This window comes from Frieseomelitta varia, unplaced genomic scaffold (genome assembly GCF_011392965.1).
Source record: "Frieseomelitta varia isolate USP_RPSP 00005682 unplaced genomic scaffold, Fvar_1.2 scaffold_165, whole genome shotgun sequence".
NCBI classification, from domain to species: Eukaryota; Metazoa; Arthropoda; class Insecta; order Hymenoptera; family Apidae; genus Frieseomelitta; species Frieseomelitta varia.
Window position 1 is genome coordinate 136,898 of NW_025109361.1, and position 72,089 is coordinate 208,986.

Here is a 72,089-nt window from a genome sequence, read left to right on the forward strand (position 1 = left end):
TTGTACCGTCCGTAATCGCGCCTCTCGTCCATGAATTTTTCGTTAAATTCGCTTTTTTCATCGAACACATGGCGAATGTTCCTTTATTAAAATAATCATAATGCACCAGCCGGCAAACAACTCCATTTGCATTGTCCCTCTCCCCCTCCCCTCTTTCGACGAAATAACGATGCCTCTTTTTCATCTGATCGCTCATTTATTCTGTAATTTTTGCCCGGCTAGTAATCAAGCCGGATATAAAGCTCACGTTCGCGTGCTTACGAATTATTAACTCGCACGCCTAATCATCAATATCACAAATGAGAGATTTCTGTAATTAACGCCAACCTATCTCGACTCTTTTACAATGTACGCCGATGTTCAGAAATTCGTCGCATTTCGTAATCGAGATTTATTTTTGCTACGTCGTATAATATTATGTAACACTGATAATATGAAATATTTTTTGACTCGACTAAACCTGTATGTAATAACAAGACTGTCGGAACTTGCAATTTTTGTATCGTAAATGAATCAAACTGTACAGGTCCCTCTAAATCGACAAAGTGATATTTTAATGGTAGATACATATCGTAGTGTCTATAGGTATGTATAATAAATAATAAAAATATACTTTTACCGTGTATACTTTGATAAACGATTGAAACTTTCAGTCACGTGCTTTCATAAGAAAGTAGTAAATGCCACTTCGAATTACAAGTTCCAACATGACTAAAACATCTGAATCCAATCATTTTAAATCGTCACATTAAAAACACTTTTAACGCGATCTTGTCAACAATTATTTTATCAGTTCATCATCAAATGACCCGCGATCTCGTTGAAAAATTCATGAACGATCGTGACAAATACATCTCGTAATTGATTAAAAGAATCTACGCTACTTTGTTAATTTGCATATTTCGAGCATCCGGATATTCACGAACTATATACATACACAAATGCGTCATTAATTTGCACACTTTAACTATAGATATTTGCAGACAGAATATTTACAATATTCTTCTCCAATGATAGATTAAAATTACCGTGATTATTCCAATTATTGGGGTCCTCTAGTTGGACAAGAGGAAGAAGGCACGAGAGAATCAACCCTTAATACCGAGCGTGCCGCCCCTGGCAGAAAAACCACACCACCCGGGCTATTTACGAAAGTTACCTAATTTGACCGGCACGATTGTCCTTAGGGAATACGCTGGCCCTCGTCCATTAACACTACCCCCGGCAGGCGTCCCCGAAATTTAGATCGTATCCCCCCGCGTCGACAGTCAAAACGTGAAAACGCCATTATTGACCGCAACATCTCGTCACCCTTCCCCGTTATATCGTCCTCGCAATTTTAATTAAGTCCTGGCACCGAATTAAAAATTATCTCCTACGTTAGTCACCCATGTAGCGATGTGGTGGTCGACGATGATTTTACCACAGGACAACGCATTTAATCGGTGATGCTAGATTAGAACTAACGAGGGTCTAATATTGCGTCTTGAGAGATAGTGATTTCTGACCATTTTCACCTTTGGAAATACACCAATAGCCGTATGTCATTTGATGCTGATTTTAAATTGTTTAAAGATCTTTAAGAGGTTATTAAAATTGCCAAAAGTTTAGAAGATTAACACCGAACGAAAAACATTCGACGAGTTAAAAATAGCTTCGTTTTTAAACAAATACTTTTGTGTTTGTTCTATGTAATGTGTATATTTTGGATCTCTAATGAGTAAACGAAATATTTTAAATATTATCTTTACGCTATGTTGACGTAATTGTTCTTTGGTTAATATAAATAATATGTTATCAAATTCTGTTTTCTGACGTTTGTTAGATTCTTTTCGTTGGATACAATTTTATGAAAAAATTGAAGTATGATAAATTATATTGAAACTTAGCGTGGCAGATTAAGTAATATATTAAATAATGGTTACAAGTAATACTAAAGATTATTTAACATTTTCTTGTACAGTGACGAATAAAAACACCGCTTCTCACGTGTTCTATATATTTTTCTCCAATACGATGTACCTTATCAGTAGATACAAGCAACTTTCAATCTCGATCACTGTCCAAGTTACGTTGAAATTTATCGAGATAAACGTCGCAATTTTCATAGTCTCTAATTTTCATACTAAGCGTAATAATTGATTGATAATGTCGATAGTGGCGCAACAGGCATTCATAATAATCATTTAATATTCAATGGCGATACAATCCCCGCAATATCGAGCCCGCCAATTGCTCCCAGGAATTCAATTTCCCTTTTTCCGACCGACAGCCTCGAAATTCCCAAAGTTGTGGAATCCCCTTACTGGAGGATAATTCCTAGGTAAACGAAATCGATCAAGTGTCCGTCCGTTTAATTTTCCTCGAGCGGACCGTGATCGTTTGGCCGTGATGACGAGAGGATTCTGGTTTCGTCGTCGGTTCTTTCACGAGAGATCGAGCACGGGCCGGCGAGCCCCGAGCTAGTTCCCTTTTCCGGCGGATCTGGACGTCCGCTTCGATCGGTCTTCGCACGAAGATTAGCTCGGCGAAAGTAGCGCGGAACCCGGGGAGGGACACACCGGCTCGAGCCCTGTCCCGAACAAGACAAAAGCAGCAGCGTCTCTTCTGCTTCCCCTCGCGAAAATGAGCCGCCGGTTCCTTTTTAATTCGCGTTTACTGTGAACGGCGTCAAGTAATTAGTCGCTTACTTTCTCCCTCCCTCCCTCCCTCCCTCTCTCTCTCTCTCTCTCTCTCTCCGCGAGATTTAATGTAAGGTATTAAAGCCGGCAGGCGAACCAAGGCTTTTCTTCTCGTTGCCTTGTTCCACGACCTTCGGGGGCTCCTCGTTTACCTCCGTCGCCATTATGTCCCTCCCCTATCCATCCACAAGGATTTTAAGTTGTGTGACCAGCCGTTAATCGCTTGTTATCTAACCGCTCCTCTCCGAATTTCCTCCTCCCCCCTCCCTCTCTCTCTTCATTTTCCTCCCTCTCACCTGGGCTCGTGCTTTTCTTCTTTCTTTTTTACCTGTCAGCTGTGTGTATCCCTCGTTAAATAGGTATTATGTCACGGTTGTTCGGCTCTGATCGATCTTCTCCTGAGCGCCGCCTTGCCTCGTTTCTTGCGCCCCGTTCACCGCCATTGTGATGAACGCGCGCGGGGGTGCCACGTGTTATGAGTGTTCGATCACGCGATTAAGGCTCTCTCCCTGAGTGAAACAACCGTCGGGCCAACCAGCCGGAAGGGACGATCGGCGCAACAACGAATTCGTAATCGACGATCTCGCCTCGCCTGTATCTATTTACGATATTCATCTCTTTACGTATTCCATAAATGGAACAATAATTCTCCGATAAATTGAGAAACGAGCTTCATCAATTGCGCTGAATTCCCAGCGCAATTACCGCCCCTGTTAAAAACCAGCTTCCTCCGCGGTATATCCATCGGTCGCCGATCTCTTCGTTCGACCGATCGATACCGCCGATCGATCTTCCAGGTGCACGTTGTCCAGCGCGAACGCGAGAGCGCCGGAAAAAGAGAGAGAGAGAGAGAGAGAGAGAGAGAAAGCGAACGATACGGTCGGCGCACGGTCTAATTACTCGGCAAAGCAGATTCGCGTTCCGTGGATAAAGGGAGGGCCGGGGCCCCGGGAACGATAATACAAATCGGCCGTGGCAAAAACGGCCGGGTAGAGGCCGCTGCCGATCATTGTTGCGCGGCCACGGTAAGAGTATAAATTTCACAGCAGGTCGGCCGGGGCGACCGATCTCGGCGGCAGGCCTCCGAAACTGCGTGGCGAGGGACAGCCATTGAACGGCCATTGCGAAAAAGAATACCGATCCGTCTAACTGGTTGAAGGACGAACGCACTGGCAGAACGCGTGGAACAGACGAGGAGAGGGATAGAGGGACACGTTTGCAAGAGGATGGTCGCAATATTCCGGACCGAAACTCACGCAGTTCGCGGATGACTGAGTATACTCCGCCGGCAGTATAATGGGACCCCCCGTGGTAGCTTACCTGCATCATCGACTAATCACGCCGGATAATAGGGAACAATGGCGCCCCCGTGAAAAGTGAAGCATACCCACCACTTACCTCCCCTGTTCAACCACCCATCTCTGTCTTGCCAAGAACGTCTTCCGCCTGTAGCGGAACGGCTGGCTGTCTCGTTCCGTGTCTCTCGGCAAACGCTGGGCCCTCTCAGATCGTTCCCGCGAGTCTCTTTCTCTTTTCGCCTCGTTTGCGGAACACCTATCTCTTCCTCTCCGTCTCCGCGCGCCCAGAGGACATAATCCTCTTACGCACCGGGCACACAAAGTAAAATACGAACAACACAAGGCGGCCCGCCTCGCTCCGTCGTGTTCCGGTTTTGCCGTTGTGCCCGAAGTGTCTCTTTTTTTTTTCTTCTTTCTTTCTTTTTCTTTTTTTTTTCTTTTTTTTGGGGGGGGGGGGGGGGGAGAAAGGGTGAATGATCGATTTCGGAAATTAACGTGTTGAAATTGTCAATCTTCGGGGGCTGTTAACTTTTGACTTTTTTCGCATCACGTTGATTATTATCACTGTTATCGTATCGATTATATCGTCCTTCTATGAAGTACGTTATTGGTATCTAGATGTGTAGACGATAAAAGGATGGATCAATTTTTGACAGATACCAATTACAGCATTCGACAAAATTAGTCTACCACATTCGCTGCTGCTGACACATAATTGTGTAACATCCAGTTGGTACACTGTGTAGGTTGGAATTTTATTTTTATACGTTTCAACAAAAACATATAGAACAAAACAAAGCATGAAGCAAAGAAAATTTAAGACAATTGAAAATATCAAGGGAAGATTGCACGTATTATTAATGGCTCCAATGAACGCCGAACCGATATCAAGACGTTAGGCTTCTTGTCAGTATGAAGAAATCTATTGTCTTAATGTAGATATTTACGACTAAAGATGACGATTCACTAACTTTCTCATGCTCGATCGCGATTATTTACTCTGCGCTTACTTACTTGACCCGCAAGCCTCTTGGAACAGTTGACATCAATTTTTCCCTAAAGATAATATTTAAATATCAATTTAGTTCACCTAGATCAGGGCAATCGAACGGCTGGTACTTCAGATTGATTGACTACAATTCGCTAGTAAATACGCGTGTCAGCGTGGACAGTACCGAGTGCATCAGCAGAGTTAACAACAGCGTCATCTAATTTCAACCAAAAACTACAGCTATCAATCCATCTCAACGCTGTTGCGCCAGGCATTAATTTCGCAGCACAGTAATCGCAACGAGTCACCTCCCAATCTCAAGCGGAACGCTAATTCAACAGTTAAACGATACGAAGAAAGAAAACGAAACTTTACGATCGTGCGAATCACTTCGAAACTTGAAATATTTCTTTGCATCGACTTTTGCAAAAAAAAAGAAAAGAAAACTTACTTTTTAAGAACCACGGAACCGAATAAACCATTTAATCGACAATTTCGTTACGGCAAGCGTCGTTCTCGCGAAAGGTTAATGCGTTCAGAACGAGCGTCTCGATATACAGCTTCGTTATAGCACGGTGAAATTAGAGTCGCGTTTCTGGCTGTGCCCGTTCGTTTCTCCGGGGGGTTGGTCAACGGTTTCTCGTTACCTCGAGGCAGACGGTGGGCCTCGGCGGGGCTGGCAGAGACACGTGAACAGTGACACAGAAACGGTGGTGTCGGTACGTGCTTTGTCGTGCTTCGGCCCCCGGAGTCGTTCGCGAGACGAGAACGTACGCGTTTGACCCTTTTTACCGGGGGACCGTTTTCCTTCCGCGGCGCTCGCCCACGCCGCTGGCCGTGTAATCATTCCCTCGTAGTTTCGTGGAGGCAGGCCGCGGCTTTCACGGACGCGAACGCTCGAATCGCTTTTGTGGCCTTCCGGCTGGATCCGCGGGAGGACGACCCGGCCCATTATGCCACGCAACGCGCGCGCGTTTTGTTAACTGTAAGGGATGAAAGGGTCGTTAAAGGAGCCCTCCGGACTCGTTAGTCGCTCGTGCCTTCGGTGATTCTTCCGCGGCGAAGGGTGGAGGGGCGGGAGGGAGAGGAGGAGGGGTGCGAGATTGAGACTCTAAGCGCGGCACTTCCTCCCTCCGTCCGCCGGCCTTGAATTACGTTTACCGGTTTGTTTGTCGATGAATATTGCTCGAGAGAGATTCACTTCTCTGTGTCTGTGCATCTGTATTTATAGACGTCTCTCTCGGAGAAAAGGAAAGGCTCGAAGGGAAAGATTCGCGTCGACAAAGGCAGCGGACGAGCGGAGAAAGAACGATAAGACGGGGGACGATATCGAGGAATCGCGATAAGATCGCGCGGTCCACTCTTAATTTCCGTCGCCTGGCGCGTATTTAAACCGAGGCGAGTACATCGTGAAAGAACGAGAGAGAGAAAGAGAGAGAGAGAGAGAGAGAGAGAGAGAGAGAGAGAGAGAAGCGCACGGACAGAGACGAGGGAGGACGATGAAGGCTCCTGACTCGGAACGAGAAACTCACCTCCCGCGCGGCCGGCTACGTACTCTCGGGGTATTTGCACGCGCGAATACGCGGCTCTGATACACCGACGCGCATAATGCATGTGGTTACAGAGAGCGAGAAAGGTGGGCCGGAACGGAGTGAAGAAAAAGAGGGAGCTAACGGATGGAGGTAACTAGAGGGTGGCGGTGGAAGGGAGAGAAGCAGTAGATTAGGTGGGTACATCGCGCGACTGCGGCGAGGACGTTGGTATAGAATAGCAGATATAGGTGTACCGGGAACTAGCATCGTGTGGCAGACCGGTTAGGAGGAGAGAGAGCAAGCGAGTATAGTAGTCGACGAGGCAGGCTAAAATGGGCGGCCGAGGAGGGGGTTGGAGGAGGGTTGAGGGGGGGGGGGGCGGTGAGGGGAACGAGGGCTGCCGAGAACGCACGCCGAGGGGTGAGAAGGGTGACGAGCAAGGGAAGGACAGAGGGAAGCACGGTAGTAGAGTGAACGGGGTGTCGAGGGGGGGTAGGCTATAAAGGCTAATTGGTTAAAAGCTCACCGCTGGCTGCAGGCTTAAATCAAGATCTTGGAGTGTTATAATGGATAAGTAACACGGCGAGGCACGGCCACCAGCTAGCGGAGTTGTGTGTTATCCCCACCCCTTCGGCTCGCTGTGGCAGGGTAGGTAGGTTCGGCGAGGCAGCGCTACCACCCCCATTCCGCGATCCGCAGGATCGTCGAGGGCGAGTATCTTTCGAGTTAAGGACGACGCGGCTCACGCGATTGGCCCGCACCTACGGCTACCCCCGTGCCGGATACTCGTTGCCACGAGTCATCGATCGCGCCTCCACCCTATGAGAAATCGCGACATCCATCCCCCACGGTAAGCCATTTGCTCCGCCCCGCCCGCTGCCCCTCCAACAACGACACCCCTTCTGGCAACTTGCAGCTTAGCCGTCCTTCTGCTCCCCTCCAACGCGTTCGCCACCCTTCTATCTCGTGTTCGTGTTTCATCCCTCTCGTTCCAACCATCCCTACGGCCCGTTCGTCTGTCCTTCGCGGTAGTCGCCTATCCATCCGACGCGCAACACTACCACCCCGTGACTCTCGAAGCGTGACTCCACATTCTGTCCTTCTTCACTCGCCACCGTCTCCATCTTCTTCTTCTTCTCTCTCCATCTATCTATCCATCTATCCGTCTCTCTTTCCCTTGCTATCATCGGTGTGTGTGTCGCTGTTTCTCGCTCGCACCACTCCGTCTCTGCTTCGCTTTCCCTACGTCGGCTGCGTGCGCGAATGTTCGAGTAAGGCTCTCCCGTTCGTGTGACCTGTGGTTTCTCCGGCGTTTTCCTACCCTTAGTGCGAGCACAGTGCCCATCCGCAGTCCATCATTCGCCACACGATACTCATTCGCGACTCTCGTTTGCTCGTGCTCGTGCTCGCGCTCGCGGCCGACCGATTCCCGCGAGTGGATGCCGGTCGCCTCGTGTCCCTGCCACATTGTGAACCAAGCGTTCGCCCTCTCGTCGCGATTCACCGTGCGTCGTCGACGCTCGTGAAACAACAAACTACTTGACCATCGCGGCGTTCGTCAGTCTGGTTTTTGGCTGTGACGTCGATCCGTGGATCCGAGTGGATTTCGAAACATTGCGAGAAACAGAGAGGAACGAACCATCGATCTTCCGCGAGGGAGCGGGGAGGACAAACCGAACGAAACACCGGCGAACGAGTGATTAACGATCAGTGGAAGAGAAAGTGACTCGAGGAAGTGACTCCGTGTTGCTGTTCGCGGTTTTACACGTACGGCAACGTCTCGCGAATGGACTAGCGACGAAGAGGGGAAGAGGAGAGATCGGTTTGGGGTGAGCATGAGAGGAGAAACGGCTACGTGTCAGACTGGTAGGCGGTGGTAGAAGGAGGTGCTACCACAAGCGCACAATTACACACACGAACGCGCATATCTGTATATACACGCAGTACCGTGACACACACACACACGTATACGTACACTGTGACGTGCGAATAAATTTGAAAAGTGGTAGTAGTAGTGGTGGTGGTGGTGGTGGTGGTGGTGGTGGTGGTGGTGGTGGTAGTGGTGGTGCTGTTGGTAGATAGAGGTGGTTGAAAGGGGGACGAGAGGGGTGAAAGAGGGTGGCTCTGGAAAGGGTGGACCCTCCAAGTGTCTTGTCTCCTATCATCTTGTCGTCCAGGGTATCGCTTACGAATGTCGCGCGATCGAGCGATCCGTCTCCGATCCAACACGACCAGCGACGTCCTGCCGTCGGAGGCGTCGCGACCAACCCGCTAGCCTACACCGTGCCGCACAGTTTACCATTGCCAGCGTGTATTGCTCTCCGCTTGATATGAGACGCGAGCCGCGATTCGAACCGCTCCGCGTGTCGGATAGACCGTGCTCTGCCGTCGGACCGTCGACGGGCGACCAACAGCGTCCCATGCTCTTCTGACGGGACGAACGCGTCGCGCAACCAGCCGTGTTCAGTGGAACGGGTGACTGTCTGCCACCTGAATCGTGCGCCATTCCACGGAAAATCGAACTCGAGAAAACTGTCGCGTTCCATTCATCGGGAATCCGTGAACGTCGCTGCTGGAACGGGCACTTTGGACGCGAACCAAGCATGTCCGGTGAAACGGAGATCGAGGTGTCCGTGGTGTCCGAAGAGGATTTGGAACTGGAAGGTTCGAGGAGCAGCTCGACGCCGGCCGAGCTGCTTCTGCAGGAGAAGAACGGCAAGTCCGGCTGCGGACTGAACAATCACCATTCGTTTAGCTTCGACGTGGGCAAGCCGGCGCTCAGGCCCGCCTGTAACCCTCAGTACACGTCCTTCAGCATCTCCAGCATCCTTGGAAGGCCCGAGTCGCCTCCTATAGACTCCACGTCGACCGTGTCCGTCGAGAGGCGATCGTCGGACGTCGACCGAGGCTCGCCATTGCCAGCGGCGAACGCTCAGAACTCGCAGAGGATCGGCTCCTCCTGCGACAGCCCTGCCAGAGGATTGTCCTCGCCCACGTCCTTGAGATACTCGAGCAACCAAAGAGGCACGTCGACGGTCGGCCACGCGGTTGAAAACAGGAGCAACTCGACGAGTATGGGGATTGGATGTGCTACCAGTGCTACCAGCCCGGCATCCACGTTCTCTCCGCCCAGCGACGCCGCTGCGAACCCTTTGCTCGGTCACCAAGCGTCGGCCGACTTGGCCATGCTGTCGAGGTACGTTTTCCTCTCTATCGATCTGCCTCTTTTTCCCGCCTATGTGCGTTATTTTTTATGAAACTTCTCGTGCCATGGAAATTATCCGCGTGATTATCTCGCTAATATTTTTCTCATTTTCGGTGGTTCACTGGTTCCCGCGGTTCAGGTAGAAGCTTCGCCTTTCGTCGTGTTGTCTGTGTGACTGAGTTTTACAATCGTGAAACGATAGGTTCGTTTGTGTATTTAATGATGTATCAACGAAAGGAATTTAACAGAAGCTTCCGGTGAACGCACGTTCGTTTGATCGTAAATCTTTTTTCTCCTTTTCCTTTGCAATCGTTCGTAATTTTTCGTCGCGAGACAACCGAGAACGTTTTTGTTCGAATGATTTTTTCAAACAGCAAATAGCTTCCTAAGCCCGGTCATCGTCATCGGAATGCAAACAGTTCTGAAACGTGCGACGATCGATTATTTACCCGCCGGTTTTACCCGCTGCTTCTCTCTCGTCTAAACAAGAATAATTTAACGCGTTGACCGAAACGATTGGCGAACGCGCGGCAATAGTATCGCGCCGATAATTCACCGCATATAGTTTATAACTGGTACAACTAGATTTTCGTGTTAATGCGTCAACACTACTAAATGCTGCTATCAATGTTTACTAATAAGGAATTAGCGCGCGCCATCAATTTTATATCTGGGTCGCAATGTCGACCGGTTGCGCAATAACTAACTATTTCATCGTCGATCGCGCGCCGCCACATACGATTAACGTCGATCGGCAACAATCGACACGCGACTATCTCAACTTCTCTCTTTCTCTCTCTTTCGTAGTACCGATCACTATGAAAATCTCTCTTTCACCAGTATTTTGTCGATGATGTGTCGATATTGTCCTTTTTTTCTCTCCCTTGCTTTCCCCAAACTTTGTCGAAGGAAACGTCAACAATCGATCAAACGCCAGACGAACTCGCGAGAAACATCTCGATCAGCTGGATTCTTTTCTCTCTTCGAGGCTATTATTCTTATTTGCGGTATCGTGAATTAAAACACGATCGTTCGAGTAATTTCGAGCAAAAAAGTGTCGGAACAATCCCTGATATTTTCTTTATTTTTCTATACTTTATCCAATTAAGAATTAATGAAAAATGGAATATCGAAGATTCCGAAAGAAATTCGAAAAATTGGAATAACTTTTTTTTTTCTCTCGCCACCAATCGAAACGTAATTATTCAAATTTCTCTCAAGAAGAAATTGTTGGTGGAACAATCCTTGACATTGTCCATCTCTTACTTCCCCAATCTTCATCCAGGAAAAAGGTCAGCAACTGATCATACGTGAAATATCAAAGAAATTCTCAAAGGTTTTGATTCTAAAGTTGAGTCTTTTTCCGAGACTTATTCAGCAAAAGACCATTGTATCTATTGATGATGCTACAAACCGAAATATAATTTTCCCCAAGAAGGTGTCGGAACTATCCCTGATAGTGTTCACTGATCTCCCTTATGTTTCTAATCTTCATTGAAAAAAAAAAAAAAAATACATATATATCAAAACACGCAGAGAAGCGAGGAAAAACTTGGATCTCGATCAATTAAAGTTCGATTCTTCAAAAAATAACGTGAAATGTTCAACTGGCGAACAAATGTTCAAATATCCGAGCGAACGTTATTTCACCGTCGCGTAAACACATCAAACGATGATGATCCATGATTCAGAATTAGAAGACGACACTGAACGATCCACTGAATGAAATCAAACGAAATTTTTGCGGTTGCGCGAATGCTCTTTTCCAGCGAGTACGCACGAATGGCGTGTGATACGAGTAGGCTTTGGACAGAGGGATCGGGGGTGGTTTGGGGAGTGATAAAGTAGCGGAGAGAGAGAGAGAGAGAGAGAGAGAAACGCGTGGCTGCAGCTTCGGATTATATTATGTGGGAATGGACCGAGGGGGTCCGTAATGGGCCTATTAGGCTGTCTCATTTAATAACAACCGTAGCAACAACCACCCTCTTACATTACTTACGTTACTTAGTGCCGTCCGGCTCTATATCGGATATATCTCGGCGAGGAACTCGAGCCAGGCCAAGCTGCGCCACAAGGGGCTGCCAGAGACGAGGGAGAGTTCGAGATGATTTTATCAGATTTACACCCCCTTCCGATTGACGGCTCCCCGCTATATAACCAGCTGCTTGCTTGCTTGCTCGCTCGCTTGCTTACTCGCTCTTCTACCGGTTCGATGCCTCCAATTGCTTGTTTTCCACCCGTTTACCATTTGATTAAGTTCCACTCGAAGCAACGGTGCATCGAGACCCGCCACTTTTTCATCGGGGGAAAAAGATTATTTCGGGGCACGAGCCTGTCACCACAAGGGGGAAGGCTGTATTCCAATGACGCTCTAATTTTCAGATTGCGTAAAATTATTCGCCAACTCTAGCTGACCCACTGCTGCGTTGATTAATTGTTGGAATTAGATTTTTTTTTTTTTTTTAGAGCTCAGAGAATTTAGTAGCTTCGCAGACACGCGAAGATTTTACTTCTCAGGAAATAGCTGCCAGTCTGCAGAATTTTGACGAACGATCTCTAAATTTTGTAAAATGAAATATTTTTCGATGCGTTCGATGGAGTGCAAAAATAGTTCCACGATTGAATAAAAGAACGACTGAATTTTAAAAGTGTCGAGTTTTTTTTTTTTTTTTGATTGAAATTTTTGTACATAGAACCAAAAAATACGTTAGGTACTATTCACCAATCGGAAGAAAGTATTCAAAGTTTCGGATTTGTAAGATGTAAAAATCTATAAAACGTAAATCAATAAAACATGATCAATTTGATTCTCGTTCATTTCACGTTTTTCTAACTGTGACAAACTTGGCATAAACATCCTCGAAGTATTTCGTCGCACTTTGTTTAAAAAAAAATCTAGCATTTCGAGAAGTAAAAATTCTATATTATTATCGTTGTGCAATCTTTAATTTTAACGCAACAACAGCTATAAAAACACACACACACACACACAGAGGGAATTATTTTAACGTGTTTTGGAAAAAAGAGAAGGCATTTTAACGCTTTTAACAAAAGAGAATATTGTATTCATACAGGAAAAAATTCTACGCTTCACACAAGGGTTCTATAACTTGAAACAAACATTCACCGTCGGCAGCTCGACGGATCGTATCGCATGTAGATTTCGAAACAAAACTCTGCTCGATAGCACGCAAAAAGATGATTCACCATTCAACTGGAGAATTAAAGTATTAAAGTATAAGAATTACGTATATTCACATGTTAAAAAAATTCTGTAAGAAAATATAAAACTGAATCATTATAATGTTCGCGTGTTTTTTCTTCAATCGGTGTAACCTCAATTGACAAAAAGGGTAGATTTCATAAAGGAAAAAGAAAGAAAAGAAAGGAAAAAGAAATAATCAAGTAAATGTTATTATTTTTAATGGCTTTACGATCTTCGAAATTCCTCTTTGACACGAGATATCGGTTATTTTGAAACTCCTTGGAAATTATAGATCTAGAAGCTACCTAAGATCAAAAGCCCGGTAGACAAATATTAAGCACGATTCACGTAGACCCTGTAACGCGGAGGATCGAATATCAGCATAGGCGCGGAAAGTAGGAAAGAATCAATTAGGCAACGGGTGAATAATACATCAGCGGATGAGACAGAGCGGCGCATAGTCGAAGTTAAGGAGCCTAAGGCTCCCGGGAGGAACGGCCACCTATCCTGTCCCGTTTCGGCCACCCCCGAGCAAGCGTCTTCCGCGAGGAGGAAGCGAGAGCAACGCACACAAGCGCGCACACTTCTCGGTTTGATTTATTATTAAATCGCTGCCTACGGCATCCGAGTCTTGGCCTCACCAAGGTCGGCTAAGTAGACGAAAAGCTTGCACCGTGAAATCTTCCCCGACCGTCTCGACGCTTAACGTGCAATCCCCTCCCCCCTTCTCTCACTCTCTCTCTCTCTCTCTCACTCACTCACTCTCTCTTTCCCTCTGAACTGATACGGTAATAGCATTTTCAGGGAGGAAGAGATTTCAGCAGAAAGGATTCCCGTGTAGAATATTACTTGAATTAGACGCTTCGCGAATTTATCTCGCGTCCAACCTTCATTCTCGCGCCACTCTTCTGCATGCACACGCGCGTTAACCGAGTTGTTTTGTTCGTTTCGAGGGGTGAAACGAACAATCTTACGTGCCCAAAGATGATTTTCTAGTTATATATATATATATATATATATTTTTATGGAAACGGTGACAAGAAGATTTGTAATCAGAATGAGGCTTAGCTTCGTTGATTTCGTGTCGTTGTAAAATGGCGAAGATTCGTAGCAAGGCTGAGGGTCGGTCTGTTAATTACGCGTTTGAGAATGATTTTGTATTAACATTTCTTTGCTGTGAAATGAATTGGTGAAGATAATTCGTAACAAGACTGAGGGTTGGTTTGTTAATTAACACCTCTTCAATGGAAACTGGATCATTATTTTCGAGCGACGAATGTTTTTTTTTTTTCTTTCTCATTATTCGTAATAATAAAACGAAGGAAAGATCTTGTAACCTAGTGAGATTCGTTAAATATTATAATGAGTGCTGCATTTTTAATTATTTTATATAGCTTTTCCCATGTATAAATACGTAGATAGACATTCATTAAATTTACTTGAATGTAAAATCGTCATCACATTTAATATTGAACCGAATATTAATATAACTCGACCTTTGTGATTCAAGAGTTGAAAATGATTTTACAAAATTTTTTAAATCATCTCTCTCTCTCTCTTATGTTACGTTATTTATCTCTTATGTTAAAATAAATATTTTCAGAGAGAGAGAAAGAGAGACATGACAAGATCCTTATCGCTTAAGGTGCAATTAGACAGTTTCTTATTGCGCTACGAGGAAGCAAGAATCCCTCACAAAAGAGTAGCAGGATGCTCGAAAATAATTCAAGTTTATCGAGTTGTCAGGTAGCGAGGAGCTATCAGGTTTAAAGAGAAACGGGTGGAGAGGAAGGGGTGGCAGATACGAGGAAACAAAGCCGTATTAAAATTGATAATATCCCAGCGGTGAGAGGCAGAAGCTCGCGTGTGCCAGCGTCTGTAAATTAATCAGAAGGCCGCGACGCGTAACAGAAACGCGTCTCCCGTTTATCTTCAACATTTTCCGCGCGGTCCAATCTAATTACCGCGTGTTTATCCCGGAAAGCGGAGCGCAACAAATGTAACGGTATTCCGTTTAAAAGGAGCAAAAACGAGAGAAGAAAAAAATCATAAAAAAAGGAGAGACAGAGAGAGAGAGAGAGAGAGAGAAGAAACAGAAAACAATAGAGAGAGAGAGAGAGAGAGACGAAGAGAGATGAGAAGAGAAAAAGGAAGAAAAATCTCGCACGAACACGGCATTGAAAACTGGCTACAGATACAGGAAGCGTCGTAAAGATATATATCTATATCTATATCTATCTATCTATATATATATATATATATATTTTTTTTTTTTTCTTTCCCTCTTGCCTTGCTCGTCTTCTCTTTCAGCAGTGGTGCAAAAGTCGCGCGGGCCCCTTTGCAAGGGGGCAACAATATTCAGTAACGTAACCGCAGGCACATGACGTCTATGCGCAAAAGATCTGGCCGGGATAATCCGCGACAGAGTCGGCCTCGTTAATTACAGCGCCGATGAATGATTCGTTAATTAGCGTGGGATCGCGCTCCAAGTTTCAAAGGAAGGTACGATAAAGCCCATTGTGTATGATCGCCCGTTCGAGGGCGAAATGGATGTTCAACGTCGGAAACAAATGTGGAATGAACGGTAGCTGGGAATAGACCACGAATAATAATCGCGTCGAAACACAGTTTCTTTCCTTCTCTCTTTCCATCTCTCTTTCTTTATCTCTCTCTCTCTCTCTCTCTCTCTCTCTTTTTTTTTTATCTCTTCTACTTTCTCCCGTTCTGCGCTCTTTTTTTCTCTCGTTCTCTCTTTTTCTCCCTCCCCGATTCCTCTCTGTACGTACATACGTGTGTCATTCCGATTCGTTCCTCCTCTCTTCTCCTTCGGGCTCTCGTCCCTTTTATTCTCCCGTTGACGCTGATGACGCCTTCATTCTCTCGCCCGAAATCGAAAACCCCTCACCGAAACCACGTACCCGAAAAACTACGTACTTTGGAATATTTCGCCAGTCGGGCCTCTCGTCGACACGATCGCGAAAACATTTTTGGTTTTCGAGAATTATTCTTTGTTGAATGTCAGCGAGGGTCACGAAATTACATTTGCGATACGTACGTATAAAGTCAGAGAGATTCTTCGGCTCAAAGTAAGAGACGAAATTCGAGATCAAGAAAGTCTCGTTTGGTACTTCGTTCTTGTGGAAATCTCACCACATTTGGAAACCTATCAAATATGGTACACATATTAAATGTAATTAATTTTCAGTCAGGTGTAAACAGACAATTGATGAGAAGTTATTCTACGAAATTAAATCTTTCTTTATTTTGAAAAAGACAGACCTGCTGCCTGTTTATTTATTTCTATGTAACTTCTATGCTGAGAATTAGACAAACTCGTGGAGCTTTCAATGCAATTTCATTATCCTTGATTCGACTTATTTTAAACTGTGAAATCTACCAAACATCAATTGTGCCACAAATTTATAATAGATCCGCGGTGTATGTAATAATTAATCTTGCGTATATTAATATTGTATATGTCATGTCTCATATATATAATACTTTATTTACGTTATACCTCGCATGTATAATACTTTATAATATAACGTTTATAAATTAACGTTGTATTTAAATAATATATAAACGCGTACGAGTGTGTATATGTAGCGTAACATTGTTATAAATACGAGAAATGTTAATCACGTAAAATGAATTTTCGAGTGTCGAAAAACGAGCCGGAATCGCAGAGAGCGATAGCTGTCCGTTCCACTCCGTGTTTTCGTGAAAATTGATTTCGAAAGCACGGGTATGGAACCACTCTGCTATAAAATGCTATTTAAACGATCAGTCTACTGTTATTTATTCCGTTTGTACGCTACAAGCAACACCGGTTGTTTAGAATCAAACAGTTTTTACCTACCGATCTGTCGTTTCTTCGCTCTGTCATCGTTACACGAAATTTCGCGATACAAAAACTCGCAATTATGAAATCCTCGCGGAATGACGAGAAATTTGCAAAAATAAAGCTCACAAAAGTATTCGAGCACTTGTAGTGAAACATTTTTGAAATCTCATCGATCGTCACGATTATGTTGATAGAATTTAAAATTTATTAAATACTTTTACTTAAATACTGACAACATTTACTGGCATTTCTTATTACCTACTACGTAATAATTCTTTTGTTAAAATTTTGATAACAGAACAATGAAATAACTTTGCAATAAATATCTTGCAATATACATTTCCAAACCGATTTCAAACTTTATAATGCTAACACAACTGTCGTGTTTCATTAAAACGCTGATAAAATTTTATTACAACTCTGAATATTATATATGTTGTCGTGTACTTAATACGGTATTTAATAATATTTAGTTGCATAATACATTAATTATAACGATAATTCTTTTACTGTTGTAGCTTGATATTTTATTACAACATCGTACAACACGAAGGATAAAAATTTTCTATAGAGAGCGTTGTAAAAATAATACTTTGGCGAGTCGGTGTACGAGGCGTCCCGTTCAAGAGTTAAACCATAGCACACCGGAAGCGGGCAACTTTTTAATGGGAGAAGAAATCTTGGCGGTGTCTGGCGTAATTAATTCCCCCCTGGCGAAGGGTTTAATTCGCGAATGTATCCTGGTCTGGGTTTCTAAAGCCTGCAAGCGTCGCGCTAAAGCAATTAAGTTGTTTCCTTGAAATCCAGTGAAATGAAGTTGTCTCCTGTGTAAGCACAAACATAAATCCTCCACTTGGCCTGTAACAGGCAGCGAGCGGAACGAAGCCAAGTAGCGGATTTAGCCGAGTACTTTGAAAGCCAATAACTCATTGTTGGGTCATCGTAATGACACTTTATAAGTCGGTACGTAACCATGAACGCCGTTAGACTTAGAATCGATAAAAACAGAACTCGCTGTCCCCGTCAATACCGAAGTTCACGCAATTTTGAAAACTGTCGACGTTGTGAAAACGATAGAGAGAGATTGCATTTGAGACAAAAGAGGTTTTTCAAATTAAAAAGAGCGACTCGGGTAATATTGTTTTGACGAAAATAGAATTCGTTTAGGGAAGATACAGTTTTCTAAAAAGATGTGAAAATTATCAAAGCAACGAAGATGAGTCGTACCTGTGTGAAAAAATTCAAATGAAAGGTAAAAGATAAAATGTAGGATATAATTTTCCAAAAGTATCAAAAATTTAAAAAGAAACGTCGTCAAGTTCAAAATTAAGTTCTCTTTAAATTTCTTTTTAAGAGATGAAAGTTCCCGCAGTTTCGTCCGGACGGAAACAAAATTCGCTCGTCAGTATTGTCGAGGCAAAATTCTGAAAATGTTGAAAAATCGTAATTCCGAGGAAAATGCAAATTGCAGAGGACTCGAGGAGGGAAGAGAAAAAAATACATGCAACTTTATTTCGAACGTCCCAGTGTTTGAGTCCAATTCGCCACCCTTCTCGACAGCCCACCGCTCTCGTTTAACCACCAGCGGCAGCGACGAATTAGCACAAAGCCTGGAGACGGAAAAAAAAAAGAGAAGAGAGGCGTCAACGATCGGTTTCCAAGCAGAGAGCCCTTAATTACCAGCGAGGCTGTGAAACCCTTGCGCCGCGGAAATCGGCGAAGTCTCGAGGCGTTGGAAAGCTGTGCGGGAACGATTGGCCGCCATCGTGCTTAATCGACTTCTCTTTCTTCGGTCTACGCACCGAAAACTACCTCCCCTGGTGTAACGGTACACGACAAAAACGTATCGTGTTACGAGCGATCGTTAACCACGGCATAAAGAGTTTATATTCGAGAATGCCACTTATTCGGCGCACGCTCGCGCGCGCGCGCGCGCGCTCACGAGCAAGAGCGAGTACACATGTGTACGAACGGTCGACTGAAAAAAGGCGGAATAATAATCAATACAGAAAAAGGGATAATGCATATCCATTGAACTCTACGAGCGTGCAGAGAAGGGTGAAGTTTAACGGACAAATTGGCGGAGGATCTGCACGCCGAATGAATCAAAGCTTGACCATCGTGAATCGATACGGAGAATATCGCCTGTGACTATATTCATCGTCGCGTTTCACCAAAGCCTGTCTGTATCCGATTATAGCCGGGCGGGCTCGTAATCAACGAGTTTCCTCCTGTGGACACTCGATAATAGCCAATAAGAACGCCAATGGGAGAGATCAAGATCTGAAGAGGAGGAGAGAGTAGAGAGGTGAAAAGAAGAAAGAAAGGGAGAAAGAAAGGGACGTGCCGCGTTGGAGTTGCGCTTGTGATAGAGTAGAATCGAAGGAAGTCGAGAGGGACCCTCGTGGAATTGATCGAGCGAAGGAAGAAGCCGGTGCAAGAGGAGTCGCGCCCACGTAGAAAGGAGAGAAGAAAGCCTCCGCTCACGGCCATTCATTCCGTTGGCTACCTAAGAAGACGTAAGCCGCGCAAGAATTAGGCAGAAAAAGGTGGAGCACGCTCCTCGAACGGACCGGAGAGTGTTTGGTGTTTATACCTGGCCTCCTTGGAAAACCGGCCTCCCTCCAACAGAGATGCTTACAAACAGGCGGTTGTCAGATTTCTTTTATCTTTCCCGGGGCATCTGTATGGCCGATGCCCCCGGCGCGGCAGCTACTACTTCTTTTGCGTTTTTCTCCTCTTTCTTATCCTGAAGACCAGCCGCGCCGGCCAACCACCCTACCCGCTATCGATGCGAGAAAACTGGAATTGCGTGCCTTCTTCTCGCAGCGGTGACTTTTCTTCCAGCTTCCTTGAGAGAAACTTTGCGCGGTAATTATTCACGAGGAATGTTCGTCGGAGGATGATCAAGATCTTTTCTTGCAGAATCTTGCCTCTTGTTTCCTAAAAGTAATTCTCTTTCTCTCTGTTGCAGTTTTTATAGAATCTTTCGACTACATAGATACTGCTATTTATAGCCATTTTAATGTCCTGCACAGTAACAGGAGGAAAGAGGCAGCGTTTTATTTTACAGTAAGAGAAACTATCTCATCAAGTTAGAAAGTTACAGCTGTGTGAATAGAAGTTTTCATTCAAAAAGAAACGCGCAGGAGATAAAGTGCACAAAAAAAAATTGACTAGAAGAGGAACCGCAATAGTTCGATCGATCATCTTCAGTTTCTTTCGAAAAAAAAGTCAATTTCGACGACATTCGAAACGGACACGCGGAGAACGGAGAGTATCCCCGGAACGGTTCTCGACAACTCCGAACGATTAAGGAATCCCACCGCAAGCAACGTGTCGGCTCGACAAGCCTCCACCGTCCGAAGAATCGGCTGGCGATCGTCGACGAGCGTGAACCAAACCGTAGGAGAAGTGCATCGAGTCCCGGCGATCAGAGATCGTAGCTCGTGTCCGAACTGGCGAGGGAACGAACGAGGCAGGAACAACGGGGGGAGCTGGTATGGCTTCCGAATCGGTGGGCTTCTTGCCTTACCGGCTCCCGACGATGTGTTCGAACCTACATTTCTGATGACCAACTAAATCGCCGGCCGCAAATCGCCGCTAGAGCGTTAAGTTCTCTTCTCTCTGTCTCTTTCTCTCTCTCTCTCTCTCTCTCTCTCTCTCTCTCTCTCTCTCTCATCTCTATTTGTGTATTTGTATGTTTGTGTGCATGTGTATCTCTCTCTCTCTCTCTCTCTCTCTCTCTCTGTCATAAACACTGCCTCTGTCTCTCTTTCGATGCGAGTGCAACGTCAAGCGTTCACAGCTGCACTTAACGCTGATCAGGAATAACGATCGCGAGGCTGTTACACGAGACCCGGCAAAATGGCCGGTATAATTGAGAGCTCTCTGGCTCGGTAGCAGGGAGCAGCCGCCCAGGGGTAGCTGGATGTTGGCGGCTCTGTTTGCCGCAACGTCTAGTTAGGCACTTCCACTCAGACACTATCGAAGAGTATTGCTGTTGTTGTTACGGAACGGATATACACACGCCGGTGTTGGGAAGTTTGAAGTAACCGAGGCTCTCGATTAATGGTCTTCTTTTCACCTTGGTAAATTTCGTTTCTCTGCGATTTGTTAAGCTTGACGATGATTGATTTGACGTTACATACTGACGGTGCGTTGACAGACGTTTACAGGCAGGCAAGTAAGACAGTGGTTCAGAACGGACATTTGTAGACGGATATTTTTCTATATTTTGGATACACGCGCGGCTTGTTAAGATGGCAATACTACATTTCTACGGACTCCTGCGATATTCAATTACTCAGCACAGCTAACAAGATTTTTGCACTTGTTTGAAGTGTTGTTATTCAACCATCTAAATTCTGTCTTTACTTGTTTCCACGATTGTGATATTCAACGATACTACAGGTAGAAATGGATGATTCAGATGATCGGATCGCATTCGCTTCAACAATTTTAATCCTTCCGCGCTTGTAACAAAAACACCATATTATCGCTTAAAAACTAATTTAGAAAGGAAAAAGTAAAACTAACGAGTACAGTGCTTCGCTGCAAAACATTCCAGAGAATACTCGATAATTTTATTCAAATACGACTGCAAGTGACCGGAAATTTCTTCGTTGAAAATAACCGAGCATGTCGAGCGGAATGTAGGTTACGAAGAATTCAAGGTTCCGACGTTCCAAGTGAAAGTTCGGACGAGGTAATCTATAGAATAGAATTCTAATTGTAGTTCAGACCTTGCATGCGTCAGCGGCTCGAATTGCGGGCTCACGAACTCGGATCTCAAGGAGCAATTCAGTTGCGTGTACGGTGAAAAGCGAAAGCTGTAGAGCGGCCGCTGGCTCTAGCCGTGAATATCCTCGCCGGGACCAGCACTTAGGAGGGAACGTAACCTCGAGAGTTCCATTTACAAATATCCGGATTTGGGGATTTGCCTCTCGGTTAAGACAGGTATCACCATGCCGGGCTCCATTTATCTTAATCTACAATTAAGAGCTACGTTTAAAAAGACAGGAGAGCTCACAAATTTACCAAGAAACTTATACTGATACATTCTCTCTCTCTCTCTCTCTCTCTCTCTCTCTCTCTCTCTCTCTCTCTCTCTCTCTGCAGGAACTTTCGTTGAAAACCCAATTATCACTATTCCAAACATTCCAATTTTATTTCACGTTACTCCGGAGAAGTCACGTTCGCTCGACCACTCGATCACTATCCTTATCTTTAATTAACCGCGATCTGCCTCGTCGATCATCGATTCGACCCGCGAGAAGTCCATTATACCCGATCCTCCCATTCACGCCGTCAGCATCCGATTCGGTGTATCGCAGGTACCGAACGAAAAGAATCTTCGACGCAGGTATACCGATTCATCGGAATCTGGTAAGCGGATTTTCGCTGTTAATAACGAAGGCTGAACGAGCACCGAAGCGAGGCTGGTGTCATTGTTGCGACTGGCTCGCGTCACCCTTAATAGGCATAACTCTCGAAGGATTCCTTTTCGAGGGCTGAACGAAGGATCGGAGGAAACCGAGTGGATGTTAATGGCTTCCGGAGGATCGGCTTTTTTTCGTCGCTGGTTCTTCTCGACGAAGCGGGCCGCGGACCGAGTAAATACGTTTGGAAACGTTTGCCGGTTTTTCGGACGCGAAAACACAGAGAGAGAGAGAGAGAGAAAGAGAGCCAGGGTGAATCGTGGCCGACGCCTCGGACACGGCCACGTTCCAACTATGTAAAGCCTCGCAACGCTTACATTCAGCCACGCTTCAAACCCGCTGGAAAACGCGGCCGCTGTGTTTTAATCCCGCTGTTTTTCTTCCCCTCTTTTTTTTTCTTCCTTTTTTTTTAAGCGCTGTTTTATTTAGAGCGCGGCTTTAAACGGCTCGCAAACCGGCGCAAACATTTCGCTAACGGTTTCACTTTTACGCCGCCGCGCGCCCCGAAATGATCTCGGCTCTCTCTCTCTCTCTCTCTCGGGTGAAACGCCACCGATCCTACGCGGATGCTTCCGGGTTAATCGAACCTCGCGCAGACCGCCCTTTAATCCCAAATCCCTCAACTTTTTTCTCCCCGTTCTGCTGGATAAATGTCTTCAGAAATGTTTTGCGGATAAAGGATACGAGATTCGAGGGTTTTTTTCGTGCGGGCTTTGGCAGGATGAATTAATGGCTGGAACTTTGGAAATCGCTTCGCAGAGTGGTGCTAGAAAATGGACCTTTAAATGGTCTCTTTATTGTTGCATTTGATATCTCGTTCGAGTGGCGTCACATCGGTACGGTGATGTTAATCGTGATATTTTGATGTTTGTCGATTATGAATGACAACATGATGGAAACTTTTCTTTGCGTGTATCAAATCTTCTTTTGAGAAGGATCAGATCAATCTCAGAAATCAGAATCTTTGTAGAAGCCACGAGAAACGTCGTGTGAAATTTAAAGAACCAATAAATAAATAAGAAAAAAATGGAGTAAAGATTAGAAAATAATATATATAACATACTTAAACGAATTCAGGAATGAAACTAGGAGCAAGAATTATTTCTAATTCTAAAACGATGTAACGATTATTTTTAATTCTAAAACCATCATATCACGAAAATTGAACGTTCATATACGTACGTATATATCACCTTGCTATTTCCTTGCAACGCAAACTCGTAGAATTAAATTATCTGTACCTCCATTTGAGGAGTGATCCTCAACATAGACCTGTATGTCAGATAACGAAATTGAGACATTTACAAAAAAATGAGATTAATCAGTTACACTACCAAGAAACACATAAACTATCAACACGTCCTCCAAGAAATTAAAATACCGTGAAGTAACAAATAAAACACATACAAATGTTTGTGACAAATTCTCAAAGCACTCTCCATTTAAATTCCAGCCACACCGATCTCAAAACAACGTCATCGAATCTTGCATTTTCAGATTGGGCCTGATGTCGTCGTTGATAGCGGGCCGATATCCGGTCGGGATCGGCGTCGGCGGTGTGTTCTTTCCGTCGACGTTGCAGCACCTTCACCAGCAACAGCAACATCAGCATCACTCGCGGCTGGCGGCCGCGTCGTCGGCGTTGAGCAACGCGGTTCAAGTCACCGGCCAATCGGACATCGTCGATGCCGACGGCATCCGCGGTGTGCTACCCGGTGGCGCCGGTTGGCCGTTTCCATGGAGGCCGACGCACGGCCTGCAGACGCTTGAACATCCGTCGCCGAGCGACGTCGTCGGTACCCTGAGCCGTGTTAGTCCCGCTTCCGCCACCTTTCCCCAAAGGGGTGAGTTGTCAACAGTTACATTATCAGAAATGGTCAAACATCTGGGACTATTAGGGATTGGGGAAAGATTAGTCTTTATTTTAAAGTAACTGCTGGTCGTTGTATCTTTCCACAAAGGAGTGAGTTGCCAATGTCGGAGTTGTACTACTAGCCAAAAATTTGGAGTTATTGCAGATACACATGTTCTTAAGAATTCGAAAAGATTAATTTGAAGTAACTGTTACCTGAAATTTTTTTACAAAAGGGTTGAGTTGCCAAGACCAAACACTAATTATAGTACTAATAAAAGAATTGAAATTGTTGCATAAGAATTTAGAACCACCAATTCTTAGTTTGCTTGAGAATTATCACTTTAATTTAATATTTATTAAAACTGAAGAGATTTCTACTAGGTAAAGTGTAGGAATCCAACAATTTTTTAAATACAATGGAGTTTCAAGTTCTCAATTCTTTAATAAGTTCTTGCTCTCAATATAAAGCTGCCATATTATTTTAGTTTTTTTTAAGAAAGAAGAGTTTCCTGTAAGGTGTATTCTATTAGTCTTCAAAGATTATTCTACTCTACTTTCCTGTTATACTCCTCATCAAAGAAGATGTCAAGAATCGCTGCATTTCTCGATTATTGTTTTAAATCTTAAATACTAATTTAAAAATCAAAATTTAACTCTTATTATGGAATATACAAAATTCTTTATATTCCAAGTTTTTAATAAGTCTCCAATGATACTTCAAGTCTCTCTCTCTCTCTCTCTCTCTCTCTCTCTCTCTCTCTCTCTTTCTCTCTTTTTACCGCTGATACTTGTGAACCGGATTGTATCTTAATAATTGATCAACCATCCTCTTCGATTATAACGGCGGATTACCTGAATATTTTATGAATTTTGAATAAATGAACGATATTTTAGGATATCTTGCAGAGGAACGAGTATTTTGGAATCTCTTGGAGCATTAAGAAGTAAGTTAGGTAATTTTTAATTTAGAAGCTAGAGGATGGTTCTTGAAGTTTATCAAACAACTTAAGATATCTTCCTTAGTATCTTCGGATCATGAATGATAGACATAATTTATAAGAACTTAAATTAACTTCGACGAACTATTTCAATTTATGTTTTTACCCTCCGTTCCTGAATTTAAATCAGCGTAACAAAATCACAGGCACGGTCTTTCATATCGTCGAAGCATTCATAAATAAATGGCACAGTAAATGGTTCGATTAGGAGCAATTTGACCTGAAAGCTACTCGCATTGGATAACCATTCTGCATATATTCTACGTGTATGATTATGCGTGGAATCGTGTCGAGTTGTTGGATCATAAATTTAGGCTACTCATGCGTAATAGAGGCTTGTAAACATTCTCGCGGGGAGCAACTCGTTGAGTGAAAATCGTGCGCTTGTTCCAACAGTTCGGTTCGATTTTCCATCTATAAATAGACCGCGTTCAATGAACGTGGACATCGACGATACATCTATCGTTGCACATCAATCCCAAAATCACGGAGAGAGAACATGATCGATTGATTGACATAATTTCTTCCAAACGCTCTATTTGTAATTCGACAAAACCCAATTATCATCATCGTTAGAGGAGACAATCCCTTTTTTTTCGCTTGTGATCGAAATATCCAAAATGGAAAACTTGTTGCTGTTCTTGACAACGAAACGCGTCTTTAGTCGAGTTCTTTCCGTTTGTGATTAAATTTAAGAACGCAAAAATATACATAAAATATCCATAATACGGTATTTGCTGTTACTCTTAATTTTCAGCTGAATTTACAGAAAAACAATCTCTTCCCGTCGTTTGAGGATTTTCACGCGTTTATGCAAAATACATAAAATATCCAAATCATTATTTTCAATAAACGAAACACTTTCTTCAGTTTACAATAACCTTCTCCCCAAATAAAAACTAAAAATTACACGTTATTAATCATAACGAGTAAAACAGACCTTCAGGCGAGTACGTTACAAAATATGTACGTTATAAATATACGCATAAAAAATTCGCAATCCACTTATGACAGGAAAAATGAAATGGAATTTGTCGCACGTACCATTAATAATCGTTCGAAAACAGAAGACGAAAAAGTGACGAACCGTTTGATCGGTAGAAAAAATAAATAGGGTATCTCTTTTTATGAGAGAAAAATTGATTGGAGGTGAAATACACCTGGGAATTCGCGGGTATGGTGAAAGGAACTGAGAGCGAGAGAAATAAAGAGAAAAGGGCAAGGCGAGGGCTCGTACGCTTTCTACGTAAGTGTATAAACGCGAGCGTGGACGGCGCGACGAGTACGGCTTCCACGGCTTCCACCACGACAAACCAACGTCGATCGCCTTACTCCCGCCGATCGTTTTACTCCTGCCACTTCGCCAAAATACTTGGCAGCCTGCTAGATGACCTGCCGTTCGCGCGTACTTCGAGTAAAACATCTCGTTATTATGATTCGCCTCTTCGCATCCCTTAATCGTTATCCCAGAGAACGTGTGTCTATCCGAATCTGTAACGCGTTGCAGATATCTTTCATTCCGTTTTGAACGCCTTGGAAGAACAAGCTCTAATTTGACATTGATAAGATGCGAATTTTCTTCGCGTGATAAGTAGAATCATTCAAAAAATATCCCCAAGATATGCAAAGTATATCTTGAGGAAGGAAGAAAGAAAATCTCGGAGAGAAAAGAAGAACGGTAGTATATATAAAATTTATTGAACGTAAATTCCCTAGAAAAAGCGCGAAACATCGTGATGTTTTTCACGCGAAGATCGTGCAGAAGCATGCGGAAGGTATGCAAAACGTTGAGCGCGAGCTGATAAAACGGAGGCACGGAAACGCCAGGTGTTTAAAATGGATTTACGAGATCGCGGTGAGTCGAGTTTTCCGCGAACGGTGGCAAAGAACCGATGCAGAAATGACAAATATTTCATTAGAGCGATGAAACACGGCTCCGGCCGATATCTGAGGCAATTATATTAAAATGGATAAATAGAATATTAATTAGCGGACTATCAATCGACTAAATATTAAATGCAACGGGCCGACCGAGATGAATAGCCCCGATTGATTTATCGAATTCACCGGCGAAAGACAATTTATAGATACATACTCACATCCCGGTTCGGCTCGATTGATCGACAATACCGAAAGAGATATCCCTCGCCGATTCTATTTCAACGATCGGCGACGAAAACGCTTTGAAGGACCAGTTAATTAATGCGTTTAACATATGCCAAACCCGTTATCCCAACATTCAACGACCGCCCGAATAAATAGGCCGATTTGCGAAATCATGCCAGCGTGGATTCGTCACTCGCCATCGCGCTAGCAATACGTATCGCGTTCCATAATTATATCCAAATTGGTGCCGAGTGAAACGAAGATTGAACTGCAAACATCGTTTCCTTCTCCAACGCGTTGATCCCATCGTTATTGCCAGACAATTGTCTCGCAATCGTGAAATTAAATCAAAATCGAATTCAGGAACATGAGAACACTTGCCATCTCGTTCGACTCGATTTATTCCCTGGATTTCCATTGTTTGAAACTGAAGGGACTTGAACTTGAATTTTTGCAAGGCAATTTTTGTTCTTTATGGTAATCGGTAGATTGCGAATGTCTGTGAAAATACATGAAAATATATCTGTTTCACTCTTGAATTAATACAACATACAGTTTCTTTACTTTGGATATTTTATATATTTTTCTTTTCTTTTTTATTTTATTTTTTTTTTTTTTTTTTTTGTGTGCTTCATATGGAAAAACCCCAATTTGCAAATATAAGTACTCTCGGAAAGGAACATTCATGGTTAAAATTATTCAAATCATAAAATTCTTATTCAATTTTGGTTCAATTCTTATTCAATATAGAGCGCACCGTGGATTGGATACGCTTGCTGTAGCTTGTCCGCCATTAACTTCTCGCTTTGAACGGGTCGAGCTTTACGACTCGTTTCTTCGCTACCATCTTTATCCTTCTCTCGAATCTCTCTCCGTCCGACAGGAGATTCAAATTTATCGCCACGGATATTTACGAGGCGTCGTTTTCGACATCCGTGTTAACTGTTTCTGAGTTCTAATGGACAGTATGATACCAAAGAAGAAGAAAAGTGTGAAATATTCTTTGGAAAGATTGAGCTCATCTTTCCGAGGCTAATCGTTTCGACAAACTTACGGATATTTCGAAATTGCTTGTGATACTGTTGGATAATTATGTTTCACGACGACTGGCGCCAGCTTCTTCATCACGTGGACCTATTATTCGACGTATAGGAAATTATGCGAGTCGTACAAACACAAAAACATCTTCAGCGGTAGATTCTTCTTTTCGCGATATTTATATCTGACGGAATGGATCGCTGGACAAAGATCTCTGTGATTCGTCGTACATATTCAGGTAAATTGCCACCGGCCGGTGACGCAATATGCAAAACATCGTCTTCGACTAAGTATGCAGTGCCATCGGATCGTCCGCTTAATTATACTCATCCTCGTGCATCATTACGTATCATTTCATAAATCAATCGTTCTATCGACGAATCTTCTTGAAGTTCGCGCGAACCTTGATCGACACAGGTTCATGCCTGGTTCACATGCCTTCCGTCCGTGAACACGTCACGAACGACTTACGTGTGTCGGTCTCGCGATCGGCGAACGATTTGCAAAAAAAAACTAATTTATCTAATTGTCTCGTGACTCTGCAGAATCTATCCGAGTGAAACGAATTCGCACGATAGAGCGCGCGGGTTCGTTAAATCACAACAATGAAAACGTTTGCGCAATAATCGTTTTCGCAGCGAGACGATTGAAAAACAACTTAACAACTGCGTTATCGCATCTTCGTCGAGAATCATCGGACTCTTTAATGATTGTGTTTATTGGCTTCTACAGGTCGTTAACGGCGCGTCTAGCTATTCGCGTATGAAATACACCGGTGTTTCATATTGCTGATAAAACTCGTGAGTACCATCTTGGATGATGGACTATGCGCGATCAATCGATCACGACGATCAATGACAACGACGATCATTTGGTTCACATGCCGACGTAATGGCTCGCGAACGTGCGCGTAAGTTCAGAGAAACGTCGCGTAACGCGTGCAACGCCACGGCACTTACACACGCGAGTGTTTCACGGGCGTGCGGTCGCGGATCGCATGAATGGCGTGAGACAATGCTTTTCCGCCATGACCTACTGACACACAAATAAAGAAATAACTCGATATTCATAGATTCGCACGTTCATTCTCATCTGAGGAACAGATGATGCTTCCGGCGCGAGAAGTTGCATAACGCGACTTTTGCCGAAAGTTCGTCGCGACTCTCCATAAAGATCGTTGAGAAACGAGAAAAGCAGAAAAGAGCCATCGATCGTGATTTCACGGCGCCGTCGTTAATATAGTTTATGAAGTAGTTTCGAAACTTCTGAGTCTGAGTCTGTCTGTGAGAAACATCGGAATTCGACGTATTCGAACTTGCTGGAATATAAAATGTACCGCTATACTTTCACTCGTTTCCACCGAGGATTATTTCTTTTTTTTTTCTTTTTTTTTATTTCTCCTACGGGATTTCTGAAAAGATTAATTCAGGCCTCTTCGCGAGAAAGCGCGAGGAATTTTATCTGGCGAGGCAAATGAGTTGTTTGAATCTTCAACACGATCGCTACGATCGATGACTCGGCGAGTATAAGAAGCGTACCAGCTTTAGATCTCGGTAGAAAAAGCAGTTCCTGAAACTCTTCTTGCGTACGACTCGTCGATTAGAAAACCACGATCGAATGCTACCGCGTGTTACGGTCTTGTGAGTACACTGGGATAAAGTACTTTCAATGCACCGGATATCCGAGATGGTTTTGCATAGCTCTCTTTCTCCAAAAGCGTTTCAATACTAGTAAACTATCCTTTGTGAATTATATCTACGTGTAAATTATATAAATAGAATTCATATACATAATTCGTACAATTCCCTATTATAATTTGTTGACACCAGGAGGCATTTGACACTCGACTATGGTCGACACTGTTTACTCATAACTTACGGCCAAACAACAGAAACGACCGTCGACAAAACCATGGCTTTTCACTTTGGCCTCGTTCGCGCCACGTTTCGTCGTGCTATCCTACAGTTGCGGGATTTGAATTTAAAGTCATTGTCGCTTCGCGACTGGTATTGACGAAACCTTCGGTACCGCCGTCCTTCGATCATTTCAACGTGCCTGCAGCAATTACATCTCTCGGCGACATCGATCAATCAGTGAAATTCGCGAATAACAATGAATCCAGAAGCGTGCACTTGCAACGCGAAGCACTGGGATTACATTCGCGCCGAGTGTTTCGACACACGAGAAATATTGCGAATTCAACGTGCTTTCGTAGCTCGTAAAATCCGCTCTAACCCTGACACACATTCAAGCACGATAATTTCCGAATACCGTGTGTCCATCGTCGATCGACCCCTATGTCGTTATTGTCGACACGATCGCGCCGCTACGACGTTCCATTCCGCGCTATCTAATTTCTAAGTAAGCAGAATGCCAGCTATCGAAAGCGCTGTTCACGACGGGCGCGTTTCTTCATCATCATAATCGCTGACACTGCCAAAAAGGAAACGCATTTCGTTTCGTTTCTGTACGTACGCTGTGTTTTCCACCGAAACGAGTAACATTCTACGCTCCATTCGCAAAACGCTGCATCATCGGAATTATCAATCGTGGATTAACGTCGACACGAATCTTTGAACCTTTTGCACACGAGTTAAAGAGCGAGATTACGTTGGTATATGAGACGTAAAATAAGAGTGCTGGTAAAAGAGGAACACACATGCATGTGTCTACTCGTAAATCCGCGTGGATAAATCTATCGAACAGTGAGAATACAACAAGTCATTAACAATATATGTTAATACGATTATTACTTGATTATCTCTTGCCGATTATATAAGATAATAATAAGCTTAATTCCATCAGAGTGTATTTTCCTTCTTTTTTTTTTCACAGATGGCGAGGCTCCGTTTACAAGCTAATCTGGCGGGAACTGTTGGCCTATCTGTTCGTCTACTACCTCATCAATTTTACATATCGATACGGGCTGAACGAGCAGCAGCGGGTGTGAGTACATGAATACGTTCATTTGAATATCTTTCCGCGGTGAAATTTCCTTGGCGAGCCGAAGGTTGACGCCTCAACCGGTCGCGAATAACATCGCGGCGATAACGCAGGCGTATCTCCTTGAAATTAAGACGCAGCGTTAAAATCAAGGAACGAAATCTCTCTCTCTCTCTCTCTCTGTTTCCTTCGTAAAAAAGTCTACCGTAAAGTTTTTTTTACAAACGGTAACGACATCTTCGAAAGTGGAATGAAAATAATTCGACACGGAGTGTTTTTATCTGAAGAAAAACCGGAGTACGCGACACGCGTGTGTCAACAGCAAACTTTGCATCGTGAAACCAACGCAAAACCGACCTTGGTCGTGCGACGAAGCCTACCACGCAACGATTCAGACTACATTTCGCCGATTAAAATCGAAAAAAGTTTCGTCACAGCCCCATTTTATCGATATTAACACCTGCGCTGGCGCCTTCAGTTAACACGTCTCATCTTTCATTTCCTTTTTATTATCGCATAGACGATAATTTCTCATTCGTAGATTCTCTCTTGAACAACGCATTACAATGACAACAATAAATGCGGGATAAAGAGAAGCGGTTGTTAATCACAGGAATAAATGTAAATTTCGATCAATTTAAAGAGACGTTATTTACGTAGAATCGTTATCGCGTAGAAGTGATTATGCATCTAAACGTGATAGACGCAGAGTTTATGCATCTTCAAACTTCTACGATCATCACTGTAGAAGTAGAACCTAAACAAAATTTGTTTCATCTACTATATATTATAATATACTTACTCTACCACGTTATATATAGATACGTTATATATAGATGTTATATATTTTTGTATGTTATACGCATTGCGCGTATATTTCTGCTCCCAATTTTTCATAAATGCATAAAATCCGCATCGTGGTCGTAATGACTCGCTGTGAAAAATGTCAGAAAACGCACCCATAAAGGAAGACGTTTATCGTTTCTGTTACAGATATACGTGCATTGAGCGTAGTTAAATCGCGGTATCGTAAATAAAATTGGTTTTTCCTATGAGGCACGCGTTCTCTACCATGTGTCGCGGAATGCGCCGAGGACTCGTTTGGGCCCCGTATTAAAAAACGCATAAAAACGTAACCTGTTATTTACACTGGGATAAAAGGGACGAGCGAAGAAGAGACACGATGAACGGGGCTGGATGTTAAAACGGGCCCTCCTTTGAGCCGCTTCGATTCGCATGGTCTAAATTTAGAATCGTCGGGCCGGTTCGTAGATAGTTTAGGGCCCAACCGACCCAACAATGGCAGCAAGAACCCGCCAAATCGAAATGAAGATTTATACGTGTATTTCGAAAGATTCGCGGCGATAAATTCTCACGTTTTTTCAATGGAATTTTTAACAATCGAATTTTTCACTCCTGACTGCGTGTTTCAATTTGTCCAAGCATTCGACATTCGAGTCCGGAAAAAAAAAAAAAAAGAAAAAAGAAATCTAAAAATGACTTTTCATAAGCACTTCTAAACGTCTCATTTTTTAGTTTTCCGTAGCTTCGCAATACATCTTCATTCTATTATCTAGGAGCAAATAGAACTTGGGATCAAGTGATAACCAAAGCAACGAGCGAAATCTAAAAGTGCGTTAACCCCTTGCAATGCTCTAATTGCAATCTAAACTCTTCGAATCTACGACACTCATGCAGAAACAGGACACAGATTCGGACTTACAGGCATCGAACACGAGAAAAGAGAATAGTAACATCGAACTTCTTTGATTACGTCATGTGTTTGAAACAGTACGAACCGCTAACAAATTTTCGCGGACAGTCGTGAAATCTTGATGGAAATTCCCATTTAGCAAAAATTACCGGTGCATGAGACCGGTAGTGGTATCTCGTTGAGTGACGGTATCACCTCAACCTTGCTCCACTTGCAGGCGAGGCGACATAAGAATTCCACCAAGCACGCTACTGAACAAATATTTAACCGTACACGCGCATAATTTGCGAACATTCGATTCGTCTCGCGATACGCGTTTCGTTAATTGTTTGAACAGGTTGTACAGTTTCCGACGAAACTGTTCGCTCAAAAGGAAAGAATACACGCGGAAGATGAGGCGTGAACAATGGTTTGCGTTCAATAAGGATCCGTCACTTTTCTCTGTTGCAGAATCTTTGAAAAGATCAGATACTATTTTGGGAACTCTAGCGACTCAATACCAATGTCGTTTGTGCTGGGATTCTACGTGAGTCTGGTCGTGAAGCGATGGTGGGAACAATATAAGTTACTACCCTGGCCGGACAACTTGGCTCTCTTTATCAGCGCAGCCATTCCTGGTAACGTAAGTATAGAGATGACAGAAACGTTTCGATGAATTCACGTTTTCGAGTTGAGTCGCGAAACAACAGGTAATACTGACGGAAGACGGAATTCCCGATAGTTCAAGTCCGACGGGGGGGAGGGGGAGGCGATAAACATCTCACGGATAACAGCACGGTCGCTGCGTTTGTCTCATTACGCTAATGAATTGCCGTGACACGTTTCGGTGTCGTCAACCCAAGTAGGTGCCAGTTCTTGGAGTCACGCCACGCCCTGAAGTGAAAAAAATGCGAGGAGCGATCATTCTATAATTGGCAAGCGAGCGAATCTTCTTTGTTTTTCTTGCGTTGGCCTAACGGACAGCCAGGGATGATAGACGCGGTTCCTCGAGATTTGCGCGACCTTTCGCGCGAGATTCCAACTTCCGACACGCGATACGCATTGCACTTCCCTGCAGAAAAAATTGTCGCTCCTCTGATCATTTCATCTACACCGATAACGAAAGTTTATTTCTCTATGAATAAACGGTATTTACGTACTTTCGATCGTTCTAAAATGCTTAATTCTTCAGAGGTTTCTAACTGTCGCTATTAAACGCCTCTTGTTTAAAAACTGAGACAATGTCGAGACTTTGAAAGCTGGAAGCGATTAGTCCGACAAAGTCGAAGACGATCTTCGAATTTGTCGACGATCGTCCAGCTGCGTGGTCAATGACACAACGTCGAAGTGAAAGTGCGACGCACATATCGTAGTGTAAGAAAGAAGAACGAACCTACGCGTTGTCCACACCTCGTGTACAAGAGAGTTGCGCTCGTCCTCGTTACTCTCCGCAAAGATCTTACTATCCAGCTGGAAACGCATACCATACTGCAAAGAAGAGGCTAGAAGTTTCCCGTGGCTGTATTAATAGAACGAGTGAAACCAAACGATTTAATAACTTCCTTGTGCAACGATATTCTCTTTTGTACTCCCGTTCAATCTCTCCTGGAGAACATTCATACTTTGTTACATTGAAGTTTCCAACCTCGACGACGAAGCAATTACCTGTGTAAGCTCTGTGTAATCGTGGTTTGATCAACGTAACATGTATCGCAGCTCGCGATTTTCGCGTCACACATGATTACACACGGAGAGTTGGAGAGTGAGCAGTGGCAACTGCATAGAACTGCAGTTGAATTTCTGTAGGCAGTCAACGAACAAGGTCTCGAGGTGCGGAACGGGACTATAGTTTTCCACGTACGTAGAAGACAGCCGCGTATCTGTAGTCACGTAACGCAAAGTATCAGATTTGTGAATGAGCAGCGTCGGGTGGGTAGCACGAGCTTCTGGACTGTGCCTTTCATTGAAATCTAATTGGAATTCAGGCCCCGAGGCGAGAAGGATGGCTCGACTCCCACCTTCTCCCCCGTGAAGGAGGATCCTTTTCAAGCTGCCAAGTCGTGCATTTTTACACGCGCGACGTTAAGTCGCGGCATTCCGAGGAAGAAGAAACGTCTACCTTTTGAAACCAGGGGAGAGAAAAGGATCCGATTGTTCGTTACAGAAACACGAACCGCCACCAAGTCGGCGAGACCCTTGGCGAGAGCTACCTACGATCTTGTACATCTTCCATTCCCGCTTATACGCGTAGAGATACAGATTGCAGCTGATTATTGAAAGCGAAAAGAAAAAAAGAAAGAGCTCGTTTAGAATTTAGAAATCGAGTTAACCTTTGAAACGGATTGTTGAATGAGTTTCAAATGCCTAGAGTGATTGACAGTGTAGCTTCGGGCAAAAAATACCAGACACCCGTAACAAAGATGAAACTAATTAATCTATAACTGTAACTCGAAAGAAAAAAAAAAAGGGGGGAGACTCCCGTGTAACCTCATTCTTTCGCATTTCCGAATAGACGGCGAGAGAAGCCTTTGAAAACGAGAACAACGAAAAAAAGAAATGAATTTTTTAATCGCAAGACAAACCTGTCTGCAGTTAACGTGCCGGTCATTCATATTTCGTAATTAGCATAAAGCTCGAGAAAGCGTAATTCAATCGCCGACAAGTGCAAACGAACGGATGCGTTGAAATGTTCGCGGAACATGCCACGTACGAGTTTAATTAATCAGGAATAAATCGCGTTTCCTGGGACTTTCAATAGATGGGATGGCTCGGTTCGCGGCCAACAACTTTCTTCCTTCAGATATCGCGATACGAGATCGTTCTGAATCAACGCGTGGCCTCCTGTCCACGTGTTATTAGCCGGTCGAAAAATTTTAGAATCGACAAACTTTCTTCTCCCTCTTGCATGCATTATACCGAGCGAACGAGACGTGCCTCGATCCACAAAACGCTTCGTCTGAATCTCGCCGTGTTCCACATACGTAACGATACGACCGATCGATCAGCCGTTCAATTAACGATTACCGACACGATTACCAGCCACGCGATTGCCAACGGTGATTGTGGTTAGCAAGCGAGAGCAACCGATCGTTCTTCCACCGGCGCTGTTTCGTTTCATGAAAACGCATTTACAAGCAGACGGATTTTACCGTGCGTGGAAATTTCTCGATCTAGGAACCGTTGGCTGCGGTTTCCGAGTAAATTGACATTCCAGCAAGCGTGCGTGATCGTTTACCGCGATGGCCGTTGATTACAAAACGATAGCGACCGATTACAAAATGCGCGCCCGTCTTCGGTCAGAAGCGAAAGGAAAGAATAGAGACGGTAGGCGCCACCGGATGGGTTTTTCTCCGATTAATATTGGAATCGGCACGAAACCAGCGGCAATTCGCGATCACCGGCCAAGAGAACGAGGGGAAAGTGTGTACAAGACACGGGAAACGTGTCCGGCATTCGTGCGGCTTCGGAAACGAATTTTTGAAACGAACACGTACCGATGATATCGATTTCCTTCAATTCTTCCTGCTAATTTGCTTAATCTGCGCCTTAAAATATTTCATTGTAATGGACATGAAATACCGTTCGATGGCCTTGGTAGACATAGTGACGCAAAAAAACCCTGTCTATTCTATTACTTTAGCAGCTTTGGTGAATTTGTACTTAATAAGAAACAGTAACTACGCATTTTAAATTTCAAAAACAACATATTGAACAACACTTGAAGAATTACATGCTACGTTTCTGCGACCATTAACAAAGAGATTATCGTCGAAGTATGCGTTCATGAATATTTGGAGTTTCGTGCGTCGTAAACGTTACACGATCGAAGGTAGTGCTCGCGGTAATAATTTTAAAATATTTTCACATTGCAGGACGAGAGAGGCAGACTGATGAGGAGGAACATCGTAAGATATGCAGTGCTTGCGTACGTCATTACGCTTCAGAGGATTTCATTGCGCGTTAAGAGACGATTTCCGACACTTCAGCACATCGTAGACGTTGGTCAGTGAGTTAGTCGTTTATATTACTTGAACCGCTTTATTTTCTTTTATCCAACCAGAGGAAAAAAAACGCTCTCGTTTCAATGCACGCTGTTTACGAAACCAAACGTAATATGCGTATATCCATTTTCTATTGCAGTACGTAAAAAGTTAATATGTAATAGCTTGACCGATATCTACAACTTGTGTTCAAGCTTGACTTTCAAAAATATTTATTGCATTATATTGTTACCTACTATACATTTTACAGTCACGTACTGAAACATTACGTAAGAATTGTTTCTGAATCGTTGATCCTCTCTGTTATTTATCGTTAAGAGTTAATAAAAATAATTGCACGTTAAATAAATACGAGCTCGAAAATTTTACCGAGATCGATGACTGATAATTTTCGATTAACCAAACGGATTGATCAATAATAATACGGTTGAAGGACGAAGAGTTCAGTGCGAAATGTAATTCGGTTGCTTCCATGTCGATTATTGCTCCCTCAAGGACGCAAAGCCAATTAACAAACATGCCTGTTCCACACATTAAACATCTGTTATGGTAACAAGGACGATTTAACGACAAATATACGCGAATCCATTCCAAAATGAGAGAGCCGTCAAGATTTTTGGCATTCCCCGAGGAATTACAAGTAGTTCCTAATAAGTGATTTGTATGCACCGATTGTATGATAAGCGACGTTGTACTTGCACGGTGGGACTGTTATTTATGTAATCGAAATTGAGCCATGTGTCACGCACAATCTTCGAACGATTGCCTGACCATCTGTAACTGTGTATCTCTGATAGGAACGTTATCTATACACATGTTTCGGTTAACACACTTTGCATTTCGACATTTTCTTTCCTTTCTTGCTTGAAAAAAACCCTGAAGAAATGCGCAAATCGCATTTACAATCAGTCCTTGTCAATAAAAAGAGAGAAAGTAAAACGTGGAACATTGGAGGAGCGGTTCGAAAACTCTGATAGCCATGCAACATGAATCGACGAATTAAACAACTTACCGTTATTGTTGATCGCGTCCGCCATTTTCTGCTTTCCTCTTGTCAAGATGTCAATTCCAGAGACAAATGGTTACGTTGAGCACATTTCGTCTGGATCACGTTTGCTGTCCACTGAAACAACGTTTAGACATTTCCTTCTATTATCAACATTTCTGTAACTCAAAAAAATTGAAAAAACAATTTGTTGTCTGAAGTATTGTGTATGTCAAACTGAGTAGACTACCTCATGGATAGACCCAAAGAATGCAGTAGAACATCTTTCGTAGTAATACGTGACATTACTCGCAAGTATCGTAAATTGTGTTTGAAGTAGCTACTACTCGGAATATTATCGTTTTAAGATGAGCATTATTTCACAGAAATGTCAAATGCATTAAGAAACATGTCACGCGTTACAAAACACTACACTGTCTTCCTACTTGTTTACATGCGATTTGATTCCAATTACTAATCAACTAATAAACCACGAGTTATCAGTTATCACATACTCTTTGAATACACACCTGGAGAGAACAAATCGCAGAAGATGCAGGTATATTCCTTTTTGTATATTCCTATTGTACGAACGAGGAAACATCGTGACGAAATGCAAAACAATTCACACAGCGGCAGCTCACTCCGTCAGTCAATTCGCCATATTTGTTTAATACCGGTAAAAGAAGCGCGCGCAGCTGAAGCTCAGATTGTTATGGCGCTATTTTCAAAATCTATATATGACACGTCAAACTTGATTGTAACATTTAAATTTGAATCTAGATTTGAATATCTGAATTTGAATGGAAAGTATAACTTGAAATGCATAACCTAAATGTTACTGTTGCTATATACATAGAACGTTCTCAGAGATTGAAAAAAAAATCGCGTCCAACAATTTCCACAATTATGCTTACGGTATCTTCAAGTAATAAGAAAGAAGTTGTTTCTCAGGATGCAAAAGAAAGACTTGAATCGTCGTGGTTTTTATTAGTCGGCGGCGGCGAGGATGTGCATGTCGACTAGAAATAGCACGCATTTTTCAGGCACTGGTTCCGCGAATCTTCCATGAACATGAGCGTGCCATCGGCTCCTCGCGGCCAGAGAAATAAGTGACGAGTACGACAGCAAGAAACGATCCTTCCTTGGAACTATCTCCGCGGACACGTGAACATGTTAGCATCACGCACATCAGTGTCGCGAAAGAAACGTGCCGACGCTTGGTCGGTGCCATGGCAAAAGAAGCTCGCAAAGACGATCCAAATCCGTTCTGCGGCAACACTGGAAACCAGCTTGTCTCGCTAACAAAACGTTGCAGATCATCGCGTGAGATCTCCATTAATAATTCATGCAACGAGAATACAACGCATTCCCCGAGCTTTAAGAAAAAAGAAGGAATAATATTTCAAGTGGCTGCGAACATTGCTTCAAATGCAAGACGTTGAACGCGCTGACTAGTAACCCCCCAGACGTAATTGTGATTTTAGGATGATTTTACGTCCTTTCGAAAGATGACAGCGACATTTATGGTCGCGTAAATGAAACATGGTACCTAGCCATGATCTTGAAACAGGAGGAAGTTGAAGGTTGATCGAGCCGTTCGATCATTCACTGACTATGCTGTTTCTCATTAGTTTGTTATTATATTATTGTTACAGTTCTAATTCTGCCAAAGAAACAGCACGTTCTGAAATTCTTTTTTAAATTTTTATCTATAGGTAAGTGTAAATAATACACTAACTAAAAGTAAATAGTAACATGGAGTGCTAAGGAGGTCATTTTTAAACAGCTACTTACGCGTAAAATAGTAAATATTACACTTGTTTGTGCTATTTATAACATTTGGTCGTGCTCTTTACGGAAACAAATCGAAAAAAAAATCGACTACGTTCCTTGGCAATTGCAATGAGTATGCCGTACGTAACAGTACGAAAGCGTGCGCATAGCAGATTTTAGAGCGCTTAAATTGCAAACGATCCTATTTACTAGTCGGATCGCAACGTAACCGTTATAGTCGTTCACTTTTACAGTAGTTTGCGAAAAACACACACAAATCACTGCTAACACGGAATAGATGCTGAGTGATCCTTATAAGTCATTTGTTTAGATTACGATTAAAATATTGTTTTTAAAAATTGCTGACGAATGTAAGCATCCAGGTAGGCATAAGCAATTATTAAAGAGAAAAATATCGCGAAAAATATCGTTGTCGCTCGGTCAGCATCGGCCTAGCGACAGGCACGAGGAAGAGAAAGAGAAAGAAAGAAAAAGACGGTATTAAAGTTAACAGGGCGTTTCAACCAATTCCACGAGGATCGCGATCTGGAAATTACGATGCTACCCACCGGCACGAAAAAATCTCAAGAGCTGGTGTAAATCGAACGACCGGACTCGCGCCGCTAGGCAATTTTCACGTGCGTCCGGGTAATTTTCAAGAAGCGAGCTGAGATCGCTTAGAAACGCGGAGCGCCGGCGCCAGTTCCTCATCCTTTTCCTTTTCCTTCATGGCGAGATGCTCGTTTTGCTCGCGGTACGTGCCGACCGGACCAGCGTCATGTAGTTTACCATCTATTCCCGGAGTCCAGTCGAGCCGACGTTACAACAGGCTCCTTCTAACTACCTGCTTCGTCGTTGTCGTTTTTTCTTTCCTCCATGCGCCGATCTCTCTCTCCTTCCTCTTCGTGCACGTATAAAAAATAACCCTCCAATAATTACAGTTCATCTCGAACGTCGATACTGTGTCATTTGATAAGATAATCACCGACTGTCTTTGGCTTCCTTGACAGGTCTCTGTCGACCGCCTGTCTCACGAGTCTTCGTTCTCCTGACGATTTCTTGGACGAACGTTGCGACCTCCCATCGCTGCCACTGATTTTCACCGTTCACCGTGGCGCCTCTCGAGTTCTCCGACGCGTTCCTCAACACGTTCTCGAACCTTCTTCGATTTATCGTACGTCATTAGTCACCGACACACTAGTTCCCTAGATACCTGCTTATAACCTATTAATTTCATCTCTCAACGACCTAGCTTTTCCTACAATCATCGTACCAGTTTTGATTGCCGTTTTATCGAAATTACTCGGTTTATATCCACATAGCACGCTATTAACGGAGATGTACCTGCGTATGTGTCAAACGTCTTATGATACACGTACAATCCCAAGATCTACACAGGGGCTATTGGTTCCAACCGGGCGATTGGATACATATGCAGACAACGTTAAATATAGCTAAACATAACGAGTGCCTTAATCTATCTCCGGCTGCAGGTGGTAATTGGCTAGAGTAGCGGGTATATGGAGATAGACGCGGCTTTAGTTCGCGAGAGTTGCAGTGGTGACGCGCGAGCGAGCCATCATCATCATTATCTCGAAGAAGATCGGCGTCGTCATCATCGTGGCCATCCGTATCGGCCGGAGCAAGAAACTCGAAAACCCGTTTCCTCTTCTTCTTGGCCGCTTCTTCTTCGTCGCTCCACACTGTCTCCGTAACGATTCATGGCCCTCGGTTGCATCCATCGTCTTCTCGGTCGACCGTAATACGCCGCACGCGCTACCTATATTTAGCACGAATTATTGTTCCGACGAGAGTTTCTCTCCGCTGTTATGTCGACCGATTGGCGCCCGTTCGATGCGCAAGAAAATAATTACGCGGCTGGAGAGCGTGTGCGCAGATGGATCTGCGAGCCAGATTACGATCGCGGGATTTGAGAGGTGGCGATGGACGTGGAAAAATCCAAGAACACAATGCTGCGAATCCTTTCGATGGGAACGGAAGTTCGGAGATTTGCGCGGCGAATTCAACGTTCTCATTGATTTAGCACGCGTTTAGCGAGGCTAATTAAAACTGATCGTTGCTTGTCTTTGGAATCGTGGATCAAAAGAAGCGGATCAAAAGACTCGATGTCGAAACGATGGACACGCTGTTCTAAAATTAACGGAACGCACAAGCTTCTGCCTTTGTTTCCTTGACCTCTCCACGAACAGTTAGAACGTACACGTTCTCGAACGTAAGTCGGCCTGATTTCCATCGTTGCTGTTTCTGAAATGCCGGAAAATACGGCGACTGTGAAGTGTCCGTGCAGGAGGTCAGTCTCGTGAAAGGTCGGACCTCGTCTGGACGGACAAAGAAAACGGGAGGATAAAAACTCACCCTTCTCTTTGAATAAATGTTTCTTGATCATTCGATTCTCTACATTTTCATATAAATATGTATGTATGTACGACGTCTACATTCCTCAGTTAGAATTCAGATTTGAGCGTGATCGAAGAACACGTACGGCGAATCGTTATTAATTCGTCGATGACAAACAACTCAAAACATCTCGCATCTGCGTAAATCGACTGTATTTTCACGTTTTCATTTATTATTCCCCGTTTTCAGAGAGAAACGAAGGACAAATTTGTACAACATTTCTCTTATTCATACATTTGGAAATGATATATCCGATGATATGTCAACGCGCCTATGTTCTAAATATAACGATAAAATTTAAGAGCTATTGACGTGTACAAACGTTCACTTGGTATCATTAAGACCAACATGCTCGAGAGGTATGCACGGATAGAGAGAGTAGAATAAGATGTGCAAGAATCGAGTGCCCCTTTCGGAACTATACGGACGAATAATCTAAAAAGCAATCTTTATAAGACACAAAATTCCTCCGACGAGATCTCAAGGCGACTGTCTGTCCTCACGTCGGGTCTCGTTATCGCCGAGCATAGTTCACAGATTTCTAGGCGTCAAGGAACCGTGAAAGGTTTCAACGAATTTCACCAGTCAGGCCTCTGGTCGTCCGTTGATAGTGAAATCGTTAATGACGCGCGACTATCGTGTGGTTCCACGTGTCTGCGAATAGTCGCTCATACACGCCTCGGACAGCCGGGCGTGGACTGGTCGATTTTCTCTTTGGCAGCCAAGCTCTATTGACACTCAGGGCGCATTCACGGTCGCATTGGTGTGCGCGCAGTGATTTAAACTTGCTCGCTTCTAATTACGCGGCGATATTTCCTAATCAGCGCAGTTTCACCGGCGCCTGTTGGCTGCGTGTCTGTTCACGCGCGCCAAAAACGCGTGAATGTCGCGATGTCACGCGGCCGGAAAATCTTATAAAGTTCAGTGTCGATCGATGACCCTCTTGTCCTCGTCGTCTCGTCGCGGATCGCAAAGTATCGTAGTTTCACCCTTGAAATGACGGCGCTCTCTGCTCCTGGGTATCGCATTGTGGATCGGGCTTAAAGGAATATACACGAACTGGACTGGGGGACTGGTTTTCTTCGAAGGATTCTTTTCAGCGTCGCCAGGCCCGGTGCGGCGGTGAAGCGGGTAGGCAAGGATGAGAACAAGGAGAGACGAGGAGCATAGTTGATTTTTTACCTTCGTGGCGACCTTGCCAGCCGAGCAAGGATCCTCGCGTTTATTGACCCCGGCAACCATTCTCCTCTGCAAGCCTGTTGTGCATTCGAGTTGTGTTCGGCCCCTCGATCCCTCTCTCGCTTATCTTCGTCTTCAGCTGATGCTTTCGAGAGGTAAACATCCTCCAGGAACGAGTATGACTTCTTCTTATTCGCCGAAGCCGTTTCAATCGGTGAACTCGCTCGTTGCACGACCGCGTAATTTTCTTAGATCCCCCCTGTCCCTCCTCTCTCCCTTCGCCGTAATCGCTTCTGAAAATCGAACTGTTTTGCTCGTTGCTCGACCTTACTGCTATTATCCGTTACGTACAAGCCAGTCCACCTCCGATTAAAATGATAATGGAACATTACGTTCGCCGACGTTTCAGGAATTTCATCGTCTTTGTTCATCGGCTGGCTAATAACAGTCGCGCGCAACATGTCGCGCCGTTTCCATTCGATTCGCGATGGCTACGTAAGATCCATGTTATTGACTTACATATGCAAGGTGTAAATGACTCGCGCCAAGATCCGATCCGCTTCCACGCGAATGCTTTCGCAATTAACAACGGTTTCGTCCCGTTCAGCGGTTATTGATTGCGCGAAGCAAGCAACGCGACTCTCTTTCGAAATCCGTCGGACGTTACCGTGTCGAATCGACATATTTCCATCGAATCGCGGTGTCATCATTGTTACCGTTCTCACCAGCTCGATTTTGTTTTTAAACCGATCCGTGAAAGTTACTTCCCGAGCGACGATACTTCGCGCGCTTTCGAAAAATTTCGTTTCGAGCGGATGGCATCGCGCTGTTATTTCTTTTTTCTCTTTTCGCGTGAAAATCGCTAGGTGTAACGTGCGAAAGCGACCGAGTTTCGCCAAGTCCATCGAATGTTTCCTTCGATCGAGGAAAACCAAATGGCGACTCGCGATTTCCTGGGACCGCTCTCGCTATTAAGAAATATAATAAAAATATCTTTAACGTCAATTTCCAAGAATAAATCGCGCGGGGTAATAAATTTCATCGTCATAAATTGCAACGACGTAATCGATTCACAGCAACAATTAAAAGGCCATAATACGCGCCGATATCGCGGGTATTAAGCAGCTGCATTTTCCAATTGACGAAATGTCACGCGCAACGTTAGCCGCCGAGACGTACTTTCGATGGGCAGTTCACAATGCCGTATTCGTAACTCGCGCGTGACTCATGCGATGAGTTATCGCCCGCGACTCTCAGTTGCAAATTCTCGGACTCATTGTATAGAAACCATGTGACCGCGCGATTGCATCAAGGTCATACACACCGAATAAAGTTACCGATTGCATATCGATTTTGCGTGGCATACCGTTTCGAACATATGAAACGCTCGCGTGACGTTAGCGATTGATTCCGTTTCATCGACGATCGATAACTCTCGACGCAATAAATGCCATCGTTCGACAAATTCCACTCTTCCACCAGTAAAGAATCTCTATTTAAAAATCCACCCTTGAGATGGGATTTAATCGATTCGCACGGTTCTCGTGACGGGCGTAAATGAAAAATCAGTGAAGTTTTCGAGAAAAAGGGACGATCGTCAGAAACGGTCGATGCAGGTCAAAAGGCGAGCACGTACGCGAGCCATATTGGTTTCAACGGCAGTTTACGCTCGTCGGTTTTTGCAATTAAGGTCATTACCTGAACCTGCTTCGCCGCGGCTGTGCACACGAGTAACATGTGTGCCACCATTAATAACTACACGTCGACACTTGCGTTTCTTTGAGCGGGCAGACTGCTTCTTTCAGGCGGCTACTTGTCGTGGAATGACGCCACAAGTTATTTCGATAACCGCTCGAACGATGGCGCCGCGTTTTTTTGGCCGTCCGACTCCTAGCTTCGTTAGGACATGGTACAGAACGCGCCCGTTTCTGCTCTAACAATAAAAAGATTCCCTCCGGAGAGAGAAATTACCGCGTTCCCGTTAACCGATCGAATACCAATCGAACATAATTACGATGCTCGCTGCGATCATCCGTAACTTTTCAGAAAGCGTTTGCCTTCGGGAAAAAGATTGTTAAAGTGCCCATTCGGATAGAGTCTGAAACGTTCGCATCCATAAAACACAAAACGTCGCTGTCGATTGTTCAGCTATCGACGCGATATTCAAGCTATAATCGCATCGAGTAAAAATCTTGTCGCTCGTTTGTACAATTACAAGTGTTCGAGTACGATGGGATATAAACTCGGTTAATTGGCGAGAAGGAGACCAAAACAATCTTAATAAAGATCGATTGAGAATCAAGCGCGTAGCATTGATTTCGCAGGCACCCGGCGTGCGCGCAGCGTGTCCCTGCAAGAAAGTAACAGCTTGTGAAATCGACTGTTATTTATGAAAGGCGTTTTCTCACATTGTTCTTTTTCTCTCGTTATTTGTTGCATGCTGGTTAGGAGGCATATCGATTTCGAGGTCACTTGCTAATTGGCAATGCGTTGAACTCTGTTGGCGTTAGGCGTCGCGCGGTACCATATGGGTACATGGCTAAGTTTGAAAAAGACTGTATCAATTTTAACACCTCTACAGAAAACATACAAGCGTATAATATCGATTTGACAAAAAAAAGAGGCATTTCTTTTAATATATTATCACGAAACCGTCCATTTAATATATTGGGTAAAGCGAAAAGTAATGTCTTTTTTTCTTTTTGTATGTCATTTTGAAACCAATTGTCGTGCATTTAAGTACGTCAATTATTGGTATCATTATGAAGCTCAGTTCATACTGTTACTGTTTTCATTTCATTTTTTCTCAATTAATGAATCTTACGGCGAAATCTTGAATATCAGTAAATACCAACGGTGTTTCAAAAGCAATTTAAAAACGGCGACCGAAATCTTAATTTCTCGCTGCATTGTTTTGTTGCAAGATGCATCGTTGAACGACTCGTTTTTTTAGTAATTCCGCCTTTAATCTTTCCAATTGCGCACAGTAGATCTCTGCTATGATGGACTGACCAGATTTTAATAATTCATAATGAATCTCACTCGAAATATCTCATCAGGCACATAAAAGAACCTTTTTTAATATCAAAGATGGTTGAGATATTAAAACCGATTTGTGACCTGGACAAAGCCATTGTTTTTTTTATGTGGATTGCTATAAAGGATCCATTTTTCGCCTCCGGTAACAATTCTTTTCAAAAACGGATCAGTTTCATACCTGGTTAGCAGCGAAGAACAAAGCGCTGATCTAAAGCGGACAGCGGTAGATCCTGCGGAACCCCTTGCGTGTATGGGGTCGACTAGGGATAGCCGATATCCTGCGACAATATTTTAATAGTTTTAGATCTGATTCCACTAATAATTTCAACACGTCGTCATCGATTGTTTGTGGCACCCGATTTCGGCTTATTCTTAAGATTCGGTTGCTATTTTTAAATTGTTTGAACCACCGTTGGCATTGACGAATATTCAAGATTTCGACGTAAGTTTCATCATTTCAACATTTTTTGTAGCTTTGTTGGGCTTTAATTTTCAATCAAACAAAAATAACAAAATACACCGCAACTGTATCTCTTCAATCTTTGGCCTTTTTTATTTTTACTATCTGTAAAAATAAAAAAAAAAAAAAATGAAATGAAAACCGTATGAACAGAGCTTCAAAATAATCGGCACAGTTGCACGATAATTGGTTTCAAAATGGCATAAAAAAACGACATTACTTTTCGCTTTACCTAATATTATCACGAATTATCGAGCCACATTCCTTCCACAAAAATCGTTCAACGTTTCGCCAAGATGAGCAAAAGTTAATAAAGGTGCTGCAATATCGTTAATTGTAGCGGAAACGCGAAAAGTTACATAACAAACACGTAATGCGAGTTACGAACGGGAACCGGCAATTTAGCATTCTTCTAGCGGGTGTGTTCAAATTTCTTTCGAAAATTGGCGATCTTAAATTCTGGCGCTATGGCCGACTGCCTGTTTGTCGCGCTCGCGCTCATCTAGCAAGTAGGCGGTTATCGGCTGACTAATACCGTATTCTCTGCATGCAGCGCGCGTCATTTTTCACACGTTTCATATTTACGAACCAATCGCGTGAATAACCACAAGCGATTATATAATCGTGGTATAGCTCGGTGATAAACAATCGCCCTTTCTTCCTTCGACGTTAACGAACACTGTTTGGACGATTTTTAAACGATTTTTAATCGAATTTGTCTGTCGCGCTCTTGGAACGTGCGAGTGCGCATATATTTTCTATCTTCTCGTCGCTGTACAAGAACTGTTAATATTAAAATATCTCCGGCAGGTTCCGAGAAAAATAACGAATATGTAATTAAACAACGATGCACAGATACGTAGGTAGTCATACATGTAACAGCAAGTTTGCAAAGTTTCGTTTGCAAGTAAATTTGCATTCATGCAACGAGCAAGCGACTACGTAGCGGCGGATGCACGCGCGAAAGTCGCGCTGTGAGGTGCCGATCGCTCGATAGCGCGGCACGTATAGTATGTATGCAAACGTGCTCATTCGATTAACGAATCACCCGGACGAATTTAACCGAACGAAGAGGACAGGACTGACTTATTGCCCCTCGATAACTATCCCCCTTTGTGCCTCGGCTTGACTGAGTTATCGGCTTACCAGCGACAATTTGGTAACCGTCTGTTCTCTTCGGTGAAAGTCCGCGGCAGATCTCCGCGTGCCTCGTTTCTACTTCGATATAGTTTCAGTCTCTTCGCGCTCGAAAGTTTGAACAGTGAGTGAAAATAACCGAGCGAGGTAACCGTTAGCTGTTTCTTTCACAGGCCTGATGATGGAGTCGGAGAAGAAGATCTTCGAGATGATGAACAAGAAGGCGGCCATGTCGAAGTACTGGATGCCTCTGGTCTGGGCGACCAACATCATCAACCGGGCGAGGAGGGAAGCCCTGATAACCAGCGACCAAGTAGTGCAAACCCTCCTGGTCGAGCTTAGCGACATCCGGAAGAGGCTTGGCGCGCTCATTGGTTACGACACTGTTTGCGTTCCTCTCGTTTACACTCAGGTGAGTATCCCGATACTCCGACGAATCGTGTCGAACACGTGTCCCCCGTTAATATCCATGTTTGGAAGGCAAACAACCTTCGTCGAAATGAAATTATTAGGGGTGTGCTATAATTAATTGATTATTTTGCATTTGTTGAAGTATCACGCCTAATATTTTCTGCCTGAAACTGCCCTTTTTTCTAACAGTCTGGAATGCAAACTCTTATACCATTACTATACCATCACAGATTTTTCTCGTTGTTTCTGTTGCATTAAAGTATGAAGAAAAGTACGTACATATGACTCTCAGGTGTCCACTATTTTACTGCAATAAGAAAATTTTTAATTCTTCGCAAGAATTAACTAACAGGGTGCTTCTACGAAGAGTATAAAGAAAAACGTTCTCTCGCTTGTCACGGTCGATGCAGAACTAACGACGCGTGAGCTCTCAATCAAAATTGGCTACTTATGAGTACACCTAATGCATCGTCGAAGTCTGACGATTCCCTTCGTCGACGAGCATTGTCAAAGAGCGAGGACTCAATGGAGGAGTAGCGGCAGCAAGTATCGTCCCGTTTCGAATCTCATTCAGAAATCGCGGAGAAGCCGCGGGTAATTGCGGCGATGTTTATCGTCATTGAGAAGTGCCAAGCGTTTCGAACGAACGACTTCGTCCCGAGCCGATTCTCATTGTTACCACTTCGTCGCTTTGATACTGTTGACAGCGTACGACGCACACTTTGCGTAACTCTTAATTCCGTCGTTAGCATCACAATGCAGCGTTGTTTTCTCTCGCCGCCTCCACCAATCAAGTTCTCCAAGATGAGATCTCTTCTTCAGCGAGAGTCTCGCGAGTCGACACGTGAGGCGGCGTTAAGGGAACGGCATTTTAATTTTTCCCCGACGGAGTAATCTCCACGGCAAAGAAAAGAAAAAAAAAAAGTTAACGAGCCTCTCGCGATCATTAGAAAGTACGTCATTTCGTTGCAACACGATATCATCGATAAAAGACTCGATGCGTAATTGCGGAGGCCGCCGACGTTCCGTGATCGTTCGTTTAATCCTCGACGAGCGGTTAAAAAGCTAGGCAGGCACCTCCTTCGGACGTGAACAACGCGCGTTATCCAGTTCGAGGGACTCGATTTATCGCAGCGCAACATAGTAGGATGTTTCACATTCGCAATTAGTCGGCACGTATGCATTGTGCAACGTTAATTACTCATCAGCTAACGTCCCTAATTGTTGGCTACAAACCACGGACGCCATTATTTTCACGATTATTGAAGAGCCTCTCAGCTCGTAATCTCGCGATATGCGTGACCGATGGCCGAGTCGCGGATCCTTCAAATCAAGCCTTAATAAATTCGACTGTAAAGTCATCATTCTCGAAAAGCAGTTAACAAACACGGATCTGGGAATGAGTAACCGAATCAGTCACGGTCGAGATTACATGCACGATGAGAAAATATTCATTCATTCATTGAGCATGATTGCGTCATCGGTTACCAAGAAGTACAATAAATTTAGAGATAGAAAAACAGAGAGAAAAAAAAAAATACAGTAGGAAGATCGACCGTCCTTTGCCTCCGAACATTCGATCACGGACGATCTCGATACCGATTATATTTAGATCGGTCGCAGACGATCGGGATAAACAGTTCAGTGGCGTGAAATACGGCTTATTTTTATTCCCGTGACTCGCCTCACATAAATTATACCATTAATAAAACTGCGTCGATGATTCGCGTTCCGTGTCAGTATTATCAATCGAACGTGGAAATGCTTGGGATTCTCGATGTTGGAAAATTGAGCGAAAAAACGTGCCGTTAATCCGTGCCACGCGTGCCAACGTGGTAATTCGCTAAACGGGAGACGTTTCATTACGAAGATTTCGAGAGATAAACGCTCGGGTTGCCTCGAATTAGCGAAAATAACGCGGAGGAGCGCGCGGAGAGTGGAGAGTTCAGGAAGAGCGGAGACCCAGCTGTAATTATTTTCCTTGTCGTGTTTACGTGTCGAAACAGAACCGCGGCGAGCGTTCGTCTTTCACCAATCGTACCTTGTCACCGCGGTAAAAGCAGGATAAAATCGCAAGGTTGCGACTTCCACCAGCACGGTTCTGCGTGTCGTGTAACGATACGTTTGCGGAACACCGTATCCATCGGTTACCGCGAACGTTTGTACAGTATGTATCCGCTTCCACGGAGGTTTTATAAATTTCCAAAGGAAAAAACAAGACAGGGACTGTGAAAGAAAGAGAGAGAGAGAGAGAGAGAGATCAGTTTGCCCGAGAATGCGCTTTAATTATCAACGAATGTGTTTCGCTAGTTTTCCTTTTTGTCTACCAAGGTCTTTTTCATTTGACTCGAAATGCATTCTACGATCGCACTACCGAATTCTCAACGTTATTCCTTGCTTTTTTTTTAACTAAAATAGACCATCCTGCGCTAAGAGTTGCAATTTAAATAATCCACGAACTTTTCTTTATCTTTCTCGCGTTTAACGTTTTCGCGTAGAAACGAGCGGCTCGCCGATAGCGCACGAACGAAGAAGGCAGCGAGCACCGCATGGTCAAGGACGACGAATGAGTCGAGCGGCAATCTCGTGGCACCGCGGCCGTCGATACAGCGGAAATAATTTTCACGGCGCGAGTTCGACGCGCGAGTGCGATCATCTCGAGCCTCCTCGTACACGCGGTGATCAAAGTCTAAAGATAAAACGTCGATCGTGCGTCTCTGTTGCCAGCAACCAGTCTTTGCATAAACAATCGTTTCCTGATGGCCTTCGATGAGAAAGGCAGTGCTCTTAAAACGAGCTCTCGATATCGTTTCATTCAAACTGAAACCTGCTCGTCCACGCGTTCATGCGACGAAAGGATGAAACTAACAGAGAAACAAGCCTGAAGTTGCACGCCCTTTGACAAAGGAACCTTTCACCTTAGAAACGATCAACGTATTCGCGATGATTCTGATTTTTCTGCACATCGCTGTGCAGAGAACTTTCTCTGTGTTCGTCATCAATTGCAGCGTAGCTAGCGTGGCTGCCCGCCACGTCCTCGTATTAAGTTTCGTAAAAATATATTCTTGAAAACGAACGAAGAAAGCAACGCCGAAGGGAGCGATATTTATAGCGAGTAACGCTACTTCGTTCGTTCTTTCTTCGATCGCGTTTGTTCGTTCTTCCACGAGCACACAGAAAGTGTACGATAGTCGAATACTGTTCCAGGAATCGAACAATATGACGTAAGCAGGCGATAGTTACCTATAAATTTCTGTCGTTTGATTAAATCACTCGTCCTCCCGACAATGCCGCGTCCAATGGGGACGTTTGATTAGCGAAACGCATGGAGCTGCTCGCGTTGTTTTTCCTTCCTTTATCGCGCGTTTAGCGGGAAATATTACGACTCACAATCAGTTTTATTCAGACGCCGTTTTTAAACGTTTGTCGTTGATCCAAACTTTTTTTTTGGTATCATCTACCAACAATTTATTTACCAAGCGTCATCACTTCAAATAAAATGATGTAGCATTGGAAATAATCATTCAGATGGTATTTTGTGATATCGTTTAAATTTAAAGCAATAATCAACCCGTTGGGAGTTTGCTAGAATAAGTATAATATACAAGAGTTAATGATATCTAAATAGTTTTAGTAATCTCTGGAAAAATAATATATCGTTTTTTAAACTTTCGTAAAAAGCAATAAAAAAAAGTCTAATTCATGTGAATTATTGAGTGTCAATTGACTTATTTAGGACTGTCTTCAGAAATTTCTTCTTCTGAGATTCTTTTGTTCCTCTTACGCCGTTATTATATATTTCTCTATCTGCATCTGTTCAGGTACATGTTACACATCGCATCGTACAACACTGAATGTACACGTTCCTTATAATTATCAACAAATTATTAAAAGAGCAAATCCGAGCTGTTGGCTAGATTTAAGTATGATGTTCTCTTAGAAGGGACAGTTGAATGCAGAGAGTTAATACCGTGATATCCGCGTCTAATCGAACAAGTTTGGACACCGAGTTTATTCACGTTTTCCAGGTAGTCACGCTATCGCTGTACGCGTATTTCTTCTCCGCCTTACTCGGCAGACAATTTATCGAGCGCACCGACGTCGGAGGCGGAAAATACGAGGAGCCAGACATGTATTTCCCATTTTTCACAGCCCTGCAGGTAAGAGGACTATTCGTAGATAAACGTATTAAGAAAAAAAAGGAAAACGAATACGATACGATCGTCGACAAACAGTTGTCCAACCGCAGATCGATTCAACCTGTTCGTTTCAGTTCTGCTTTTACGTGGGATGGCTGAAAGTAGCCGAGGTATTGATCAATCCTTTTGGCGAGGACGACGACGACATCGAGTTAAACTGGCTGATCGATCGTCACATCAAGGTATGACAACCGACTTTCTTCGATTCCATCGGAGAGTTATCATTTTTATTTATCGTTATTGAAATCGAAATTCGGCTCTGTGGTCCGCGAGATCGACATTCCCGTTAATGACGACGTTGGCGTTTATTTGACACAGGCTGGATACATGATCGTGGACGAAATGCACGAGGAGCACCCAGAACTGTTGAAAGACCAATATTGGGACGAGGTCGTGCCGAAAGATCTGCCGTACACGGTGGCCAGCGAGCAGTATCGTCGAGAGGAGCCGAAAGGCTCGGCCGAGCATTATAAGGTCAAAGACAGCGACGCCCTGTACGCGAACGTAATGCTGGGCACACAGATCCACAATCACGTCCAACATCGCAAGACCCACCAGGATGACATGTACGCCGATTACGTAAGTGCACGTCACCAGATGAACTTGAAACCCGCGACGTGCAACCGGCGTGCTACCTGTATTTGGTGTCACGATCCAGTCGCGCGGCAAACACAAACGTTGAAGAAACATTTACCTCGCGCGGACAGAGGCGTTGTATATTCATGCTCGTTTCCATACTGTTTTCAGGAGAGCGTGGACACACCGTTGGTCGAGCGAAGGAAAAATTGGCTGCAACGGCAAATAACTAGAATGGGCTCGGTGCGTAGCTCTTCGACCACTTACAGCAGCGGTGGCGGTTTTTTCTCCAGAAATCGCCACAACAGCGTTTACAGCAGCCCTGAGACCGGCGGCATGCCGCAAACGAACAATCCGAACCTCAAGATGTCACTTTACGACAGGCTGGTGGGACGGAAGAGCATCCGGAGTCAAAGAATGGGTCGACAAGGCAAGTGATTTACGCAAATTACGTTACAGACGTAAGACAGACGTGTCTTCGCACTCGACGCAATGGAAACAAATGGAGACAAATGAAAACACGAGGAATTTCTATGCAAACGTAGATGACAATAATAATTCCCAAGCGTGTCGACAGGACGGTACACGTTCGTCGAAATAGCGTTCGCCGTAATCACTTTGATTTCCAAGCTATTTAAATGATAATGATACGATCTTACGTAACATCGCCATATACATGTCAACAGTATCTCTCATTTCTACGAATTCAAGCCGAAGAGTCGGTGCCTCGAGCGCGTACTGTGTTATTCTTCGTGATATCTTCGATGTCGTTATGAAAAAGATCACCTCGAGAAGAAAAAGAGCGAATAACTTCGATCTATTGTTGCCTGAACGATAACCGTATTCCCGTTTTTCCTCGCTGGCATCTTTGAAGATGCGCGATCTTTCTGCGCGTTCCAACGCACGAGGCGAAAAATAATCTTTCTATGAAAGTCTCTCGTTCGAATCTTTTTCCCCGCCTAGCTGCGTGCACGCGGTGAATTATGCAACCTTGTGTAATCTAAAGAACGATTTCCGCAATTGTGAATCGTTCTTCTCGAAAAGAAAAAAAAAGAAAAAGAAAAAGAGTCTTTCCTAAGACCTTGTGCTTCTTTCTCTTATCGCGCCTCTCACCGGCGTGGCGACAGAGAAGAAAAGCGACGCTGCAAAGGCGGAAAAGTACTTGGAAAAGTGGCGCCTAATCGCATTTTATTCCTGCAATCTATTCTCGGACTCGGAGCCGAGACTAGGATCGCATGAAGATTCGTTTCCTCGTTCCATAGTTTGGATCGCCTTCCAGCGGTAAAATTAACAGAACCGGTGTGAAAATTGGCGTTATCATCTCGTTAGCCGGGAATAATTTAATCGTAATGTTGACAAAGGCCTGTAGTCATTGCGTAACGTAAACGTTCGTCTAATTCGTGTTCGTTTCTCGGCAGGTACCATGACGAAGCTGAACTCGGTGCCGGTCTCTCTGAAGAATCGACCCCGCATACCGACGCCAGACGTGACGAAAGAAGTGGTCGACCGTGAGCAGAGATTAGCTCTATCGGCGACGAACACGGCGAACATCGGAGCAGGTGTCGTGGGTGTGATACCGGCCAACGGCCATTATCCGACCGATTTGCCCGTTGTGCAGGTGGTGCTTTCGCCCATTCAAGAAACGGAGGGGACACCCGTGTCCGGAAAGTCCGGAGCGGCAGCGTTAGCGCAAGCTGTCCTCTCCCCTACGTTGACTAGCGCTGGTCTCGTCGCCCCCGTCACTCTGACACCGGTCACGATGTCGCAGTTGTCGCAGCTGGGCCTGGTGACGACCACGTCTGCGTCCATGATCAAACCTACGTTGAGTCAAATCAACAACATTTCGAATCAGGTCACCTTGACCGAGGTGAACAGCGCCGAGGAAGAGGGGTCGAGCAGCAGAGACAGCAGGAGCGGTAGCATCACAGGACAGGAGGAACGCTCGACGCCGTTGATAAGCCAAGGCAGAAGCACTCCACTGATAGGAGAGACGTCGAGCTCGATGGGCAGTAACGGTAATTCGCCGACTTTCGACAGCTACAACGATCGCTCTCCGATCCTCATGAAGCCCGAGAAATTGAGTTACGTGATTACCACGGTTACCACTCAAGATGGCAGGACAGCGCCACGTGGCAGGCGATCGGCCTCGCTGCCAGGGCCGCCGGTCGTGCAATGCCGAGAGGACAGAAGCATGTCGCTGCCACAGTCGCCGGGTCTTCAACCGAGGGAGAATCGCGCGGCCTCGGTGTCGAATGGCCACGAACCTCCGAACATAGACAGGCTGATAGCGCGCGACAAGGAAGTCGCTCGACCGAGGACCAACAGCATCGATCACGATCTCTGTAGGCCGAGTCATCGTGTCCAAGACACTTCGAGGAAGATGAGCAGCGTGTCTTGTACGAACGCGTCGCTGTCCAACAGCCTGGGCACGACACCCACTACCGCGACCACCATAATGCCGGTGACCACTCCAGTTGCCGGCAGCAAGAGGGGAGAGGTGTACGTTTGACTTGACGATCCAGGGACAACGTGGTAAATTTTTACTCGCGGGCGACTCAACCTGCGTTGCACTTGCCTGAAATCCGACTCCGTCCGTTGTAGCGACGATTTGATAGCGCGTGTTTCATGCGTGCGGCGAGAGTAGGATGCAATTCTCACGTAACGAGCGTGAAGCGATAATAGAGCGTTTTTTTTTTTTTTTTTCTTATCGATCGAGCCGCAGGGGCCGAGAAACGCTTCGATGTAAATACGATGCTTAATTTATGAACATAATTTCCGATCGACGAGATAGCTAATTATCGACAGAGAATTGACACTGAGAATATCGAGCCACTACCTACACGGTGTCAACGACTGTTTGACGATCGAAGAATCGTGGAGATAACAGCGATGCAATCGAGTTCGTCGATTTCTACATGTAGGTATCGCGAGAGCGTTTCTCTTTCTTTTATCGTACGTGCAATAACTTGGAGGTTAGCGAGATGACGATGCGCAATCGACATTTACGAAAGCACGTTCTCGTTTCCTTTAGGAGGAAAACCGTATTGTCCGCGCGACACGTGGAAGAAAGTAGTAGGTATCACTAACACGTGACTTTTCTTTGCATCGTAACGACGAACGCAGGGTTAAATTTCAATCTTATGTTTCCGCTTCTTCTCCTTCTTTTTTTTCTTATTTCCGGGAGTACATACGCTGAGAGGACAAGAAGTTAGGTTACGCTTGTAAATATATAGCCTCGTCGTTTTTTCGACTCTTAGCGTGTGAGATCTTCTCATTCGTGTGAATCGACTGTGTACTTGTCCGATGTGATTCGACAATCTGGAAATTCGACATTGTTAATCTGTTATTAATCCGCGACAAGACACGAAGCGCCACGATGGGTCAGGCTCCAGTTGCGAGCTGAAAAATGACGAGTGCGTACACGTGTATGCACGTGCACGAACACGCAACGTTTGCCATATTTGCCATACTCGGAGACATTTTGCGTAAAGCAAAGAAAGAAACTGCGTGCGGCTGAAATTGCGAATCTTCGATCGGTGCGATTGAAAGTTGCGCAATGTTTTGCACGATGCTCGACGATATCGTCGATACTGCACCACTTATTATTCCACACGTGTAAATGTTAGGAGACATTAAGTTAGTTTTTATCGATACGGGGGCACGCTCGTGAATCCCGTGCGCGCGAAGAGCAAATGCAAGCTGTGCTACTCGACGAACAAACTCGACTCAGAGGAGAGCGAATTAATCGGATATTCTCGATTTTGTTGCTTTCTCACTAATGCAAAAAGATGTGCTTGCTTTTTGTTTGACCGCGTATTCGGTCGCGCGTTTCTCTCACAGGCGCTCGACAGCTCAAGTCTTTTTTTATAACAAATACGACGTTGATATGTACGTTATAGATCGCTTAACTATAAGTAACGAACGATTCGATGCATATGAAGAATCAAACTTGGCGACTGTGCCAACGAACGTGTGTACATAGTAGAGGTTATTAAGTTGAGGTTACTTGGTGTATGAGATTATGAACGTATGCTCAATGGCAATGCACGACTCACGATACTTACATTGGACAGATACTTGATCGACAACGCGAGCCCGAGCATCGTCTTTGTTGAACCTCGTCGGTGAGTGCAGAGTATGTAAATACGGGCATATTTCTAATCGACTTGTTATTCCATTTATTTCTTCTCCTCCCCTTTGCCCCCTTTTTTCCCTGCGGTATTGTAATTTAAGCAAACTTGATTCCTGATCGAATTCAGCGGATTTAAAGATTAATTCAACGTCGATGACGTTACACGAATCTCGTTAGCCGAGATGGTTGTCAGGTAACGACAACCTCGATTTTAATTAATCGCGTAACGCACGAGATTACCCAGATTAGTTTCTGTTAAGATACAAACGTATTTGTGTCGAAGGGAAATTCTCTCGACCGAGACAATAGTTTGTTTCGTTCAGGGTTCCAATAGGATTGGAACATGTTTCGTCATACAAATAAAAGAAAAGTATTTTGAGGATTTGTCGGTATTCTCGAGCCGTCAGTACCGTCATGAACTTCGAACAAATAATGGCGTATCCGAATTTGTAGATATTTAACAGATCGTGTTTGTATATATTATAGGTTATACGTCTCGTTTTCGTTATGGCATCTCTCCGATCTGAGACTTCCTTTAGGTAAAGAATTGTTTCACGGTGCCCGAGTCGTGATGTAAACGAACCACATGTGTAAGAATATTCTTATTATCTATATTCTGCAATAAAAATAAACGTTTCTAAAAAGCATCAATCCCTTCTATTTCTTGAGACTATCTCAATTCTCCCGAATCAGAGTGTCGAAAGCCTTGAATTTTCTGCAATAAAAATAAACGTTTCTAAAACGCATCAATCCCTTCTATTTCTTGAGACTATCTCAGTTCTCCCGAATCAGAGTGTCGAAAGCCTTGAATTTTTCTGGCTGCAAGGATTGGCGGATCTATGCGGATCTCGGCCGGTGGTGGGAGGTTCCGTTACTTTCAAGAATATCAGAACTTCTAAGCGTCTTTGAAGTTTTCTGCGATTACTAGCAAATGTTAGAGATTCGAAAAGGTACTCCAGGTCTCGAGATGTTGCACGACTTTGGCAAGTCTGCAATGACGGAAATCTCTCAAAATCCTCAGAACATCCCACAACTCCTGAAACTATTGAAATCTTTGAAATCTCTTACAGTCCCATTACTCTTCACATTCATGTTAATCGAATATTTGTTGAAAGGCAAAGTAGTTGAAGCATTGCCAGAATCACTAATAATATATATGTATATACTGTTTTACAACGTAATTTATTTTTTTCTGTACACAACCGTCTTCTATGCGAGCTGGACATTGACTCAAGACCAAAAGACTAACGCATAACAACTAACTACCTCATCGATGATGGCGTGGTTGTTTCCTTTCCACACTCCTCCTCAACATCGCCATCCTAGATGGCCATCAGGCCACAATATTCATCGAGACCCTCGTGTTTTCGAGTAATTTTAAGACTTTCTCCATCGGCTTGTATCGACTCGGACAAATTTCGTCTTTCCATTTCTCTGTTTACTCGGATACCTCCCACCGCGAGCTCTTCGGAATTCCTTAATAAAGAATCCTCCTACAGTTACCAATTATAATCCCTCGTGAAACTTCTATTGCTTGGTTATTAGCAATGCAAATGCCGTGATATCGCGTTATGAATGAAACATTTCTCGGCGTTAGAGCTGCTTCTCGCGGCATGGGATCCAGGTTTTCAGCTGGGACGCGCGGCAGTTAGTGGGGACACCCCGCGGTGGGACGCTGTTAACGCGGGTCTAGTTGAATGTTCGTCACTTTCGCTCGTTCGATCGCGCCGGCCGGTTGGTTATGTTTCTGCCCCCTTCCTATTTTCGTTTGCTATTTTCGTTCTTTATGTTCGTGCGTACCTACGAACAGATACCTCGTCTCAACTTTAATCGACCGTTTTCTACCTTTTTCTCGCCGCTTGATTCCCCGCTTTCACTCTGATATTTATTGTAGTTGCTCGTGTGTGCTCGCAATGCCGCGCGGCTGTATTTCGGAAAATAAATATTTACTCTGATCGGTATTACTGCCATTATCCACTGATTACTACGCGCACGCAAATTTTACATTGAATCGATCGGGATTCTTATTCAAATAAATCAATTCACTGACGAACCAAGGAGTGGCCTTCTCCCGCCTACCCTATCCCTCCTGTGATTAGAAACTGCGCGTCGTTTAAAGTCGGTAGGCAGCAATCAACGTCTAATCGAGAATCACGCGGAGTGTCCCTACGTACCACGTACGGTTACCCCCCCGAGCGATACGATTCAGCAGAGCTAATCACTTGCTGGTTGTCTGGCTCGAGCAAAACAGCGGAATTGTGTTCGTCACTTTTGAGGACACGCCTACGTTGTTCGTCCTCGTGGAACGTACTCGTCGCTGGGCAATTTCTCCGATCGCTCCCAGCGAGAAAACGGACGGCTGTCCCAGGAGGCTTCTCAACTCTGCGTGCTTCGCTTTCATAGCTTGTCCTCCGTTCCCGAACAAACAGGAGCGGCTCACACGCACCGTTATCCATGCCGAACTCTCGAAACTCTCGCACGCGAAACGCTAAATATTTATTAGATGCAACCAATGTACCGACAACCGTCCATCGTGTTCCACCGACCTCTGACGCTGATATCAATTTCTGTGACGAGACTGCCCCGAGGCTTACACGCTAGCGTCATTGAAAAGTTGAAAGCACCCGCTTCCCAAAGACTGTCGACCAAGTTGTTAACTCCTTGGCTACGGTAGAGGTTTGATACGTACCGCGCATAGTATACGGTAGGAGTTCAATCGCGACCTACACTAAGAACGACGAAATTTTTCGTCAGAAAATATATAGAAATAATCAAAACATTGAGTTCCCTATATTAAATTATTATTTATTTATTCGTATTCTGTATTAAATTGTTAGTGCAAATTTAATAGTAACTTTAAGCTTCATTTCACATAATATATCCAATACTTTAATAAAATGTGGTATAATTCGGAACTTGGGTTAATACATAGTCTTCTTGCATTCGTAATCCCTTCTTCTTCTACGTTTTCTACGCATTTGCGCCTTTTTTTTCGTGGTTAATTTATTACCACACCTTTTCATTTTAAGGATATTAAACGAAATAATTGTAAATTAATCACGTTTAAATAATACAGGACTAACGGAAGATGTAATCGTTGAATTAAAATTCACTCATGTCTAACCCAGGTGAAGTTTGCTGCAATTATTGTCGATAACATTTACCGGGAACTAGTAAGCACCATTAATTTGATTATGTAATGTGAAGTGAGTGCCTGCAGGAGCTGTTCGTTTCAGCGGACCGAAATATGTAAGTTAATAAGTGCCAACAGTAGCCAAGGGGTTAAGTAGGCTACACTATTATGAATTATTCTTACTATTGGCGCAAGAATATATCTATCATTCCCGAGCGCTGAATTGTGATTTAGACAATAATTTTTCACCTCGTTTTGGCAATTCGGACGCAAAAACGCCACATGTCAAAGACTCACGGAATCAAGGCAATACATATTGTTGACCATCCGCGTCTGTTAAGACAGTCGCGAGCCTGTTTTCGATAACGAGCCATTTTGAACCTTCTAGGAACGTCTGAAACGATTAGCGTTGCCAGGCAAATATAATTGGCCAGGACGAACTAGCCAGTTCGTATAAAACAAGCTCGCGGGCGGCCAAGCGAGCAGTCTCCGTTATTCGAGGATAATCGTCCGTCGTTGATAAAGAACAAGTAGCCTCCATCGTTAATAATCAAGAAGAGATTTACATCGTTTAACAAGTAGAGTTTCACATCGTTAATAAAAAGTAGAGTTCTTTCGTCGAAGCGAACGTAACATCGAAATGTAATTTATCATAACGCGACCCCACACAAGAACCTCGTATGGTTCACTGCAATAAAAATCACATATAAACGTGCAGTCCCATCATTGAATACTAAGCAAGTGAAACTTGACCGTGCGACTGGTACTACCACGAGTTCGAACACTTGCAGATATCTTCTTCGTCTCTTTCGTACTGAACTCCAAGCTATGCATATCGAAAGAGCTAATTTTTCGTTTACAATGACGACTTTGGTTTAATTTATCTCCAGTTTACAATGACTCGCGTGTGACAAGCGTAATAATGACTCTCTTCGCTGCATCGTCAGCGTGTGCAAGCCACGAGAGAGTTTATCTCTGGAAATTGCATTAGGAACTGTGACGATCGCGAGGCTAGTGTGTATCAACTCTAGCAGCTCTCGTCACAGCTTGGCGCAATAATAAATCATTACGCGTGTCACGGATTATCGGATTGGCCGCGGTCGGTCGCATGATGGGTGGCGGACGGCCGCTTATCAGCGGTAGCATGTGTTTGCACTCAGCTATGCCAACCAACCGTTTTCTTTTACTAAAAACTTGTTACCTTGTTACTTCTTCGCCATACTTCTACTCCCTCTTTTTTTCCCTTTTCATCAGATTTTTTGTTCCTTTTGGACACATCTTGGCTACCGAGAGATTAGGTTACACCAAACGTCAATGAAGAACAACTGTCCTGATATATAAAGAATACACAATTATACAATCATACACTTGTACAATTCGACGTTTATTCAAAAACGGTGCAGTTCGTGCGCGTAAAATTCAACAGACTCTCGTTTCTACTTCCGAGTGTCATTTATAGTCTTTTATAGTCTTCGAGTAGCACCCTTATTCCTTTCAGACATATCGCAGATTCTAGGAAGTCCGAGGAATTTTTGTGTCTTTTACGTTTTCCCTTCAACGTAAATTTTATTGTATTGTCAGATAACAGCGACGGAAACGCGTTAACGCGCCAATCGAGATTCGGTTGACGCGTTGTCGTTACCGAGCTTTGGTAAAAAATTGCCGACATAAACCGTGATCGAGTGCAACACCAGCTCTCGGATAGCGGAAACAAATTGGGGAGATATCATTTATGCCCGTCATTTCATTGTTGAAGAATACGTTTGTCGCCTCGTCGTTCGAGATAGAGAGGCTTTTACGACGGCTCACCACGCTTTACGACGTTTCGTGGTGTACGTCATTGTCACGCGCAGATACTTTGTTGCAGCAACTGCAAAGACCGCTAAATATTCGTCGGTTGGTCGCTGATTGTGCAACGAATATTGACACGACGGACGGAAATTATCCTTATCTTTGAACCTCGATTCTTTCTCGACGTGGAAACTCCAGTATTCTCAAGCCCAATGATGGCGAACCTATGATCTGCGGGTCAAACACTGACCCACGCGTTGATTTTTATAAACTTATCATCATATATATAAAAGAATTTTAATTATTTTTCGAACCTCTCTTTTCAAACAATGTTAAGAAAATTACAAGTATTCGGTTAGAGCTTAAAAGTGAGAAATAATTGGCATAGTTGTGTTTTATGTAGGATGTACCACTTAGTTATATATACATATAGGCATTTTAAGTCTTAAATGTTAAAAGAGTTAGTTGTGTTCAAAAAATTTTATATAACGCTTACGATTAAACAGATGTAATAAACACTAAAAAACACACTAGATCCCATTCTCAGAATGGGTAGCTTTGCTAATTTTTTATATAATAAAAGACAGAACAGACAATAAAAAAATATTAAGAAATAAAATATATATATATCTAATGTATAGTGCAGGGGTGACTAGGCATGATGTCATCCTTTTTATATCAATTTTTTGACGTCGACATTTATTTTTTGCTCTTCACTTGCAAAAGTAAAAATTGTAAAACAAAAAGGAAACGTAAACTTTTTAGAGGATTATAAATGTGAGAATCAAGAGAAAGTAGTTTTTAACCATCCTCCTTTCCCCCTTTCCAAGAGACGCCACTGACTTAGTGATCCACGAGCTAGTACTAAAAAAAATAATGAACAAAATTTTACCTACTTCTCAAAAAGGTTCGCCGTCACTGCTCTAGCCGGTATGCGTAAAAGTAGCGAAGAACGATAGTCGATCGTTGTCAGCGAGCTGACGGTCCTTGAAACGGTACAGTTTGAACGACGGGACGTATCGCCCGGTCCTCCGGGATGCGTGGGTTAGCGATTACAAGCCAACTCGGTCTCGCGACTTAACGATTTCCAACGACAAGGTACCAACTCGTGGAGAGCGAGCAGTGGAACGGTGCCGCGAAGATTTCACGAATGTCGCGACTCGCGAGTGGGCGGGATCGTAGAAAGCGGGATAAAGCAGCATTAACCACCCTCGCGGCAAATTTTCGACGACAGCGCAGAACCGCTACCAAACGATAAAGATAACTTTCTTCGCGCTTGTATCCGCGACGTTTACGCGCTGAAACATCCTGATGAAACGTCGTGCATAGTTCGATCGTACACGTGTCTACTGTATGTTTACACGCTCGAAAAGCGTCGCGTTTGACCAAAAAAGAACACCGCGGAGAGACGAGGAATTGTAGAGATCATTTTCCCAAACGATGTAACTTGCATGCCGCGATTGCGCAACGATCGTATCCACTGGAAATCACGAACATCGATCCCGTATTTCTATGCCAGAAGAAGAGATACCGTCTCTTCAGATCGTTTAGCGAAATGCAGGCGAAATCAGAGGGTTCGCGTCTGGCAGGACGATTCCCCGACCACGACGACGATGATGGAATCGACCCGTGGCCGGCTTTTTCAGATGTAATGTCGGTGGTTAGAGAGTGTGGAGCGATGTTCTGCGGTCTCGCGGCCGTCGGTCGGCGGGTGGGCGTGGGAATCGTAGAAACAGCGAGCGCACGCTCCGACGTGTTCCACCTTCTCCTCTTCCCCGTATCTTCCCGTGTCCCTTCGCCGATTCTTCGTTTCGATTCATCGCGGGGCCGTGATCCACGGGATCGTCGAGTGATTTTGCCCGCGCCACGATCGACGCCCACGATCGTTGTCCTCGTTGGCATCGACGTCCGTGTACTTCGCGAGACCGATCGTCTGGCTTTTCCGTCTGCTCATCCCGACCCTTTTCTACCGGCGAGCGCAAGCGCGTCTCGTTATTGGAGAACGTGAAATTGGAGACGCGAGCCATAAAAGCGTATCTCGCGAACGCACGGCAGTGTGATCCCCTCGCAGCCTCTCGCTCTCACCGGCTGATCGTTTCCTACGTTGAACAGTCATTTTTCCAATGTTCCGTGCTATGGTTTAATCCACAGATCGGCTAGCCTACGATCGACGCCTACACCGGCTAGCTTCGTTCATCGGCAACTCTACGCGGAACTTGTGCGCGGCCACTTGATCGGAGACGGGTTACCGGTCACTCTTAACGGGACGAATTAACTTTTTCTCCGCAGGACAATTGAGTCTCTTCGTGCATAGGTTTCGACCTGGAAATCAATCAAAATCAGTCCGCCTCTCGGTATTCCGCATAGATAGATATTAATCGCATATTTTTCGTGCATATTTGCGTATCTTTAGGACGTAAATAGCATATGTTTTTTACATATTTATTGGGCATAAATATCCAGAGTCTATTAATAACACTCACGACTGGTGTCGATCGTGTATCTTTGCGTATATCCTTTGGGGTTCGAAGGATCACCCACTGATGTGGGAAATAAACTACGATGGGTCTTGCTGGTCGTATGATTTATTGTTAACATAACTGTTTGACTTCTGCTATAATTTCTTGTAGCTTCTTTGACTAACTGTTTAACTGTGACAACTGATTGACTCACCGACTAACTCGTACTGTTGCACGTACTGGTTATAAAACTGTCCATTGAGTACTATATGCAAAAACTATATAACTGTGACTGACTAACTGAAAGTTCTTTCTTTTACCTCCTTTTCGAAAAGAGGAGTTGTAGACGTGTTAAAACTAATCAGAAAGTATGGGGGAAGGTTTCCAAAATTTTCCATCCCTGCCCATGCGAATGAGAACGATTTTTTTCTGAAAACAATCCCGTTGCATGCACAATCCTTCAAGTTGCACTTGTTACGACATGGTGATCCCTATGGTGCGAAAAACCTCGTCGCACTTGAGATTGATCCAAATTTATGGGGCGTTTTGTTTGGACTTTTCAAATTCCTGATTTCCCACGTTGGGTTCAAGCACATCCATGTCATAACTGATACGTACTCTTGACCCCAACATTCCTTTCGTATCGTTTTATTCGTTTATAACGCAAGGATTGCGATCGTCCGATGGAAATTTTAGGATGTAATCAAGGCATTGTAAATGGTCGCGTGTCGGGCAACCAGAATAAATTCGTAATGTTTCGTAACCGCGAACAATGAGCGCGTTTGGGCGTTTAATAGGGCATTATGGTTGGCCGTAAAGTCCCCGAGATGACTGCTCCGGAACGTCTTTTGTCTTCGAGGACACGCGTATGCATGCCCCCAATTTGAATTTTCGACCGTAACGGACGAGAAAGAAATCTCTTCGAATTACAAAACCGAGGTAACCTAAGTTCCGTGAAACAAAAAGTGGAGCAAAGTTGGGCGCGAGTGTTGCTTTGCTGGTCGCGATTCGAACAATAATATTTTCATCGATGAAACGACGAGGCAGAGGCACTTTTCAGTGAAAAAGAAGACTCTTCTCCGATAGATCTGTTGAGGTCTGAGCTTCGTAAATCTCGTAGCTGTTCTCGGCACGGCGTGGTGGAACTGTTGGGCACCGACAATAAATGGACTGGACGAATGTATCGATCTTTTACAGATGTACATGTACTATATAGCCCGGGGCGAATACCTACGGGGCCCTACGTGTCCTGCGTGCGAGGTCGTATAATCGCGCTGGTCGCGACGTGGTGTTCGCTTGATTCACGACACCCCGGAAGCGAAGTGACTGCGATACGAAATGCCATGACACTAGACAGTCGGCATCTCCTCGGTGCCTCCTATAAGACCCCATAAATCACTGACAACAAAGCAACCGTTCGAGCATTAAAGGCTCTTCCCTCTCGAGGCTTTTACACCGCGTCGCGTCTTCCCTCAATTGTTTCACGTTTCAAGGATCCCTATCCTCGTTTCCTATCCCCGTCCCTCGAGACTTTTGTCCGTTTTCCGTTTCGTTCCTCGACGCAACCTGTGTTGCCAAACCGCAACTCGGTCGAGAACTCGAGCTCTGGTCTCGAAACGAGTGTACGATCGAACACAAATCACCGTATTTGGCTACCGACGAAACGTTTCCAGCTTCGCGCGTCGCGCGGCTTCTGATTACCGCGGGATTCGCGCCACGAACTGTGTCAAACGGTCAGAAGGAACGGGCGAGCAAGCCACGGCGCCACGTACGGCCTGCAATTTCGCGCAATTTTCGCCGTGCGCTCGCTGGCGCGCGATAGAAAAGTGTGTAATGTGATAATTCGAAATTGTTACGGATGAACCGCGCAAGATTGGCGCATAATTTACACCTCTCGGCAGTTTCGTGCTCGCGTACTTGCGAGCTGCTAGCTCCGTACTGACAACGGCGGATAGGTGCTATCATTCTGCCGTATCTGTGTGCGTACGCCCATTTTCCCGCCAAAAAGAAAAAAAAAAGAGAAAAAGAAAAAGAAAGAAAAAATGACGATCGTTTGCGCAGTGCTTCCCCGCGGAACAAAAGGCAGCGCGATACTCTGTATTTAAAACGTAGGTACTTCCCATCCGTGATAATCGCGCGATCCGTATCACGCGGACCGGAGAACGCTTCCAATTTATAACTCCTTTCAAGTGGCAGATATTCATCGAACGGACCGTCCGATTGCCCAGCTAGGTTCAACCTGGCGCTCCGGAAATCGTTCGAACTGGCGTTAAACAACGAAGCGATAGCGAGGCCAGCTATCTAGCCAACGAACTGCGCGCGCGGCTTATCGCCATTCCATTCGCGGAACTACAATAATCGCACGCTTGCCTAGCGCGAGAATTCTTCTCTTTCGGCTTGGAGCTTAGAGCATGGTATTCGCGATGGGTGTTGCGACGATACGAAGAGGAAGAGGAAGGAACCGTGAAACGTATGTCGCGCGAGTACCAGAACACATCTCTCTCTCTTTCTCTTTCTCTCTCTTTTTGGTCCCCGTGGCAACATCTGTCAACCGGGTATATATACCTGACAGGCCGATAAACTGGCTGACGGAGCCACGGACCCGCCTTGCATTATGCAACCGAGGCGCGGCTAGGCTTTTCTTTCCAAGCAGTAGAGTGTTCAGCAGAGGCAGTGGAACAGACCGAAGTGGAAGGCGAACGGCGGAGTCAACAACGGCGGTGCAAAACACGCCACCAGCGCCGATCTTTTCGTGCGTACACCTTCCACCACCTGCGGCTACGAAAGGGACACACCGCGAATATTATTATCCGGGTGCAGCCACCGCGAACAAGCGAGATCGCCCACCTCCGCGTCATCTTCTCACCTTCTCCTACCGTCGACTGAATTAATTGTCCTAGGCGCGATGCACCGATTACCGAGTCTTCTACGTGCTCGACCGGTACACAGCGAAACGACACGGCTGCTCTTTTAAAGAGGCTTTAAAGCGGCCCTCACACCGCGTCTCTCTTTCTCGGTCTCTCCGTGTTAATGCTTTGCACTCGATTGTCCCTTCAATCTGATCAATAGTCCTCTTTTTATAATTTTCTGATATAATTATAACAAACTTATACATTTGGTGCTGTATGACGCGATGTATAGTAGTATAATATCTGAACATATATCTAGAGTGATTCTAAAGTGATTTCTAAAGACAGTCCCGAGTCAATTGACACTCATTGGAACAATTTACATAAATCGAGACAGAATTCACTAATAAACTGAACTTTTTATCGCTTCTTACGGAAAAAATGACAGAGGATATCATCTTTCTAGAGATTGAACTTATACTTGTTCTAGCAAACCCACAATACACGGGTTGATGATTGCTTTAAATTTAAACTACACATGTGGAATCACGTTGGAAAGATATAATCAACAAAATTTCGCGTTAAATACCATTTGAATGATTATTTCCAATGCTGCATCATTTTATTTGAAATGATGATGCTTCGTAAATAAATTGCTGGTAAATTATACAAAAAAGTGTCGAGGGTAAAGGGTTAATTAAACTGACGACCCGTTGAAATAGTTTCGAAAGTTTCATGAGCTATACGTACGGAATTTACGTTCCAGATTACGAGTTCATTTCACAGCGATTTGATGAGGTGTTAAAGGAAAAATTTTCGAAAGTACTTTGCTCCGATCGAGTGAAGCGACTGTAACAAATAATTGGGCTACGGTCCCGAAGCTGACTGCGCCGAGGTCGTAGAGATCGTGTTAGGGTTATCGCGTTCCATCTGTCGTAGTTGACGCGAGGCGAGGTCTGCTTTTGATCTATAGATAATCGATCGATCAACGTGCATCATGGACCAAGGAGTGAATAGGAAATGATTGTGACACGCAGGCGTTGTGGATGTGAAAAGCAAGCATCTGAACAGTTGAGTCGTGGAACAATGACACTGACAAAAAGAGAATTGTACTCGATGGCAGAATAATTAATGTCTAAAATGATCGTGCTCGTTACACATAAGGAAAAAAACGATGTAGCACAATGCACGGTTGAACTGGCACACGGTTGAACCGTTCTTTAACGCCGGTCGTTAATATTGCGCCGTCGTTGAATATTTTTAGACACTCTCCCTTTTGAGAAAATTGTTCCACGGTAGTCTCTGTCCTATTTCCTGCAGCTTTCTTCTCTTTCTGCTCTTATCACGCGGCCTTACGAATTCGCTTTCACAAAACTACACGAACTACACGAGCATCGCATAAGCACTCGGGAATGAGAGATCTTGAACATGTAACGGGTGTCTCGGTGAGAAAGTGTCTTTCGCAGGGCAATCGTTTGTAAAGTGGCATGATAGTCTCGTTAACTCTGGTCAAACACTCCAAAACACCTGTCAGATATTTTCAATCGAAATTGAAACATTTTAAATAGCCAACTTGCTTAGATAAAAGAACTCAAAGTTATCTACCGTACCTACATTTCACTACGAATCCCAATTTTCATCTTTTCAACTTAAACATCTGCGTCCCTAAAGTTCTGAAATTTTTTCGTAGTAACAGAACGAAAGGATAAATAAAAATTGCGACGTTAATTGCGAAATACGCGTAGCATGGTATTACGATTGCGAGAGATTTCGAGGGAGATCTTGTTGGTACACCCTGTATATTTCTCTGCCGCCCCCTTCCGCCCCCGCCGCAGCTCGGAGCAACGTCGGGGGTGGCTGCATCGGCAACGTTGCACTCTGTTGGCGTCGCATTACGTTTATTAACCTAACCTTACCAGCACGGCGCATACACGGACGTTGCATGCACGCGCGAGGGCGAACCTGCACGGAACCTTTCGCGATTACATGTACCTATAGCCCGCGTCGTGAACGACAGCACTTTTGCGTACGCGAACAAAGCAGAGACCTGTTGCGCCAGGCCTTCGTTCGCCTTTTTCAATGGACGCCATTTTCCCTCTGACAAATTTTTCGAATAAATTTTTACGACGTCTCCTCCCCCTTCCCATTTATCTTGTCGCTCGTCCGGCGTCCAGGACTCGCTCGCTCTCTCGACCGAATTCGAAAGACACGTGCACGTCGTCTTTCTTTCTCGAAATTCAGCGCGGCTTTTAAATTCTCGTTCTCGTTCTAGCGCTCTTGCGCCAAGCAAGAAGCTTCAGCGATCAAATTTTTTCGACGAGTTTAACCACCTCCGCGAAAGAAACTGGCGTTCGATCGATTCGGCCGCGAGAAAATCAGCGCGAGAACGCATGCGAACGCGCAGTACCTCGGCGGTTTGTTACGTGCTTCAATTCGATCCGCGATGATTCACGCTGTCTCGCCGAAACGGAGGCACACATGACAGCCGTTGGTCGATTAGATTTGTCCGCGAGTAATATAACCACGTGTAAACGAGAAAACGAACGTAAAACAGATCACGAATATTATTACCGCGGTGATCGGTGAAGCGAGGCCTGCGAACCTGACCAGTCGTGCCCACCGCCATCGTGCCATCTCGTTGAGGAAGCATTTTCTTTCGTTCATTTTCCAGGAACGATCCTGATCGATCGAACTAATTCCGTTTCAATTACACCGCTATCCTGCGCCCTCCGTGAAACAATTATGCTGCTGTGTCGCACGTGGACAATAAATTACAGGACGAAGAAGGAAAAGGGTTCATAACTTTCAGTGCATAGTACTCGCCGAAACGTGAAAAAAAGTCGTATTAAACATGGATCGAAAAATTAATAGTTTCAAAGTTGCAAACAGTTTTTTGTTTCGGTTGAAGCTACGAACTTTGTCGCCTCGAAAGCTATCGTATCGTGTGTAAATACTGAATTATTTATCCATCTTTCTATTCTCTAGATGTGTTATTATTATTATGTATAATTATCTTGTTATGAGACACAGCATTACTGGACAAGTAATAATTACACATCTTTGTTGTCAGTGAACAATTGAAAAACTAATACAGTGACATCTTTCAATTACATTATTCCAATCGAGAATGTTACTTTTCAACTACCAATGACATAGACGAATTATATCAAGAAATATAAAGTAAAATAGTGAAAAATGAACTTGTGAAAAAGTTAGAACGTATCCGGGAATATTTGAAAGAGTATGTAATTGTTTATTACGAATTTTATGAAAATGAAAGAAGGACACGCAGAAACCTTCTGTAATCAGAAAAAGAAGAAATTACAAAGTAAACCATTACTTACATACAATATGATAATTCTCGAAAGCGAAGAAATTTCCTTTTATACTATTAATTCTTCGATTCTTGTTTATCAGGACATTTTTTCACGTTTCGGCAAGTACTGTCTACCCTAGGAAGTTATATACTCCCTTTTCTGTTCACTCTGTACAAATATCTACTTAGTATAACGTCGATAGACTTCGAAGAAGTCGCAGTCCTTGGATGAGAGATTAAAGACGAAATTATAGTAGGAACGTGTGGTGAAAGATGAGATATCGTTTTTCTGATGTTCCACAGATGACAGGTCTTTGTTGAAACGAAACTTCGTCGGATATCACTTTTTTCTCATCCCCGAGTTCTTACTTACACACGGCGATGATTATCGAGCATGCGTCACGAAGAACGAGGATCCTTTTCAACGCGTAATTACATCGTCCGCTTTATAGTCTTCGAGCTCTCTAACTGTTGGCATTGTCTCGATCCGGCGGCTACGACGCGCCAAATTAATCTAACACGAACCGTTTAAGACCCCGCTCTGCCCTTAACGCGATCAACGACTCTCCTAACCGTCTGGTTCTCCGAGATCGTAAGACCTCAAGTCGACGTCGTGACAAACTAATCTCGTCGTCGAATTAATACACACAGCGAGGGAAATGAAATATTATTCGTAGGATTACACGAGACTCCATCGAGGGATGCACGGGTTCTTTCGGTGTGAACGCCACGCCAAGCTGACCCTTAACGACGAGACTTAATGACTACTTGGCGTCGTAGCTCGTGCTTGCGTGCGTCGCTTGCTCGGAAATTAAAAACATCAAGATATGCCGGCAATGTGTATCTTCCTCGTCGCGATGTCGCTGCACTTTGCGACTTTGTGCAACGATTGTTTCGACCTAAATGGTCGAAAGTTCTGTGCAGTATCGCGAGTCGTCCTCGAGGCGAGCGTGGCATCGCGACGATGCCTAACCAGCTTCCTTTTGCACGTACAGAAACATCGTCGTTACACGAACAGAGCCAGATGCGACGCTGTTCGATTCGTTCAGTCACGATTGCTCCGATTCTCAAGATTATTCGGTACCGAGATAAATCACCGTTCGATTGTTACAAGAGGAAGCTCCCTCGTTTCGAATGCTTTCGGTCAAAAGAAATTTTACGGTTACCTGAACGCCGCGGGTAACTGTAATTCGCCGGGATTATGTGTTGTCATCTTTGCTGAAGAGAGAATACTGAGTCGATATAGACATCGACGCTGCACTTGGTCAGAAGATTGAGAAAACTAGAAAGACTCGAATCGGTCCCCTGTGCGACGAAACCAAACTGAAACACGTTTCGTCTCGTACCGTTGTCGCACCACAGTAAAAAAAAAAAGTTGACCAAAAAGAATGAATTTTT

The 72,089-nt window shown here is 44.1% G+C and overlaps 2 protein-coding genes across 2 annotated transcripts; both read left to right on the plus strand.

Moving 5' to 3' along the window:
• The first annotated feature begins 8,589 nt into the window (after positions 1-8,589).
• On the plus strand, positions 8,590-24,993 carry LOC122538504. The gene is made up of 3 exons (XM_043672647.1): positions 8,590-9,698; positions 23,695-24,041; positions 24,947-24,993. The coding sequence occupies exons 1-3, from the start codon at positions 9,106-9,108 to the stop codon at positions 24,991-24,993; spliced, it is 987 nt and encodes a 328-aa protein (XP_043528582.1). The 5' UTR covers positions 8,590-9,105.
• A 4,027-nt stretch (positions 24,994-29,020) lies between these two features.
• Positions 29,021-57,790, plus strand: LOC122538505 (bestrophin-3). Its single transcript, XM_043672648.1, has 10 exons — positions 29,021-29,082; positions 31,030-31,140; positions 33,302-33,473; positions 36,703-36,832; positions 47,999-48,237; positions 52,265-52,396; positions 52,510-52,617; positions 52,754-53,014; positions 53,183-53,441; positions 54,430-57,790. Exons 1-10 carry the CDS (start codon positions 29,021-29,023, stop codon positions 55,518-55,520), a joined length of 2,565 nt encoding a protein of 854 aa, XP_043528583.1. The 3' UTR covers positions 55,521-57,790.
• The last annotated feature ends 14,299 nt before the right edge of the window (positions 57,791-72,089 follow it).

Bases quoted from the DNA above. Each gene is read 5' to 3' on its own strand.
- LOC122538504 (XM_043672647.1), top strand. From the start codon at position 9,106: ATGTCCGGTGAAACGGAGATCGAGGTGTCCGTGGTGTCCGAAGAGGAT. The intron at 9,699-23,694 runs GTACGTTTTCCT...TTGCATTTTCAG, and splicing joins GACTTGGCCATGCTGTCGAG to ATTGGGCCTGATGTCGTCGT. The intron at 24,042-24,946 runs GTGAGTTGTCAA...ACGATATTTTAG, and splicing joins CGCCACCTTTCCCCAAAGGG to GATATCTTGCAGAGGAACGA.
- LOC122538505 (XM_043672648.1), top strand. From the start codon at position 29,021: ATGCGCGATCAATCGATCACGACGATCAATGACAACGACGATCATTTG. The intron at 33,474-36,702 runs GTAAGTATAGAG...TTCACATTGCAG, and splicing joins GCGCAGCCATTCCTGGTAAC to GACGAGAGAGGCAGACTGAT. The intron at 53,015-53,182 runs GTAAGTGCACGT...TACTGTTTTCAG, and splicing joins ATGACATGTACGCCGATTAC to GAGAGCGTGGACACACCGTT.